The 72,089-nt window shown below is 42.9% G+C and overlaps 1 long non-coding RNA gene and 1 other non-coding gene across 3 annotated transcripts; both read right to left on the bottom strand.

Moving 5' to 3' along the window:
- Nucleotides 1-24,508: 24,508 nt before the first annotated feature.
- On the bottom strand, nt 24,509-56,001 carry LOC126237565 (uncharacterized). Of its 2 annotated transcripts, none has more exons than XR_007545101.1 (4): nt 55,874-56,001; nt 50,191-50,299; nt 24,727-24,872; nt 24,509-24,620 (listed from the first exon to the last, which is right to left on the bottom strand). It is a non-coding gene; the product is annotated as an uncharacterized LOC126237565 (long non-coding RNA). The 2 variants fall into 2 exon arrangements; XR_007545100.1 differs by having other exon boundaries at nt 50,191-50,353; nt 55,874-55,990.
- Nucleotides 46,744-46,818, bottom strand: Trnas-cga (transfer RNA serine (anticodon CGA)). Its single transcript has one exon. It is a non-coding gene; the product is annotated as a tRNA-Ser (tRNA).
- Nucleotides 56,002-72,089: the final 16,088 nt, after the last annotated feature.

A 72,089-nucleotide genomic window follows, 5' to 3' on the forward strand; every position in this document is an offset into this window, starting at 1 on the left:
AAAATTTTCCATAGAATGACCTACATAAAAGCTTTTCGATTCAGCCGTTTAGCCACAATCGATCGGCGATCAGTAATTTTTACGAACTTCGCGGAAAAATGAGTTATTCTCATGTTCCAACCCGTGTACCCAAAATCGTCTACTCTAAGGTTGGCGCCGGTGGCGACACCTACAACGTGCTGACATGAGGAAAGTTTCCAACCGATTTCTCATACACAAACAGCAGTTGACCGGCGTTGCCTGGTGAAACGTTGTTGTGATGCCTCGTCTAAGGAGGAGAAATGCGTACCATTACGTTTCCGAGTTTGATAAAGGTCGGATTGTAGCCCATCACGATTGCGGTTTATCGTATCGCGACGTTGCTGCTCGCGTTGGTCGAGATCCAATGACCGTTAGCAGAATATGCAATCGGTGGGTTCAGGAGGGTAATACGGAACGCCGAGCGTATCCCAACGGCCTCGTATCACTAGCAGTCGAGATGATAGGCATCTTGTCCACATGGCTGTAACGGATCGTGCAGCCGCGTCTCGATCCCTGATACAACAGATGCGGACGTTTGCAAGACAACAACCATCTGCACGAACAGTTCGACGACGTTTGCAGCAGCATGGACTATCAGCTCGGAGACCATGGCTGCGGTTACCCTCAACTCTGCATCACAGACTGGAGCGCCTGCGATGGTGTACTCAACGACGAACCTGGGTGCACGAATGGCAAAACGTCATTTTTTCGGATGAATCCAGGTTCTGTTTACAGCATCATGATGGTCGCATCCGTGTTTGGCGACATCGCGGTGAACGCACATTGGAAGCGTGTATTCGGCATCGTCATACTGGTGTATCACTCGGCATTATGGTATGGGGTGCCACTGGTTACACGTATCGGTCACTTCTTGTTCGTATTGACTGCACTTTGAACAGTGGACGTTACATTTCTGATGTGTTACGACCCGTGGCTCTACCCTTCATTCGATCCCTCCGAAACCCTACATTTCAGCAGGATAATGCACGATCGCATGTTGCAGGTCCTGTACGGGCCTTTCTGGATACAGAAAATGTTCGACTGCTGCCCTGGCCAGCACATTCTCCAGTTCTATCATCAACTGAAAACGTCTGGTCAATGGTGGCCGAGCAACTGGCTCGTCACAATACGCCAGTCACTACTCTTGATGAACTGTGGTATCGTGTTGAAGCTGCATGGGCAGCTGTAGCTGTACACGCCATCCAAGCTCTGTTTGACTCAATGCCCAGGCGTATCAAGGCCGTTATTACGGCCAGAGGTGGTTGTTCTGGGTACTGATTTCTCAGGATCTGTGCACCCAAACTGCGTGAAAATGTAATCACATGTCAGTTCTAGTATAATATATTTTTCCAATGAATACCCGTTTATCATCTGCATTTCTTCTTGGTGTAGCAATTTTATTGGCCAGTAGTGTACTTCCCTCACTGAGCCACGTGACCGCAACGCTATCAGGCAGCACTGAGTTTCGCGGTGGGCAGTGGTCACAGTATTTTGGCAGGTCAGCGTAAGTTCCCTGATCATCTGTACTATGCTTTGTTTGTGGTTTGTACCGGTCTAGCATCTCGTCTCTGAATATATCATATCTGTAGCCAAATTACTTGGCAAGTACTCCAAACACAGGGCAAGAACGCTAAAATTTTGTAGCGACAGCGTCTTGAACGCGGTTCCTTTACAGAGGCATTGCACCCTCCTAGACCCCTTCCAATGAAATCTAAGTTTTCTCTTCGCCTTTTCAGCCACTGACTATACGTATTGACCCCGAGTCCTATCTCTTCTTAGTATTACCTCGAAATATTTAAATGTTACGAGGCTGTCCAAACGTAGGCTACTATACTTGTAATCGCATACTGGCGGACTTTTTTTTACCACATCTCCGGCCACTCTCTTGTGTTTCTCCTAATATAAATAGAGCTGATTGTGATTAAACTAAATTTTCCTTCGTTTTTGTTACTGTTAAGCTGTTACGGCACTTTCCAGTAGACAACAGCACGCTCAGAGAACAGTCTGATAATACTGACGGTTACAAAGTCATTATCGTATTTTGAAAGGGTCTTTGACACCTGTAAAAATTATTTGTTTAGTGCTCCATCGTTCCACCGATACAAACTGAAATATAACGAGGTCACAAAAGCCATGGCATACCTCCTAATATCGTATCGTACCGCCTTTTGCCCGGCGTAGTGTAGCAACTCGACGTGGCATGGACCCAACATGTTGTTGGAAGTCCCCTGCAGAAATACTGAGCAATTCTGCCTCTACAGCGCTCCATAATTGCGAAAGTGTTGCCAATGTAGGATTTTGTGCACGAACTGACCTCTCGATTATGTCGCTTAAATGTTACATGGGATTCATCTCGGGTGATCTAGGAGGCCCAACCATTTTCTCGAGTTGTCCAGAATGTTCTTGAAACCAGTCACGAAGAACTGTGGCTCTGTGACATGGCGCATTTCCATCGAGAAAAATTCCATCGTTATTTGGGAAAATGAAGTCCATGAATGGCTGAAAATCATCTCCAAGGAGCCAAATACAAGCACTTCCAGTCTGTGATCGATTTAGTTGGAACCAATGACCTAGTGCATCACGTGTAAACACAGTTCACCGCATTGTGGAGCCACCACCAGCTTGCACAGAGCCCTGTTGACAACTTGGGTCCATGGTCTCGTGGAGTCGCAATCCTACCATCTGCTCTTACCAACTGAAATCGGGACTCGTCTGCTCAGGCTACGGCCTCCCGGTCGTGTAGGATCCGACAGATATGGTCGCGGGCCCTGGAGAGGTGCTGCAGGCGGCGTCGAGCTGTTAGCAAAGGCACTCGCATCGGCCGTCTGCTGCCGTAGCCCATTAACACCAGATTTACCCATACTGTCCTAAAGGATACGGTCGTCGTACGTACCACAATGGTTTCTGCGCTTATTTGACGACTGTATGAAATAAAGTCGTTTTTGTCTGTTAGCTGACAACTGTACGCGAACACCGCTGCTCTTGATTGGTAAGTGAAGGCCGTCGGCCACTGCGTTGTTCGTGGTGAGAGGCAATGTCTGAAATCTGGTATTTTCGGCCGGCCGTAGTGGCCGAGCAGTTCTAGGCGCTACAGTCTGGAACCGCGCGACCGCTACGGTCGCAGGTTCGAATCCTGCCTCGGGCATGGCTGTGTGTGGTATCCTTAGGTTAGTTAGGTTTAAGTACTTCTAAGTTCTAGGGGACTGATGACCACAGCAGTCAAGTCCCATAGCGCTCAGAGCCACTTCAACCATGTGTTTTGGTATTCTCGGCACACTCTTGTCACTACGGATGTCAGAATACTGAATTCCCTAACAATTTCTGAAATGGAATAATCCATACGTCTAGCTCCATCTACCGTTCCGCGTTCAAAATATGTTAATTCCCGTCGTGTGGCCATAATCACTTCGCAAGCCTTTTCGCGTGAATCACACGAATACAAACGACAGCTCCGCCAACGCACTCACCTTTCATACCTCTTGTACGCGGTAGTTCCGCCATCTATATATGTGCTTGTCGCTACCCAATGACTTTTGTCACCTCAGTGATAAGTGCGTTTGATCTGCTTTAAGGAAGTACAGTAACTAGTGGTTGCTGCTGAACACTTGGAGCCAAGTTTAAATCTTTACACTACAGTCTTCATCTTTAGAACATGACCACCGTCATCTTCTTCATTATGCGTTTCAGAAATTTGTGTACACGTAGCAATTAGTAAAAGACGATCGGGGTTCGGAAAATTATTGTGCAGACCGGTATGTCGCGCTGTGCGAGTGTGTCGTGCCATGATTGGACACCTCGTAATATGTCGATTAGCCGAGAAGCTGAGGATCTGTGCCTGTATTTGGCTCGCTGCTGACAGATAGTGCTGCACCGTATCTCTGTACTGCGCACCACCAGTGGCAACGGCCTTGTCCTCAAGATAACAATCAGAGCGCGTACCGTAATTATCTGAGCGGACTCCCGTACTCGGGCTGCAAGCTGTGGCCAGGCTGCTGCGACGACGCTTTCTCGTCCAGGGCAAATGCCTAGACAGTGCGACTCGGTGTCGCCTTCTCCTTCACCGTGTACGAGGCGTCTCGTGTGTAACATAAGTAGATACAGGGTGTCCGCAACCTCTAGCGTCAAACTGTAGCTTGTCTTTCGTCTGTCGTACGAAGTCTGAGTCGCGTGCACACACACTAGCGACGTGCGGTGCGCGAGACTAAGCAGCGTATTGTTCCACAGATTTGAACAGAAACATTTTTACTCCTATGCAGTGATTCTCTATTAGACATGTCGCCCGGGTCGCCAGCCTTGCTTTGGCCCGCAAGGCGGGGTTAAGGTTCTCACTGCTGTAAACTAATCATTGAAGCCCTGAGCTGTCCACTTACAGAAGTATTGCAAGATCCGACCATTGGACTATGGAATGGCACTGCTAACACTTAATATGATCTTCCAACTCTTCTTAACAGCTTCCGCCCACGATCTTCACTACAACAAAACACAAAATGGTGTCATATCAACAAGTAAAGCCACGCAAAGCACCTCACTTCAAACAATTTAGTTGTTTACTTGAGTTGAACTTAACCAACATCGTCACTTTTGTCAAACACTAACGTTCAGCCAGCTACGGGCTATGGTATTTAACGTAAGGTCTACGTCTACGGAGCACGTGCAAGTTGGAAAAGCCGGCCGGAGTGGCCGAGCGGTTAAAGGCGCTACAGTCTGGAACCGCACGACCGCTACGGTCGCAGGTTCGAATCCTGCCTCGGGCATGGATGTGTGTGATGTCCTTAGGTTAGTTAGGTTTAAGTAGTTCTAAGTTCTAGGGGACTTATGACCACAGCAGTTGAGTCCCATAGTGCTCAGAGCCATTTGAACCAGCCAAGTTGGAAAAACCTTACTCGTCTAGAGGGACGGGGAATTCCTAAGCAGAATTTCACGCCTGAATGCGCACATTCGAATCCTTGTAGGTTTTCGGTGCTGGAAAAGTAGCCTCGTTGGTCACCACGGATCACCAACTCCGACTTCCTAAACGATAACCACTTTAAAACATAAACTCAGCTCTAGAGTGCTCACGCTTCTTCTTCTACTCTCGAAAGAGCTACTACTCCACTTCATCGTGAGCACCAACCGCTGCACGAAATTATTCTACACCCAAGTTTTTCTCCTCATCAGATTCAGAAGCCGACTGCAAAAATTTAAGTTCGCCGTCTCCAGCTCCCACTAACAGCACTACTTTGCAGAGTATTGTTTCCCGCCAGAGCTGTAGAGGTCTGTATCGAAAAGGTGTTAGAAAGCACTCACCATTACGGAAAGCAACAAGCCCTCAAGACCGCCTGGAAGGCCGTGACCACAATCAATTTACGAAGATTATAGGAAGACTGGACCACCATGTCTAAACTAAACAAAAGTCCCAATCCCCTGTATGCTGGAGACCGGCTCTGGCGTGCACGGTAGTAACGTACGGTAGTACTGCACAAGCACGACCAGGAAATGACACGATACAAAACGTATACAGGCAGTAGAGTATCTCAAAATTTGCTACAAGAAACCAATGGTCTAAATAAATATTTCAGGCGTTATGTGGTCTTGAAAGAGAAATTCGTGTGAGGTACATATCTGAAAACTGCTTAAGTTTCATAGCAAACAACCTATCTGGTGCCTCGATGTTGTGGTGCTGGTCCATAGGTAGGCTGAGCCAGTTCTGGCACAGAGCTTGTCATTGACGACATCATTGATGATGTCATGGGATTTCTCCCCCCGCTTCACCTCCATCCTCCACCACTTCCCTCTGACAAAGGCCAATTTCCTTTGTATAAAATGGCAGGAATTCAGATATTGGCAGGAACACAAAATTTAGGCCGGAAATACAAAAATAGCCTAACTGAATTAGCGTGGGAGTAGGGCTGTTGTTCTATGTATAAATTGGCGGGAAATTCAAAAAGGTGCATTGTCACACTGGTTGGCTTACATTACTGGCAAAGTCTTGATATGACGTAGAAATATAAGATTATGATGCAAGATGGTCGATTTAGATAAAATATGGTCGACACAAGATCGCTGATCTAGAATTTTGCCACAGTCGTGCTACGAAGTTACAAATCAACACTTGAAATACTGGCACAATCTTGCTATGACATCAAAATACATTATGGCAAAGCAAGATGCCTGACCTGGAATACTGACACAGAGGAAAAATTCTGGCTTTAGTTCTATGACGTCACAACCCTCCACGGACCTGCTGTGCTATTTATAAGAGAGTGGAATTCTGGCGTACTAGCCCAGACTTGAAATAGTGGGATAGGTTTTACAATGACAGAATACAAGATCGTGAATACTGGCACAGCGATGTCTGAGACAAAACATGTTTGTGAGGTTCAGCTCTGTCTGCTAACCTAGCCGGCCGGGGTGGCCGAGCGGTTCTAGGCGCTAAGGTCTGGAACCGTGCGACCGCTACGATCGCAGGTTCGAATCCTGCCTCGGGCATGGATGTGTGTGATGTCCTTAGGTTAGTTAGGTTTAAGTAGTTCTAAGTTCTAGGGGACTGATGACCTCAGAAGTTAAGTTCCATAATGCTCAGAGCCATTTGAACCATTTTTGCTAACCTACTTGACATGTTTTCCTCAGCTGCGATTCACTCAGAGGTGGGTGGTCACCACTTCTCCTAACAAGCACCTCTTCACAAGCATCTTTATTTAAACAAACACTGAGAAGGACAGACCTTCTACAGACCCCTCTTCAACCTACTCCCCAACGTTAAAGTTCAAACCAAAGAATACCTTGTTAGGGAGAGCTCTCTTTCCACAGTCAAAAAGTCCATCACCGAGCACCACACCAATCCCCAGCAGGTGAGGCAGAGCTATCAGCTGCCATGGCCGCTGTGCTGCCTAGACATAAAGAGTCCAGCAGCCAGCAGTCAGCTCACCATCTGTCAGTGATCGGTCCACGCAGAGAGGGATACCGTACACATACTACTGATTTGATAACCGATCGCTATGGTGCACACTTGCGCGCTGGCTCTGAAGCAAAAGATAATAATTTTTTAAGTTGCTATGCTTGTAAAATTCACCACAGAAATAAATTGTGTGTGGAGCTGATGGCAGTGGTAAGGTAATCGGAGACCACAGAGCTGCCAAACACGGGAACTTATACGCAGAAGCCATATAGCATTGACAGTTGAGAATGAAACACGTCTACACCTATTTGCAACTCGAATTATAGCCGCCAAACAGCAGCAGATACATAAGACGGGAAAATACGAAATGTTCTACGAAAATACTGTGCTAGTCCACTACATTTCAGATAGCCACCGTCATCCCATACACAAGTTACCCTTACGTACTATGCATTAAGCAGATGCTGGCGTGTAGCATCAAACGCAAACACGGTTTCTGATGGAGTGATGAAGTACACTATTCAACCTGTACTCCATAGAACTGTACATGAACGTGGCTTTGGACGGCGTGGTACAGCTCATCAGCTGGATGGCACACTGTAGCCCTGTACCCAAATATGGTTGCATGATTGTATGGTCCAGGGTAGTGTGACACTCACATTGAAGGGCGGGGGGGGGCGGGGAGGGGGGGGGAGCAATCTCCCCCCGCATCTCTCTGTCCCTGCCACAAACATCTTGTGTGTAGTTCACCTGTTTGATACATGTAATTCCAGTTATGCATGATTGTAAATCATCATATCACATGGTACAGGGCATAGATTTAGATGGTTAGACATAGGATCAACCATCTATCACATGTGGTGTCGTCGATTTGTATTTTTTTTTTTTTTGGTATTTCCGTTCTTGCAGTGTTAACATTTACATCTAATACTAGCGTTAAGTCATGTTTTGTTATAAAAGTTTAATTGTTACTTGCCTAAAAGTAGACGATGAGTTCAGGAATATATATACTAATTTTCAGGCTTTTCCATAACATTTCTGGGCTTACACGTTCTAATGCACTAAGGTGACGAAATTTGAGCTCTCTACCTTTTACTGGTCCGTCTTTTACAGCTCTACCGGAAAATTACGTTGAAACGGAGAAAAATTGCTCAATGGGAAGTAGTACAAACTTAGCACTTTTAGTCATTAAATATTCGATTAATATTTTAAGCTGCCCTTGTCCTCCCGTATGGGCAACAATCGTAAGAAATGCTCTCATGTTTTGTCATGTTCCTGCCATTGACGAGGGAACAGAAAGCTTAGCAACAGATGCTGACTTTTTTCCAAATTTCCCATGGTGCTTGTAGCGTTACATGTAAGAGCAAGTAACATTTCAAAGGAGCTGACCTTCACAAAATACTCCAGACGTTACATAAAAAGATAAAGAGGACTGCAGAGGCGCTGTCGCTGTCCCAGCCTAGTCACCGCTCCTGCGCTGCGGAATGTTCCGACTCTTCCAAGATTAAACCGAACGGCATTCTAGCACAACTACAGCCATTGCTTTAATGGATGATATCAATACTTTGAAGATGTCCGTTCAGCTTCTTCCTCGTTATGCAAACGTGTGAAATGCATTTTGTTGGCTGCAGTGGAAGAGGCGGGTGGAGGACATTATACAGTTGGCGCTACCTAAAAAAGAATTAAAAAAAGAAAAAAAATTCTGTAGGTGACCCCTATACTACGTCACGCCTACCTTACCACCAGCCCACACAAAACGACAAAGGAATTGCAACAACATCGACAGTTATACATTACCATTTATGACATTATTCTAAGTGTTGCACAGCCTCCGGCTCGAAACGTATGTTGAACTTCTGTCTAGTTTGATTACGAAGCAGAAAAGAAGAGAAATTATTTTACGTCTCACATTCTTGCACAAGCAAGGCTGTCATTGTCTTGGTAAACCCTGCCTGCCTAACGAATCCAGCTGTAGCAGTGCTAGAACGTAGAGAAGTAAGTGGCAACAGCAAAGCATCTGTAACAATACCAGCAACAGCAGCAATAAAAGACCTAGAACCAATGTCTACAGAGGCAAAGGAAATGGTCACAACATGTACATCTACACAGCCAGCAACAACAGCAGCAATAGATGACTCAGGAGCAACTCCACCAAAAGAAAAGGAAACAACAGCAAGTGAAACGCACAGTGTAGCAAGCAGGTGGAGAACAGTGCCTCCACACCATTTGAAAGATTTTTTAACATCAAACACGAAGAGGAGGAGGTCACCACGATAAGTACAACTAAATGTTTAACAGTTCTTCACCAGGATATATAATCCATTAAAAACAAAGTTTAGCAGCTACAAGTAAATTTACAAACACTAGACAGCTCAGTTGTGTGTCTTACAGAACACTAGTGCAAAGGGAATGAAATCTGATATTTAGCCTTAGGCTCAAATGAACTTGCTTGTTTCTACAGTAGACTCTCCATGAGAGGTAGGGGTTTATGTATTTTCATCCCAGATACCGTATGAAGAGTGTGAGGAAGTCTATGCAGAAACGAATGTGAACAAAATGTTTAATAGTTTCATCTCCATTTTTAAACTAAAAATTGAGGAAGCATTCCTCAAAACTTTGCATTCCACTGCAACTTAAAAAAAAGCATATAGATAACCAGAGGTATCACAAATCCTCTGAAAAACTTAGGTATCTCGCTTCAATCAAAAATAGACAGACTGACACAGCCTTTTTGCAGTTTTATAAAAACTACAAGAGAATTTACAGAAAGGTACTACTAGCTGCTACGAGACTTACAAACCATAAAATAATATTGCAGGCAGAAAACAAATGCAAAGCAGCCTGAAATATTATCAAACGGTAAACAGCAAACACAGTGCAAAAACTTTTGAATTCACAAATTAAGAACAAAAATAGACAAATGAACAACCCAAAAGAAATAGCTAAGTTTTTATATGTGTACTTCAACAGCATTTCTAAGAAATTACAGCAGAACTTTCCAGACACCTATGTCTTACCCACCCAGAACCATCCACCAAACTCAATGGCACGTTGTCCGGCAATTGAGAAAGAGGTCGCAGAAGTTATAGATCAATTAAAAAATAAAAAATCAATTGCTCTATATAAAATCCCGGCTTGTGTCCTTAAAGTACACTAAGTGATCAAAAGTAGCCGGACACCCCCCCAAACATACATTTCCATATTAGGTGCATTGTGCTGCCAAGGACTGCCAGCGGCCTCAGTAGTCATTAGACATCGTGAGAGAACAGAATGGGACGCTCCGAAGAACTCACGGACATCGAACATGGTCAGATGATTGGGTGTCACTTGTGTCATACAAGTATACGCGAGATTTCCACACTCCTAAACATCCCTAGGTCCACTGTTCCCAATGTGATAATGAAGTGGAAACTTGAAGGGACACGTACAGCACAAAAGCGTACAGCCCAACCTCGTCTGTTGACTGACAGAGACTGCCGACAGTTGATGGTTCAAATGGCTCTAAGCACTATGGGACTTAACATCTGAGGTCATAATTCCCCTAGACTTAGAACTACTTAAACCTAACTAACCTAAGGACATCACACACATCCATGCCCGAGGCAGGATTCGAACCTGTGACCGTAACAGCAGCTCGGTTCCGGAGTGAAGCGCCTAGAACCGCTCGGCCACAGCGGCCGGCCGACGGTTGAAGAGAGTCATAATGTGTAATAGGCAGACATCTATCCAGACCATCACACTGGAATTGCAAACTACATCAGGATCGACTGCAAGTACGCCTCGCTTGGTGTAAGGAGCGTAGACATTGGACGATTGAACAGTGGAAAAACGTTGTGTGGAGTGACGAATCACAGTACACAATGTGGCCATCCGATGGCAGGGTGTGGGTATGGTGAATGTCCGGTGAACGTCATCTGCCAGCGCGTGTAGCGCCAACAGTAAAATTCGGAGGCTGTGGTGTTATGGTGTGGTCGTGGTTTTCATGGAGTGGGCTTGCACCCCTTGTTGTTTTGCGCGGCACTATCACAGCACAGGCCTACATTAATGTTTTAAGCAGCTTCTTGCTTCTCACTGTTGAAGAGCAATTCGGGGAGGGCGATTGTATCTTTCAACACGATCGAGCATCTGTTCATAAAGTACGGTTTGTGGCGGAGTGGTTGACGACAGTAATATCCCTGTATAATGGACTGACGTGCACAGAGTCCTGAACTGAATCCTATAAACATCTTTGGGATGTTTTGGAACGCCGACTTGTGCCAGGCCTCACGAACCGACATCGTTACCTCTCCTCAGTGCAGCACGCCGTGAAGAACGGTCTGCCATTCTCCAAGATGCCTTCCAGCACCTGATTGAACGTATGCCTGCGAGAGTGGAAGCTGTCATCAAGGCTGAAGATGGGCCAACATCATATTGAATTCCATCATTACCAATGAAGGGCGCCACGAACTTGTAAGTTATTTTCAGCCAGATGTCCGGATACTTTTGATCACATAGTGTATGTGCAAATTCCATAAAAGCTCCATTAAAAATAATCAATGAATCATTAAAATCTGGCTGTTTTCCGAGCACGTAAAACAAACGAAAGTAATGCCCATACTTCAAAATGGTGATGTGGAAAAAGTAGAAAACTACAGACCAATCCCTCTACTGTCTGCCATTTCCAAAATTATTGAAAAAGGAATGAAAAATAGTTTAATGCAGTATCTAAATAAGTTTAACCATATTTGCAAAGGAAAACATGGTTTCAGGCCCAAAAGAGATACAGAATCGGCTATTGCACAGCTTACAAAGGCCATTCTTGAGGCACTGAACGAGGTTGACCATGTGAATGCAATTTTCGTGGACTTATCAAAGGCATTTGATACAATGGACCACATAATTCTATTACATAAATTAGAGTTACTATAAATAAGAAGTATGGTTAAGAAGTGGTTTAAGTGCTATCTAGAAAACCGGATGCAGCGTGTTGAGATTTCATATACTTCAGAAGGATTTTTAGTAAAACAATTATCAAATCCAAAAAATGTTGATATAGGCATCCCGCAAGGTAGTATATTAGATCCCATCCTTTTTCTTATTTACACTAATGATTTTCGGCAGAATATCAGATGTGGGGAAAAATGTTTGTTGATGACAGTAACATAGTGATCACAGTCAGAAGTCCAACACAGTTGACAAAAAAGGCAAATGCAACCCCCGAAGATGGTCACAAGTGGTCACTGAAAAATAAAGTAAAGAAAACTAATTGTGTGTTATTCCCGTTGAATAAAAGACACAATGATGGTAAATTAACAATTAATGATGATGTAACAGTACGTGTATTGGATACCAGATTTTTGGGGTTGAAGGTAGACTGTCAGTTGAAATGGACAAAACATGTAAAAGGTTTAACAAAGAGACTAACCACAATAAGTTATGCTCCACGAATACTTGCCTCAAAATGACGTATTTTGGATACATAGTTATGGAATCATGTTTTGGGGAACAAATTATGGGAATATTCAGTCTGTGTTCAAGGTACAGAAAATAGCTGTATGGATACTAACAAATAGCAGCAATAGGACCCATTGTACGGATTTATTAGAAAAACTAAAAGTTCTGACTGTCCCATGTGAACACATTTTCCAGACTGTAATGTATGTAAGGAAAAATATTCATCTCTATGCTACAAGCAGCTCAATACATGACCATGAAACTATATCCAGCCATTACTTATACCTAAACAGGAAAAAGAAGTCCAAAGCACAGAACACTACGCTATATAATGGCCTAAATCTGTACAACAGGCTGCTACAGGAAATAAAAGGTGCAAACGAACTTCATATCTTTAGCCAAAAGCTAAAAACATTTTTACTAAGTAAAAGTTGTTACAAGGTAAATGAGTATTTAGAATAATTGTAGATAGCTGTTCAGTAGACACAAATACCACATAGGCCTATATAAAGCGACAGTATATGGCATAATTATAAATATTATAAGTACTGACCCGTAAAAATTGTAAGAATTGAATTGTAAACATTGTAAGAACCCATGTATGCTTTAGTTCGTAAGACACAACTGACGACATCCATACAATTTGTATTGTTATACAGAAGAATAAACATATCAATCAAGCAGTCAATCAATTCTGTATAACAGTAGCTCTAAAAATAGACCGCAAATATTGTTACCGTAAATGTCACATTCCTTTCCCAGTCTCATAGGAAACATGAACTGACAATAGCATAGATTCATGCTACCATCAGTCGTCATCATACTCGGATGCAATTGCTTGTTGTGTCCCCAAGGTACTTTCCCAAGGTACTATCACAGAGTTATTGCTCTTCTTTTTGTGTATGCCTGAAGGACCTTTCATCAGCAAAACGTTCGGATCCCAAGAACGGTCTGTTTTCAGGTGATACTGACATCGGGTAAACAGTAAATCAGGTATAGTTTTAGAAAGGAATGTAAAATGTAATCTTTCGCGGCCGGAATTGTCACAATTAATAAAATATTCCGTACTATTATGTCGTGGTCTAAGGGATTTCACTTTAAAACCCGACGTTTCGTCCCCATCTGCAGAGGCCATTTTCAAGCGGGATCGTAGCTTTATTGAATGTCCGATTCATACCCTGGATCGCTACTGACTACAGCAAAATTCCGCTTCCACGAGCTCCCGAGCAGTGGCGTATCGTCACATGTTTTGAATACGAGAGCGCAATTGGCCGTATTGTCTGTCGTCGTCCGCTGTTACTGTCATCTCATGGTGGAAGACTGGTACACCGTCAGCACCAGAATCAAAATTTCATTCAATTTCATGCCCTCCTCCTTCCTACTGAAATTCCTGGGGTGTTTCACAATCTCTCTGGCCCCTCTGTATAGCCTTTCGTGGTATCCGATTGTGGCTGCCAGTACTTCGAGTCCGGTCAAAATGAATGTGGTGGTCTCCTGGGTGTAAAGCATGTTCCACAACAGCTGATCTTTCAATCTCCTCTCTTCTGCAGTTGCTCTTGTGCTCTTCGAGTCGTTCTTTGACAGTTCTTTTTGTAGTACCCACGTACACTTCCCTACAACTCACGGAGTCCTATAAGTTCCAGCTTTTTCCAGCGATTGGCGAGCATTCTTGACCGGTTTTAGGTGGGTGTGTAAATTACCGCGATGTCCCGTGACTGACTGAGCACACTGGAAAAATCTTGAGAAAGACATTACATAGTTGTTGTTGTGCTGTCAGTTGTTTCGTTTATTGCTGCGAAGTCAATAACGACGCATTTCTGGCCTAGTGTGGGAACTACCTACAACTCAGACAAGGCATTTTCATGAGATATTTAAGCATATATGATAAATATTTTTCAATTTTGCTGTCATAGATGCATGGTACAAAGTAGTCCATAGTGGGCGGACTATGTGTGAAAAATATTCATTCATTGTTTTACAGATTGAACGTTTACCACATTGTCTCATGCGTTAATACTAGTATTTAAAATGAAATCTTTAATTATTAGTAACTTATGTAATTACTATTACAGTCTTATGAAATAGTGATATTTTAAAAATAATTTTGTTTCGTGACTGAAACGGAATGCAACGTTTTGTTTTTACCACCCAGAAAATTTCATTTTAGCCCCCAGGGGTTATACCACCCCGAAGTTGGGAACCACTGACATACAGGATAGTGTACCTACGAACATACATTGACTCCACGCGGGATTAGCCGAGCGGTCTCAGGCGCTGCAGTCATTTGACTGTGCGGCTGGTCCTGGTGGAGATTCGAGTCCTCCCTCGGGCATGGGTGTGTGTGTTTGTTTTTAGGATAATTTAGGTTATTAGTGTGTAAGCTTAGGGACTGATGACCTAAGCAGTTACGTCCCATAAGATTTCACACACATTTGAATTTTTTTTTTAACATACATTGACGGAAAAAAATCGCACCACAAAGGAGCTGTACGACACAAACGAATGTTGCTACAAGTATTTCTACATCTGAAAGATTATGTCTAGTCAGATTTCGCGCCAGTCCTATACGAGTGGCGCTAGTAGTGCCATTATGAGGATGGAAATCAGGCTTGCTTTAAATACACGCTGTGACGGTCGTGCGCTTTAGTTACATTAGAGACTGGACGTTGTGAGTTGATGTTAGTCAAAATGCCTTTAAGGCTACAAAGACGACGTTATCAACAGTTCACTCAATTTGAACGAGGTCCTGAGATAAGCTGGATGTTCCTTCTGCGATACTGCAGGAGGACTTGGTAAGAACGTGGCTACTGTAAACGATTGCTGGTAGCCGTGGTCAGGAGAAAGTACGGTCGGAAGAAGACTGGGCTCGCCGAGAGAGAAGACCCTCATGTTTGGCGAACGCTCTGGCGCATCGTACTGCATCTGCGGCAGTAATCTGAGCAGCAGTTGCCACCACAATGACACGGCGAACTGTTACGAATCAGTTACTTCAAGGACAGCTCCAAGCCAGACGCCCTGTAGCGTGCATTGCACTGTCTACAAATCACCGCCATTTGTGACTTCAGTGGTGTCAAGCATGAGCTCATTGGATGGCAGGGTAGAAGTCTGTTGTTTTTTTCTGATAGAAGCTGGTTCCGTCTCGGTGCCAGTGATGGCCGTGTGTTGGTTAGAAAGAGGCCAGTCGAGGTCTTGCAAAGTAACCTGTCTGCGTGCTAGACACACTGGACCTACACCTGGAGTTATGGTCTGGGGTGCGATTTCAGCAGGGGCACTCTCGATGTTGCCCCACACACGCTCACTGCAAATTTGTATGCCAGTCTGGTGATTCGACCTGTTGTGCTACCATTAATGAACAGCGTTCCAGGGTGTGTTTTCCAACAGGATAAAGCTCGCCCGCATACCGCTGTTGTAACCCATCGTGCTCTACAAAGCGTCGAAATGTTGCCTTGGCGTGCCCGATCACTACATCTGTCACCAATCGAGCACATAAGGGGCATCATCGGACAACTCCAGCGTCATCCACTACCAACTTTAATCCTCCCTGTACTGACCGACTAAGCACAACAGGCACCATCCCACAAACTGCCGTCTAGCATCTGTACAATACAGTGCATGCACATTTGCATGCTTGCATTTAACATTCTGGCTGTTACACTGGTTATTAATGTACCAGCATTTCACATTTGCAATGGCTTGTCTCACGCCTACATTAATCTGTGATCTTGGAATATTAATCACTTAAATATGTTACCTAGACACATGTATTCCCAAAATTTCATTACATTACGTTAACTATTTCTTGGTGTTGCGAATTTTTTCCGTCAGTGCTCGATGGCACTGACTGGTACTTCAGTCTAGTGTCGAATTTTAGAATCATCTGAAGGAATGATTTAGAGTCCGCCATAAGCAGTTTCCTCCATTTTCCACAATTTTTGATGTTACTAGACATGACATTGTCTTCCGTGCAACTGTTGCAAATGTTAGCAGTTCTGCATAATTGAATGCTGTATAATACATTAAAGCTATCTGGAATATACTGTTAGTCTTCAGTTACAGAATATTACTTGCATGACAAGTAAAATTCTATATGTTTTTAACACTATGGACGGTTAAGGCGTACTTTATCGGTTGTGCACCATCAAGTACCTTGGAAGACAAGAAAGTCTTTTACCATTGGAACATCTGATATTTTCAAATGAAATGAGTTCCTTTAACGTCCAAATCATTTTACCTGTCTTGAAAATGGAGGTAGTTTGTAACGTCCCTCTAGAAAAATTAATGAATTACTGAGCTGGTAAACCCCTTACGTTATTTGATTTTCAAACAGCTGAGCAAAACCGAACGTACTCAGACATTTCTCTCTTTACTTATTCGGATCATCACTAAACTGACACACAATATTTTTAGCGCAACGCAATCTGACTTTCAATAATCCCTACAAAAGAATAGCCCTGACTAACAATAACCTATACCTTTCATGGATCACTTACCTCACAAAAATCTTCGTTACTCGAACTACTGCAATACAGCGAGTGCCAATACTGCCAGCTAAATAAAAGATTCTAACTACTGAAGGCACTAACTACTGATAGGCATAGTCAGCAAATGAAAGATTGAGATAGAGAACAAACAGTGTATTTACCTTAATAATGTTCAAAAGTCATAATATATATATCAGTTTATGACATCCAGTATTACAAATTTACTCTTTCTGGCAGACACACGTCCAGATCGTCCGCTCTTAAAGTTCTACCATCTCTCTCCCCACATCCACCACTGCTGGCGGCTCACCTCCAACTGCGCAACGGTACGCGCTGTTCACATCCAGCTGCACAACACTACAATAGCGAATATTCCACCAATGTCAAACAGCCACAGACTGCACACAACACAGTCAGTGATTTTCATACAGAGCGCTACGTGGCGTTACCAACATAAAAACCTGAACAGCCTACTTACAATGTTATTTTCTTTTTTCTTTTGATCGTTACGCTAACTAGATTGTATAGAAACACGAAGTCGTTAAGCTTCGAGCGCTAGCCTTAAAATGTAAAAATTTTGTGGAATAACAAACTTCTTCCCGATCATGTTGACACGAAGATAACTACTGGGTTAACAGCTTGTCGTTGTGGTCTTCAGTCCTGAGACTGGTTTGATGCAGCTCTCCATGCTACTCTATCCTGTGCAAGCTTCTTCATCTCCCAGTACCTAATGCAGCCTACATCCTTCTGAATCTGCTTAGTGTATTCATCTCTTGGTCTCCCTCTACGATTTTTACCCTCCACGCTGCCCTCCAATACTAAATTGGTGATCCCTTGATCCCTCAGAACATGTCCTACCAACCGATCCCTTCTTCTGGTCAAGTTGTGCCACAAACTTCTCTTCTCCCCAATCCTATTCAATACTTCCTCATTAGTTATGTGATCTACCCATCTAATCTTCAGCATTCTTCTGTAGCACCACATTTCGAAAGCTTCTATTCTCTTCTTGTCTAAACTATTTATCGTCCATGCTTCACTTCAATACATGGCTACACTCCATACAAATACTTTCAGAAATGACTTCCTGACACTTAAATCTATACTCGATGTTAACAAATTTCTCTTCTTCAGAAACGCTTTCCTTGCCATTGCCAGTCTACATTTTATATCCTCTCTACTTCGACCATCATCAGTTATTTTGCTCCCCAAATAGCTAAACTCCTTTACTACTTTAAGTGTCTCATTTCCTAATCTAATTCCCTCAGCATCACCCGACTTAATTCGACTACATTCCATTATCCTCGTTTTGCTTTTGTTGATGTTCATCTTATATCCTCCTTTCAAGACGCTATCCATTCCATTCAACTGGTCTTCCAAGTCCTTTGCTGGCTCTGGCAGAATTACAATGGCATTGGCGAACCTCAAAGTTTTTATTTCTTCTCCATGGATTTTAATACCTACTCCGAATTTTTCTTTTGTTTCCTTTACTGCTTGCTGAATATACAGATTGAATAACATCGGGGAGAGGCTACAACCCTGTCTTACTTCCTTCCCGACAACTGCTTCCCATTCATGTCTCTCGACTCTTATAACTGCCATCTGGTTTCTGTACAAATTGTAAATAGCCTTTCGCTCCCAGTATTTTACCCCTGCCACCTTTAGAATTTGAAAGAGAGTATTCCAGTCAACATTGTCAAAAGCTTTCTCTAAGTCTACAAATGCTAGAAACGTAGGTTTGCCTTTCCTTAATCTTTCTTCTAAGATAAGTCGTAAGGTCAGTATTGCCTCACGTGTTCCAGTATTTCTACGGAATCCAAACTGATCTTCCCCGAGATCGGCTTCTACTAGTTTTTCCATTCGTCTGTAAAGAATTCGTGTTAGTATTTTGCAGCTGTGGCTTATTAAACTGATAGTTTGGTAATTTTCACATCTGTCAACACCCGCTTTCTTTGGGATTGGAATTATTATATTCTTCTTGAAGTCTGAGGGTATTTCGCCTGTTTCATACATCTTGCTCACCAAATGGTAGAGTTTTGCCAGGACTGGCTCTTCCAAGGCCGTCAGTAGTTCCAATGAAATGTTGTCTACTCCTGGGGCCTTGTTTCGACTCAGGTGTTTCAGTGCTCTGTCAAACTCTTCACGCAGTATCGTATCTTCCATTTCATCTTCATCTACATCCTTTTCCATTTCCATAATATTGTCCTCAAGTACATCGCCCTTGTATAGACCCTCTATATACTCCTTCCACCTTTCTGCTTTCCCTTCTTTGCTTAGAACTGGGTTTCCATCTGAGCTCTTGATGTTCATACAAGTGGTTCTCTTATCTCCAAAGGTCTCTCTAATTTTCCTGTAGGCTGTATCTATCTTACCCCTAGTGAGATAAGCCTCTACATCCTTACATTTGTCCTCTAGCCATCCCTGCTTAGCCATTTTGCACTTCCTGTCGATCTCATTTTTGAGACGTTTGTATTCCTTTTTGCCTACTTCATTTACTGCATTTTTATATTTTATCCTTTCATCAATTAATTTCAATATTTCTTCTGTTACCCAAGGATTTCTACTAGCCCTCGTCTTTTTACCTACTTGATCCTCTGCTGCCTTCAATACTTCATCCCTCAAAGCTACCCTTTCTTCTTCTACTGTATTTCTTTCCCCCATTCCTGTAAATTGTTCCCTTATGCTCTCCCTGAATCTCTGTACAACCTCTGGTTCTTTCAGTTTATCCAGGTCCCATCTCCTTAATGGGCTCCGGAAAGGCTCAAAAACATGAAAAGTTCAATTTTTACTTTTTTGCGTTTTCTGAATCTGCAGACTATTACCTTTTAATAGATATATAATTTATTCAATTCCGAAGACTACAACTATTTTTAATTTTTTTTTTTTGAAATGTGTTCTACATGGGCGTGACCCACTGTGACGCTGTTAAACTGCTGTCAAATGGTGTTATTATTAACGTCCGTGTTCATCAGGTACATTTTAGTGATGTGAGATAAAGTATGTGTTGTGGCTAACCTGTGGTGGTTCAATATATATCGCTGGTGTGATTGTCGATTGTTTCATGTTTATTTACTCTGTCGTTATCTCGAAAATATTCGTAATTAATTCTGTTTCTTGAGTCTCTGTTTTGTTGAAGTATAACAATGAGTAAAAGTAAAGTTATCAGAAATCCTCTGAAGGCTTTTAAGAAAAGAAGAAGTGTTGGAAAGCCAAAGGTATTTAGAAATATGGGAATGAAGATAGGTTCTAACATGGTACGAGCGATGCTTGCTTTAGACAAGGAACGCCTTCGGGCTGCAGACAGGGCTGTAAAGAGTCTAGAAATACAAGCAAGAGTAAACAGGAGGAGGAACAAGAGGAAGCTGGAGGAGGAGTTTGCAGAGGATGAAGATAATCCATCCTATGGACCTGGAATGCACTAAAAAGTTAATCCAATCTTTGTCGCTCGATTCCCAAAACTTTTATTTTCTCATACTAATTACATGTTTTCTAAGGATCTTCCAAACATATTTGTTTCAAACTTTCAGTAAATGTTACACAGTACCTTCTGCATAATTTAACACAGCCTTTTTCCAAAAAACTGTATATTTTTGAATATATAAATAAAAAATTGCAAAAAATGTTGTGAATTTTCATTACAATTGAAAAAAAATCATCTTTAATAACTGAACTAAAATTTTGTAAAATCCCTGTGTTAAGTTGTAGCCCATATTCCAATAAATAATCTGTAAAAAGTTCAACTTCCTACCTCAAATACTTTGTGAGGAAAGATGTAATTTATAAGCGTTATTTTAACGTTGCAAGTATAGGGCGTTCCGGAGCCCCTTAAGTTCCCACCTTTTTGCAGTTTCTTCAATTTTAATCTACAGGTCATAACCAATAGATTGTGGTCAGAGTCCACATCTGCCCCTGGAAATGTCTTACAATTTAAAACCTAGTTCCTAAATCTCTGTCTTACCATTATATAATCTATCTGATACCTTTTAGTATCTCCAGGGTTCTTCCATGTATACAGCCTTCTTTCATGATTCTTAAACAGCTATAGTTATGTAATATTTCAGACTGCACTGCATTTTCGTTTCTCAGTAATAGTGTGGTGGGAACACTGATCGTGGCTATAATGATAAGCTATTTCTTTTCAGTACTGAGATATGATTAATTTTATTAATGGTGTAATGATACAAATCTGTATCATTAATATAAGTTATCTTTTCAAAAACTTTCCATTCCTAATGTACTTGTAAAGTTCTTGTCATGAGTCTGTTCCTCCCGACTGCCATCTGTTGGTTCAACGAAGGATGCACTCCACAAGAAGGTAGGTAGGTAGGTGGTTAGTGTTTAACGTCTCGTCGACAACGAGGTCATTAGAGACGGAGCCCAAGCTCGGGTTAGGGAAGGATTGGGAAGGAAATCGGCCGTGCCCTTTCAAAGGAACCATCCCGGCATTTGCCTGAAACGATTTAGGGAAATCACGGAAAACCTAAATCAGGATGGTTGGAGACGGGATTGAACCGTCGTCCTCCCGAATGCGAGTCCAGTGTGCTAACCACTGCGCCACCTCGCTCGGTCCACAAGAAGCAGTACGTGGATGGTGGAGAGATTATTGACGCAGAAAGTAGTCGACTCCGGCGTCGACCATTAGAGTGGTACCACACGGACACTCAGGCCCTCCTAGTAAAATGATGTAAGGCCATGGCAGAGAACGGAGATAATGTTGAAAAATAGGATCTTGTAGCCAAAAGAGTGGGGAATAATCTGGTGTATTGGAATCCTGAATAAAATCGTTCTGCTTTCAGAAAAAAAATGTCTTGCACTACTTATTGAATGCCTTCTGTAGTTATTGTTTTCCGCATACAGATCTTTAAACATCGGAACACAGCTCATCTAGATTCGAATTTTTCTGAGTTCATTATTGTACATATTGATAAAAACTGAAACTGGAAAAGAAACCAGAAAAATAAACATGATAAAATGTTTTGTTTCAAGTACTTTGACTATAAGGATAATTATCTATTTCAGAGATATAGAAACAAATTAGTTAACATATTTAGCATGATTCCATTCATTCCTGTTATATTGGTTAATACTTAAGAGTAAATCCTGACTTGCGCAATAATTATTCATTGTTTCTTTTCTTTTCTTTTTTTTTAAAGAAAAAACTAAATTCATGTTCCAGTTCACACGGCAGCTGCTGCATGTCTCGCTTCAAGCAGATGATAATGTTAAGCACTTTCTCACATATATATATATATATACAGGGTGTATGAAAAAGTACGGCGCAAACTGACACGGCTGAAAGTACACGATAATAAAAGCACAAATGTCAAGTAAACATGGACTCTAAAACGCATACCTTAAGAGCTATGAGCAAAATGAGGATAATGGAATGTAGTCGAATTAAGTCGGGTGATGCTGAGGGAATTAGATTAGGAAATGAGACACTTATAGTAGTAAAGGAGTTTTGCTATTTGGGGAGCAAAATAACTGATGATGGTCGAAGTAGAGAGGATATAAAATGTAGACTGGCAATGGCAAGGAAAGCATTTCTGAAGAAGAGAAATTTGTTAACAGTGTCAGGAAGTCGTTTCTGAAAGTATTTGTATGGAGTGTAGCTGTGTATGGAAGTTAAACATGGACGATAAATAGTTTGGACAAGAAGAGAATAGAAGCTGTCGGCCGGTGTGGCCGTGCGGTTCTAGGCGCTTAGTCTGGAACCGCGTGACCGCTACGGTCGCAGGTTCGAATCCTGCCTCGGGCATGGATGTGTGTGATGTCCTTAAGTTAGTTAGGTTTAAGTAGTTCTAAGTTCTAGGGGACTGATGACCACAGATGTTAAGTCCCATAGTGCTCACAGCCATTTGAACCATTTGAATTTGAATAGAAGCTTTCGAAATGTGGCGCTACAGAAGAATGCTGAAGATTAGATAGGTAGATTACATAGCTAATGAGGAAGTATTGAATAGGATTGGGGAGAAGAGAAATTTGTGGCACAACTTGACTAGAAGAAGGGATCGGTTGGTAGGACATGTTCTGAGGCATCAAGGGATCACCAATTTAGTAGTGGAGGGCAGCGTGGAGGGTAAAAATCGTAGATGGAGACCAAGAGATGAATACACTAAACTGATTCAGAAGGATGAAGATGAAGAAGCTTGCACAGGATAGAGTAGCATGGAGAGCTGCATCAAACCAGTCTCAGGACTGAAGACCACAACAACCACAAAAGCTATGAGATATTCTTGATTTTCAATATTGTGAACAAATTCTCTTCTACTGCAAGCTCTTTGCTTTCCATATTTTGGGAAGTGGTAGTATGGACCAAAACAAGAAAAATATGTCCAGTAAACACGTGCTCTAAAATACATACCTTAACAGCTATGAGCACCTGTTCATCTTCGGTACTTTGGAACACAACTCTTCTAATGAACAAGTGCTCATAACTTGTAAGGTATGATTTTAGAGCACATGTTTTCTGGACATTTTTTTCTTGTTTTGGTCCATACTACCACTTCCCAAAATATGGAAAGCAAAGAGCTTGCAGTAGAAGATATTTGTTTCACAATATTGAAAATCAAGAATATCTCATAGCTCTTAAGGTATGCGTTTTAGAGCCCATGTTTACTTGACATTTGTGCTTCTATTATCACGTACTTTCAGCCATGTAAGTTTGCGCCATCCTTTTTGATACACCCTGTATATCCTAAGAGTCGCCAGACGCACTTTCTCTGGTGTTTCAGCAGATATTTGCAGTTTCTTTGTGTAGCTGGTGCCTGTTCGATAGAGCGTTTCCAAATTAGTGTAGTCCGATATTCGTTTTATCAACATACTTTACCAGGGACAGTAAAACACGGAGAATGAACAGCTATCCAGTAGAGACTCTGGAGCGCTGGATGCTTGGCAGTAGTAGTCAGCGCGAGCTAGGGTGATGCTGGAATACTGGCTATTCTTCTGTTTTACTGTCCCTGTTTATGAATATCGATGAAATAAATATCGCACTAGATTAATCTGGGACCGCTCTATCGAATGGGCACGAAACGCGGAACCGCCAACATAGTCTCTTCCATGCATATATGTCGGTCTCGTCCTCCAGCACCATAATAACATAAGACTCCATGATAATCAATGGGTATTTGCAGGGTTTGCTATATGGTTGGTACATTTAATTTGATTAGATGGAAAACGAAGGTTAATGGAGATCAAAATCGCATTGGATAAGGGTTGGGGAAGTAAATCGGCTCTGCCCTTTTCGAAGCATTTTACCTGTCAGTTTAAATAAGCACTCTTCATTATAATTTAACAAAAGTACGAAGTTAAAAATGGTGCTTGTTTGCAGTTTTAAGAAATATCAATGAAACTGCAATTTGTCATGCAGTAGTGACGTAACAGGATGCTGTAACTGGTCTGGTCCTTCAGTATTGTTCATTTGCGGCAACATATCATAGTTAACTTAGCACTTTTGATAAATGAAGGTACTAAATATGATTCATTAGCTAAAATTGGAAGTAGCCTTGTAAAATAGGTTTTACCCAGAAGGATTATTTACACAGAAGCGCAAATAACATTGTCGTATCAGATTTACATTTTCTGGAAAGAAGTATTCTTACTGATGGCAGTGGGTAACTGGGGCTCCTCAGAAATTCATAACAGTTTGTACCAAGACCACATTTCACTAACAGAGAAAAATTTTACTTTTCATTTGTTCATTTATAAGAATTTGATCCAGAAACTCTTTCCAAGTGCTTCATTTGGCCTGCGCGTAGAGATGTGTTAATCTTGCTCTCTGTTGCAGCTATCTTCTCTTTTATCTTCTTTATCTATGAAAAGAGACGAATATTTTATATAGACCTGACTATGACTGTAACACTTTACTCACTAGTGGATTTTATTAATGTTGCAAGTGACAGCAATGTAAAAGCTCACCTCTGTTCCAAATCTCTGGTTGCCCAACTGCAAATTTACAGTAGTATCTTCAGTAGTAGTGCATGTCTTCTGTTGTGGCAGACACGTTTCTTTCTCAAGCACTTCAGTGGCTGAAGATATAATTACGAAACTCTATTTTCTCTGAGCTGAAAACATTCAAATACAGACTAAAGTTGAAATAGTTTTTTCAGTATCAATATCATAAGAATTAGCCTATGTTGTCTCCAACAGATCTGCGTTCAACTAGTCTCAAGTGTTGTAGTTGCAATTATTTTACTTTGTCAGTGACAATTTAACCACTGGCATACGCCTAGGTATGATACCAAGTTTGTTTTTTACACGTTCCCATTCTCAGAATTCCACTAGCAGATACAGTAGGACAATTTTCATAACACAAATAGTGTGTCAGATAAGTTTCTTCTTTACGGTATTGAATGATTTCACTGACTACATTATAAAATAACAACCTATACAAATCCATATTTTCGACAGAATGTATGCTAGGACAGTACTGAAATTACAGTACAGCAGCGTTCTCAACAGGAATGCTGCACATACACCGTGGTAACAAAAGTCATAGGAGGTCTCCTAATATCGTAACTGACCTCCTTTTGCCCGTCGTGGTGCAGCAACTCGACATGCCATGGACTCAACAAGTCTTTGGAAGTCCCCTGCAGAAATATTGATATATGTTTCGTGTATACCGTCCATAATTGCGAAAGCGTTGCCGGTGCAGGATTTTGTGCACGAACTGATCCCTAGATTATGTCCCATCTGGGTAGCCAAATTATTCGCTCGAATTGTCCACAATAGTCTTCGAACCAATCGCAAACGATTGTTGCCCCGTGACATGCCGTATTATAATCCTTAAAAATTGCATTGTGGTTTAAGGACATGAAGTCCATGAACGGCTACAGATGATCTCCAAGTGGCCGAACACAACCATGTACAGTCAATGATCGGTACACTTGAAGCGTTCCGTGTGAAAACAGTCGAGCCGCCACCACTATGGAGCCACAACCAGCTTGCACAATGTCTTGTTGACAACTTGGGTCCACGGCTTCGTGGGGTCTGCGCCACTCTCGAATCCGACCCTCAGCTCTTACCATCTGAAACCGGGACTCACCTGACCGGGCCACGGTTTTCCAGCCGTCTAGGCTCCAACAGATATGGGCGCGAGCCCAGGAGGGGCGTTGTTAGCAAAGCCACTCGGGTCGATCGTCTGCCGCCACAGCCCATTAACGCCAAGTTTCGGCGCACTGTCCTAACAGACACGTTCGTCGTACGTCCCATATTAATTTCAGTGGTTATTTCACACGGTGTTGCTTGCCTGTTAGCAGTGACAACTCTACGCAACCGCTTCTGCTCTCGGTCGTTAAATGAATGCCATCGGCTATTGCGTTATCAAAAATGGCTCTGAGCACTATGGGACTTAACATCTGAGGTCATCAGTCCCCTAGAACTTAGAACTTAGAACTACTTAATCCTAACCAACCTAAGGACATCACACAGATCCATGCCCGAGGCAGGATTCGAACCTGCGACCGTAGCGGTCTCGCGGTTCCAGACTGAAGCGCCTAGAACCGCTCGGCCACTACGGCCGGCATTGCGTTATCCGTGGTGCGATGAAGTGCCTGAAATTTGGTGTTCTCGACACACTCTTCATGCTGTTGATACGGAATATTGAATCCACTAACGATTTCACAAATGGAATGTCCCATGTGTCTAGCTCCGACTACCATTCTTCGTTCAAAGTATTTAAATTCCCGACGTGCGGCCATGATCACGTCGGACACGTTTTCACATGAATCACCTGAGTACGGTTCCGTCACAAACATGAACACACGATAACTTGAAAACATCGACGAATCTTACTTTCCTTATTGTCTGCTTTTGTTACAGTCCTTGCCTTGAAAATTTCCGTTTAGAAGACACTGGTTTCGGTGGATTTGAGACGTCAGATTTCGTTGGAATTGCACTCGATTTTAACAGTCATGTCCCGTCAAGTCTATTCAGCTCAAATTCTGAATCCTCAAAGTGTAGCATAAAAGAAATCGTAGATATGTATATTTTATAGAAAGCACACGATATTTCCAAAGAACGTGATAGAGGGTGACCAACGTGATACGACGGGCAGAGGCGGGGGCGAGGTACTGTGTGTGTTTGTGTGTGTGTGTGTGTGTGTGTGTGTGCGTACGCGCGCGCAGACGTGTCCTATACCTTACGAGTAGGAAACAAATGCAGCGCCACCGTTCTCAGGCTCGCCATACTCGTGGAGTTACAGTGGGAACTAATGACAGCGTTATGGCACGGACATAACAGAGGCGTCTTGGTTTCTAATGTATGCAATCCTCAACATCTAAACTCGTACTTGGTCCGTTTCTAATCTCTTTCTTTCTTACTTTCGTCTTCAACAAAGTATTTCAGTCAACGTTGTCTATCTCATCGACAAAACATTTAGAACTGCACCTACCCGTTCTTAAGACAAGATGTAGTTTCCTTCCGAAATACTCTATAGACGAGCAGCTCTTCAAACACATTTACTTCCTTTGCCTACATATGAACAAATGACATTTCGTTATCCTTGTCTTCCTACGCCTTTAAAAAGCCTTTGGCTGAGTATGGCATTCTGGTCTCTTTTTCAGACTACAACCATACGCTCTTTCAATCAGTTACGCCCGCCTTTTAGCTTCCTTTCTGACACATCGCCCGTCATTTGTCAACATTAGTCATACTTAATCCTATATCTTCTACCGATCCACAGCAGACTGCGAAGGAATGCTCCTCATCCCATCTCCCCAACACAGCTAATATACTCCAGCCACATGTCGACGTAGTCTGGTTCTCTGCACAACCCAAAATTTTACATTCCTTACACGTCCTAAGACCGTGGATGCCTCCTCGTCTTTTGTGCCTAAAGAGCTGGCGCAGTAGTAAGGCACTGGACTCTCATCTGGAAGGACGGCAATGCATATCCCTGTCCAGCCATACAGACTGAGTATTTCCGTGTTTTCTCTAAATAACCTAAGGCAAATGATGGTACGGTTCCCTTAAAAGGCATGGCAGATTTGCATCCACATTATTCCCCATACTGAGGTTGTGCTCTGTCTATAATAACAGATGGGGTGTTAATCCCTAATCTTCCTTCCTTCCTCCACCCGTACCTGTCTTCCCTCTTCCCCTCAAATTGTTCGAACATCTTCTCAAATCCTATATATGCCGCAAACGCGGAGTACAAAGCCTCACGATTTCACCAGTATTCTCCAATTGTGAGAAGCTTCCAGTCCTATACCTGCATAACTCATCCACCGCCAACCTCAGACGATTCATGTCCTGCCCCAAGTCTCCCTCTCACCGAATCACAGATCCACCCTGCTACCTGCCGACCTTATGAGCTGTAGCCCCAGCCCCCCTTTCCTTAAATCAAGGTTCCAACATTAAACTGCCTGGCGGATTAAAACTGTGTGCCGGACCGAGACTCAAACTTGGGACCTTTGCCTTTCGCGGGCAAGTGCTCTAGGAGTTTGGAAGGTAGAAGACGAGGTACTGGCGGAATTAAAGCTGTTAGGACGGGTCACGAGTCGTTCTTGGGTAGCTCAGTAGGGGAGTGGCAGTCTGCCTTCGGCGGTGCTACGGCACGGACGTCTGTTTACGTCCCTGCTGGAGAAGTTCGCGCTCGCGCAGTTGTTTACCTCTTCGGCGTACTCGCGCTTTTAGCCGATTCGATATAGAATGGCACATGCATACCGGAAGTCGACTCTCAAGATTAGTTTTTCGAATGAATATGCGAGACCTAAAGCCTACGAAATAGAAAGATTCCTACGAGACGAAGTTAAACTTGACTACAACGAACTTATCGGAATACACCTCTCCATAGTGAGCAGTGTCGTTTACGTCAAGCTGATTAACGATGCAGTATGTGACAGAATCATCCGAGATACTAAACATGGACTCAAATTTCGTCACTCTGATGTACATTGTAATGGAACTGACAAATAGACGTCATTTTATTTTATGATACACTAATAGACGTCACTTTATTTTATTATACACTAAAGTCGTGTTATAAAAGCTTTTGCTTAAGATAATACTAAGTTAGGTGTTGCGATCAATAATCGATATTGGAATTGTATGTTCTTTGTAGCTTATGACCGTGATCTTTGGTCTACTACGGGTCTTCGGCACTTGTGTGTTGGCCGCGGTTGAGTGTAGTTGTGCATATAGTTCTTGCAATAAATGTGTTTGATACAAAGAAACCGTGGAATACTGCGTCATTTTTAGATAGTCCAGTAATAATTAAAAAACCCGCACCTTTTCTTGGACGCAAAGCAACGAAGGAATCATCGCCTAGACAACAAGAAGCCACAAGGACAACGCAGACACAGCAGCATCAACAAAGGAGACATCATGGCCAGCTCCACTAAATTCCTTTACAGCCATTAGCCACACCGTAACGGTGTCCTTATGGAGTTAACTTTTCCTGAGAAGTAGAGCCGGTTCGTGACAACTGGGGGCTCGTTGCCGGGATCTAGTCATTTATATGTACTGGATTGACGAAATCTGTTGTGCAGGAGGAATTAGGACCAGAATACCAGGTCACAAATTTTTTCAAACCAAGTGCTAGTCTGGATCAGGTGACAGAGGATTTAGGTTCACTCTGTAAAGGATTTACCAGGGAAAACACCGTGATTATTGTCGGAGGGCCAGGGAACAGCATCGACAGAGATCCTGGGTACAGTATAGAGTGTGACCTGGTAAAGATTGCGTCGGCATCGAGACACACCAATGTTGAGTTTGTATCTGTCCTGAAACGCCATGACCGGCCTCATTTGAACTCTTCTGTTGGGAGAGTTAATTTGGAGTTGGAACGGCTGCTTGGGTCGGGTGCGGGGGCTCATATTGGTGTGGTTCCTGTTGATTATCTCAGTAGGTGGGACTATACCAGGCACGGCCTACATCTCAACAGGAAAGGGAAGGGGAAACTGGCTGGGGTAATAGCAGGAAATTTAAGGAGGGGGGAGGCACTGCCATGAATGGTAAAATACCAGTGGTTACAGGTGTTGGAGCAGCACCTTTTTTAGGATAGCTAAGACAGAAAGATGTCAAGTTCTACGAGAGGTCAGGATTGAAACAAATCTTCAGTTTAGGAAAGAAATTAAACAGCACAATTCTAGCACATTGGATCACCAATCACAGCTATCAATTATAAATTTTCACCAATCACCAGAAATTTTATCTCCACCAAGTTGTATCTCAGTCCTAGGTAATTGCATTTATGAATTAAAGTCACCCAACCCAGTTGACATAGTCTGCCTCTCTGAACACCGTGTGACCACTGGTATAGGAACTAGGCCTAAGCACAATGAGAAACTCAGACAGGAGAGTACTGCAAATGTTAGAATAAGGAAAGGTTCTCATAAAAGTATAATTAAAAATAATGTAAGTATATTTCATCAAAATATTGGGAGTTTAAAGAATAAAGTAGATGAGCTTCTGGTTTGTTTAGAAGATTTAGAAGCTGAGAATGAAATAGATATACTATGCCTGTCTGAGCATCACATTGTTACTGATATGGATAAGGTAAATGTAAGTGGATATAAGCTCTCTGCACATGTAATGCGAGAAAATATGGAGAAAGGAGGAGTTGCCATATATGTCAAAAGTTATCATTGTGCAAAAAGTATAGAAACAAAAAAGTTTTGTGTAGAGAAACATATAGAAGCATGTGCCTGTGAGCTTAAATTAAATAAAGGCACATTTATAATTGTAACTGTATATAGGTCCCCATCAGGAAATTTTCATCTATTTCTGAAAAATTTGGACTCCTTGTTGTGCTATCTGTCAGACAGGGGGAAGCAAATTATTATTTGTGGGGACTTCAATGTAGATTCTCTGAAAGAGGGTAATAGGAAAAATGGCCTTGAAGTATTACTCAGTTCTTTCAATTTGACACCCGTTATTGATTTTCCTACTCGGGTGGTAAAGGATAGCAGCTCACTGATAGATAACTTCTTTATAGACCAAGATAAGTTTAACCAGATAAATGCTCAGCCTGTTGAGAATGGTCTTTCTGAACATGGTGCACAGCTAGTTACAATATATGACATAGCTCCATTCAGCAATACTAAACAGTCCTCCAAAGTAGTACGTTCAGTCAACGATTTAACAGTTGCAAATTTCAGGGAAAGCCTACAGCAGTTAGACTGGGATGAGGTGTACCGTGAACCTGATGCCAATTTAAAATATAATTTATTTCATGACATTTTTGTAAATGCATTTGAAAACTGCTTCCCCAAGAAAATAGTTAAATATACTCGTAAGAAACCTTGTAACAAACCATGGCTTACTAAGGGTATAAAAATATCTTGTAACCGGAAAAGGGAAATGTATCTGACAGCAAGAAAGAGTAGTGACCCAGAAACTATCAAAAATTATAAAAACTACTGTGTTATATTAAGAAAAGTTATTAAAAAATCCAGGAGTATGTGTATCATGTCTGAAATCAGCAACTCTGATAATAAAATTAAAACAATTTGGAATATTATTAAAAGAGAAACAGGTCAACCAAGAGCAGAGGAAGACAGTATTACCATCAAATTGAATGTAAACTTTACGAACAAAAAGTCAGAAGTTGAAAATATTTTTAATAATCATTTTCTAAATGTTGTGGATGTAGTAGGATCCAGGTGTTCATTAGAAGATGCTAGGCTGTTAATGGAAGAGGCCATATCTATGCAATTTGATACAATTGAAATCTCACCCACTCCTCCCTCTGAAATTAGGAAAATAATTAACTTGCTTAAAAGCAAAAACTCACATGGAATTGATGGCATTTCCAGCAAAATACTAAAAGCTTGTTCTCAACAGATAAGTAAGATTCTCAGCCACCTGTGTAATAGCTCTCTGGAACAGGGCATTTTCCCTGATAGACTGAAATATGCTATTGTTATACCTTTGCATAAAAAGGGGGATGGATCTGATGTCAACAATTACCGTCCAATCTCCCTTCTAACAGCTTTATCCAAAATTTTTGAGAAAGTAATGTATTCAAGAGTAGCTTCACATATCTGTAAAAATGAAGTACTAACAAAATGTCAGTTTGGTTTTCAGAAAGGTTTTTCAACAGAAAATGCCATATATGCTTTCACCAGTCAAATTTTGAATGATCTGAATAACCGAACACCACCCATTGGGATTTTTTGTGATCTCTCAAAGGCTTTTGATTGTGTAAATCATGAAATTCTGCTAGAAAAGCTCAAGTATTGTGGCATGAGTGGGACAGTGCACAAATGGTTTAATTCGTACCTAACTGGAAGAGTGCAGAAAGTTGAAATAAGTAGTTCTCGTAACATGCAAAGATCAGCACATTCCTCAAACTGGGGAACTATCAAGAATGGGGTTCCACAAGGGCCAGTCTTGGGTCCTTTGATGTTCTTATTATATATTAATGACTTGCCATTCTATATTCATGAAGAGGCAAAGTTAGTTCTCTTTGCTGATGATACAAGTATAGTAATCACACCTGACAAACAAGAATTAACTGATGAAATTGTCAATACTGTCTTTCAGAAAATTACTAAGTGGTTCCTTGTAAACGGACTCTCACTGAATTTTGATAAGACACAGTACATACAGTTCCGTACAGTGAATGGTATGACGCCATTAATAAATATAGACCTTAATCAGAAGCATATAGCTAAGGTAGAATATTGCAAATTTTTAGGTGTCTCCATTGATGAGAGATTAAATTGGAAGAAACACATTGATGTTATGCTGAAACGTTTGAGTTCAGCTACTTATGCAATAAGGGTCATTGCAAATTTTGGTGATAAACATCTTAGTAAATTAGCTTACTACGCCTATTTTCACTCATTGCTTTCATATGGCATCATATTTTGGGGTAATTCATCGCTGAGGAATAAAGTATTTATTGCACAAAAGCGTGTAATCAGAATAATAGCTGGAGTCCACCCAAGATCATCCTGCAGACATTTATTTAAGGATCTAAGGATATTCACAGTAGCTTCTCAGTATATATACTCTCTTATGAAATTTGTTATTAACAACCAAACCCAATTCAAAAGTAATAGCAGTGTGCATAACTACAATACTAGGAGAAAGGATGATCTTCACTATTCAAGATTAAATCTAACTTTGGCACAGAAAGGGGTGAATTATACTGGCACTAAAGTCTTTGGTCACTTACCAAATAGTATCAAAAGTCTGACAGATAACCAACAAGTATTTAAGAAGAAATTAAAAGAATTTCTGAATGACAACTCCTTCTACTCCATAGAGGAATTTTTAGATATAAATTAAGAAAAAAAACAAAAAATATTAAAAAATAAATAAAAAATAAAAAATAAAAATAAAAAATAAAGAAAAACAAAAAACACAATAAAATAAAGTTGTTATATTAACTTAAGTATGTTGTTAAATTAACCTAATTATGTCATGTACTGGAAAATTCGACTCGTTCCACATCATTACGAAATATCGTATTCATGATCCATGGAACTAGTATTAATCTAATCTAATCTAATCTAATCTAAGTCTAATGACCACGTGGTACGAAGCAGTAAAGTGGACTGACCACACGCGTGAGGACCAAGACTGAAAAGATAAGTACATTTGTTTAGTGCTGTTTTTTTTTCTCTCCTTTTATTATTTTGTGTGTGTGAAATTTCACGAAGATGACCATTGTGAAAGAGAAAAGTGGTGCAGAATCTGAACAGGAGTGTGAAAATTTGTTAGTCTTTGGGGACGTAGATATACCGATAAAAACGGAAGATGAGTTAGTCAAAGAAACGGATCAGAGTCTTAATTCCTCAGAACGTGAGACGTCGGACATTAAATTACTGTTACAAATGATGAATCAATAGTTAGCTTTTAATCAGACTGTTGCAGCCCGCTTACAAGCTAATGAAGAACAATTGCAAAGCATGAATCAGACTGTTGCAGCCCGTTTACAAGCTAATGAAAAACAATTGCAAAGCATAAATCAGAAAGTGTCGCGTTTAGAGGGAACCTGAACAAAAAATTTGATAATGTCTTAGTTTGTGGTAATAAACTTCGCAACGATATTTTAAAGATAGACAAGAAACTTAGCAAGGCAGAAACAAAGATTTTAGTGGTAGAATCTAAAGTGGGAGAAGTAAATTCTAGTCTGAGTAACAAAATTCAGTCTGTAAAAAATGAACTGGCCACAGACAGAGAGGAAAATGCAAAATGTTTTGTTAATGTTAATAATCAAATAGATACAGTTTGTGTAAATGTAAAAACGATGGCAGTAGATCTTGAAAGTAGAGTAGACTCTAAACTAAATGTTGTGAATGATAAAGTGGAAACAGTCAGTAACACAGTAAAACTCCACGAGATTGAAGCTAAGACAGATATTAGTGAATTAAAAAGTACAGTATCAGAGTTAAACCAAAAGTTTGAAATATTTAGCAATGATGTAGCTAGCAAAATTTTTTCTATGAACACATGTACCTTATTATTCAATATTCCAGTTAAAAACTTTTCTAATGAGTGTAGTTTGCATCCTGTTGACTTTCTGCAGAGTTGTAGAGACAACTTTTTGCCCAATATGAGTGAAAGTTTCAAAATTAAGTTTGTTAAAAAATTTTTGGAGGGAGAATCTTTGTCATGGTCCAATCAAAATTTTTCTATGGACATGTCTTATGCAGAATTTGAAATTGAGTTCTTAAAACGGTTCTGGTCTGAAACTGAACAAGCCACGATAAAGAGCGAGTTCCTAAATGGGCCAAATTATAGAGAAACACAGGGGACTATGAAACAGTTTTGTAAGAATCAACTGAAGAAACTTGTACATTTGAGTAAACCCTTCGATGAGCTCACACAGATAGATGCCTTAAAGAGAAGGTTGCCAACAGGTGTGCAAGGGGACCTAGTGTATGGACCAGATGACAACATTGGTCAATTTCTAAACTATGTGGACAAGCTTGACAGGATTATAGACAAAGTGGGGAAACCACAAAACTATTTCAATCACACACAAAGAGGTGGAGATCATAGTTGGGGAAACTCTAATTCAAACAGGAGGGAAAACAGTAGGCCCAACAACCATAGTTTCCATCATAGGGGACAAAATAGTCACAATATTAATAACAATTGCCATTCAAGGGAAAACTATAATTTCCATTCGAGAGGACAATCTGGGAACAATTGGAACAGAAGTAATTACAGGGATTCTGAAAACAGGAATTGGCGTGAACATAGTGACACCAGGGGTCAAAATGCTATGGGAAGTCCTGAAGCAAAAAACTAGTGTATGCTCCATTGTCGGTCCACAAGGTAGGGGCGAAAAGCATAGATAATAGATGGACCAATAACAGTGACTACATTACACCAAGAGATACGTCTCAAGTAATGAGTAGTTACCTTATGAATGTGTACTACCCTCTAAACACTGTACCTGTTAAGAATGAACACATTGATTGTAATAAAGAGCCAGAGAAGATATTTAACTTAGTTGAATTTTATGAATGGGCAGAAGCTTGTAGTTTGTCAGAGGACCTGCAGATTAACGATTTAAATAATCTAGGAAATGATGCACTGATGAGGGAACCAAATGAGCAAATTGTCGACACTGATTTAACGGGCAAAGAATTAAAAACACCTGGGTGTGGAAGCAACGTTTTAAGTTTTCGGGAGAGAGAGGTTGATGATTGTAGTATGTGGGGAAATGAAGATTTAATGATACATGATGATGGTGAAAAATATTTTGTTTGCTTGAAAGAGGAAATGGAGGCATTAGGTGTTTTGGGAGATACTGATATGCATGTTGTAGATGTACCCAAAGATGTTATTAACGGCTTAAGTGGTGTTAATGCCAGTGTCACAACCAATAGGCTCTGTAATCCAACATCTTATGAAGGAACCTGGGCAGTTGATAAAGATTCCCTGAACAGTGAAACTGACTGTGCAAGTAGGCTACCATTTACAATGAACAAAGGTGAATTATTTCTTTATAATATGTGGCTAAATAGTGATGCAATTAAAAATGATAGCAATTTTAGAAAAATGATTCTTAATATGTCTCAAATTTTATATCCTGATTGGTGGAAAAACACTAAACATATTATTGTTGAACAACTGAAGGATAAATACCTTAGTGGTGAACAATGTTATATGGGTGAAAATATTTGGATTGAGGAAATTATAAATGCAAGTGACAGTGCTAATGATGTGTGTGTTAATGTAATGACCATAGATAATAAAGGTGACAGTAATATAGGTACTTGTAAGTCAGAACGTCATTGTTTCAGTGAAATTCAAAATGATTTATTGTATGAATATGTTCAGCCTGAAAAAGGTGGTGACATAGGTAGTCCGTTCATTAGAGCAAAAGTTGGTACCTGGGAAGGCAAGTGCCTTATAGACACAGGGAGTCAGGTGTCAGGAATATCTGAAATTCTAAGCAAAAAACTAAAGTGCGAGAAAGATTACATTGAAATGCCAGTCATTGGGGTGAAAATAAGAGGGGCTACAGGAAAACATAGTAAAACTGTGAAAAGACAAACTTTGTTATCTTTTACAATTGAGGGAGTCACATTTACACAAGGATGCCTAATTATACCAGGCCTCGGTGAGGACTGTATTCTCGGGATGTCATGGATTCGGAGTGTAGATGCAAGATTTGACTGGGGAGGACAAAAACTTATCATAACAACACCAAATGGGGGGTGTATCTCCACCAAATTTGTCAGATCAAATACAGTTTTGTGCCCTTGAAAATGTTTATTATTTGTCTAATATGTATTCACTGTATGAAGTGTTTGCAATGAATTTTCTGTGTAATATGCTAGCCATGTTAGTTTTGATATTTCTGTATGTTTATGCAATTTGATTGAAGTTTAATAATTTGTGTACTTTTAGTTTGTGTAACTCTCACACCACACTTGTTGAGATGTCATTTAAAATGCAAGCCACTAATCTGCACTAAATCTGTCTTGCAACAATTAAGTTTTTTTAAATTTGTTACTCTTAAAGGCAGACTCCTAATTACTACACACTTAAGTGCTTGAAATGTCCAACTCTACAAGGAGATAATCATTTTCAGTAAACCACATGAATTACTGTATATTTCTCTCTCAACCACTGCAAATGCAAAGGCAGTAATATTTTTTTAAATTTTGATATATACATACCATTCCAAAACTTTCATCCATGATTCTACCTTTGCACTTCTACTGTAAATATGAACCCTCGTAACAAACAATTGAATTTTTTTATCCTTGGAGTCATGTCTCTGTGATAAGATATTTTACACCCAATATGTTAATGCATTTGTATTACATGTTTATAGAATTTATTAGTATTTAAAGAATCTTTTTTGACCAGTTCATATCTGTGTAGTATTACTCAGACAGATACTGTAAACTTCTCCCACTAGATAAACATTACCAGAAGGTTAACTATGTATCCTAACCATGTACTTACATATAAACATTATGTAATCAAAAGGTGATCTCTGTATATGATTTTTAGATAACATGGCATTATAGTCAACAAAGCAATACAAACAGCTAAGCTTTGAAAACAGACGCACTGCAGGACAAGCAGGATCAGACCTTTTAACGGACGTCACCTATGTGCAGATGGTCAATGTGGGACAGTCTGTGAGTAGTGTGAAATGTGGGCACTTAAAGAAAATAAAACAAGCCTGCAGTTAAAAGTTACAGTCTTTCAATGGTTTCATGTGAAGTGCTAAATCATTATGGACTCTTCTGAGTGAAAATTGTGAATGTTCTTTCGTATTTCATTTACTCTAAGGTTAAAAAATTGTATGTTTTCCTTTACTGAGTACAGCAATTTCAGTGTTAGCATAACCCAAAGGAAACAGTCCTATTAAAAATTTTAATGTATTTAAAAACATATTCTTGGCAGTTCCATTATTCTGTTGTCAGAATTTTGTTCGCATTTTCATACTTACAAAATTTTTGGGGGGCTATTGTAATGGAACTGACAAATAGACATCATTTTATTTTATGATACACTAATGGACGTCACTTTATTTTATTATACACTAAAGTCGTGTTATAAAAGCTTTTGCTTAAGATAATACTAAGTTAGGTGTTGCGATCAATAATCGATATTGGAATTGTATGTTCTTTGTAGCTTATGACCGTGATCTTTGGTCTACTACGGGTCTTCGGCACTTGTGTGTTGGCCGCGGTTGAGTGTAGTTGTGCATATAGTTCTTGCAATAAATGTGTTTGATACAAAGAAACCGTGGAATACTGCGTCATTTTTCGATAGTCCAGTAATAATTAAAAAACCCGCACCTTTTCTTGGACGCAAAGCAACGAAGGAATCATCGCCTAGACAACAAGAAGCCACAAGGACAACGCAGACACAGCAGCATCAACAAAGGAGACATCATGGCCAGCTCTACTAAATTCCTTTACAGCCATTAGCCACACCGTAACGGTGTCCTTATGGAGTTAACTTTTCCTGAGAAGTAGAGCCGGTTCGTGACAACATGTTGGAGAAGTAACTATTGATCACGCAGGACTGGGCTTACGAAACATACGTATTTTCGAACTTCCCTTCGAGGTTCGGTCTGACTTGGTCGTTGACGCCTTACGCCCATATGGAAGAGTGCTTAGCCACGTTGAGGAAAAATGGTCCAACTTCACGACTTACCCCGTTCTTAAAGGGGTGCGTCAAATCAGAATAGAACTGACACAACATGTACCCTCGTACTTGTTCATCGGTGGATGCAGAGCTATAGTCATTTATGATGGACAGCCCAAAACATGCTGAGGCTGCGGGAAAGAGGGCCACGTCCGTTCCGAATGTATGCAGCGGAGGATAGTGCAAGTTCCAACCCGCGAACCCGTGCCTCCGTCCACGTTGACGCCGCTGCCACTAACGTATGCGGACGCATTTCGAACAGATCCCATCCCGAAGAATGACCAGCTACAGAATCCTGACAGTTTACGGCAACCGACTGCAGCAGAGACCGCACACTTCTGCCGCTCCGGCGCCGACGACGCCCTTAACCGAGCGGAAAGGATCGGTAGGAGGTATGGAAATTGATCCTGCTGTTGTGCCGACAGCTGCTTTCGTCCCTGAGCACCGGGAGTCACTTCCGCACTCGGATACGGAGGCGCACACGCGCAAACAACGATCGCCGAAGCGCCACAAGAAACGACGTCTAGCGCCGTCGGATACCTGCTAATGCAGTCCACGTCAGACGGACTTGGGTGTAACGTCAATACAGTGCATCCGGATGCGCAACGAGAGGTTCTACCTCCCACACAGCAGTACGACGCGAATCATGCTAGACAGGGGTTGAATACACACCGGACGGAAAGCCGACGGAAGGAGTCCCTCCACCCACCGCAGCCACGCCACCGCCTTCGGTCAGCCAGGCCGGAGAGACACGACGGGAGCTGGACCACCAGTACAGGAACTGGGCCGACGAATCCGTTACTGCCCCACAGACCGACGACGCACCCGCAATGGCGAGTGCTGCGTCCACCGGATGTTAACCACGCAGAAGATGCAGACTGACCCACAGGCAGCATGTCACCGGGCAGCAGCACACAAATTAACATAAGCGTTCATGTGCGCTTTACGCAGTGAGGAACAGCGGCAGGCATATCGAACAGCCTCTATTAATATTAATACGATCAGAACGCCTGTCAAATTGCAATTCAAAAATGGCTCTGAGCACTATAGGACTCAACTGCTGAGGTCATTAGTCCCCTAGAACTTAGAACGAGTTAAACCTAACTAACCTAAGGACATCACAAACATCCATGCCCGAGGCAGGATTCGAACCTGCGACCGTAGCGGTCTTGCGGTTCCAGACTGCAGCGCCTTTAACCGCACGGCCACTTCGGCCGGCCAAATTGCAATTATTACGAGACATGTTGCATGCGTCAGACGTCGACATCGTTCAGCTGCAGGAAGTATGTGTTGAGAGCTTCCCCGACCTCTATGAGTACGATACGTACATTACACCTACTACCGACGGCGGCAGCGGAACAGCGATACTTCTACGTAGCGGCATAGTAGCCGAGGACGTGGTGTACCTGCCGTCAGCCCGAGGACTGGCGCTCACAGTGCTGGGAGTACGGGTCGTTAACATTTACGCACCGTCGGGGTCCGACAGACGGCGCGACCGATCCCGATTTTACGCAGAGGAGATTGCAACACTATTCTTAGATCGGTATGAACATGTCTTATTTGGAGGCGACTTCAACTGCGTGCTCGCACCAAAAGATCAACACCCACGTTATACTTCATGCCCGGAGCTGCGGCAACTCATACAGGACATGAATCTCATTGATTCATGGGAGACGATACATGGCGACAGACGTGGATACACCTACGTCACGAGTCACTCTGCAAGTCGTCTCGATCGCATTTCCGTAACACGTCATCTCGAACCTGCGATCCTCGATGCGGAATTGTGGCCTGTCGCCTTTTCAGATCACATGGCATATATATGCACAGTCTCCCTGAGTCGCCAACAAGTGTGGAGGAGTCGCAGTGTTTGGAAACTGAATACAGCACACCTCAGGGAACCTGAGACACTTGGCACGTGTGTGAACGACGCCTCCCGACATATCCGACGACGTTGCAGTGGTGGCTGGAATGCGTTAAGCCTGCATTGCGCCGAGCGTTAATTGCATACGGAAGAGAGCAGATGATGTGGAGGCGACACACGACGGAATTTTATTTCACGATGCTCCGCGAACTTTCTGTACAAGCACCTTCACAGGAGCGTCGTGCCGGTATAAAACGAGCACAGGCCCAAATAATTTCGATAACGCGCCGCCGTCTGGAGGGTGTCGCAATCCGTGCAAGGGCCTTTGAACGAGTCCGCGGAGAATCACCGTCGATGTATCACGTTATCAGAGAAAAACAACGTAGCCGCAGAACCTTAATACAGACGGTCGTACTGCCAGATGGTCGCCGCATGACAACGCAAAAAGATATTGCCAACGCTTTTGTGGAACACTACGGTCATCTCTATGAAGAAGCGGAACACGATCAGGCAGCCTTTCATGAGATCCGACGAACGCTCTCCGCGTGTATCGACGAGTCGGCCAACCTGGAGTTAACAGGTGAAGTCACAGTTGACGACGTAATGGAAGCGATTGATAAGGGAGGGTCGCACAAATCGCCGGGGCCCGACGGGTTTCCGTTAGAGTTCTATCGTACATTTAAAGATCTCATGACTCCACGATGGACTGCGAATTGATGTCTCCCAACGTGCCTCTTCCACCATCCTTCGTGGAAGGAATGATCACCCCCATCCACAAACCATCCGGCGGCACAGGGATACAGGCCTACCGGCCACTGACCCTTCTTAATTGCGACTACAAGATCTACGCCAGGATACTTGCAGCAAGCTTTAAACGCGTAATACGCCAAGTGATTTCACTCGACCAAACCCAGCTAGGAGGAGATAGCAATATACAAACGGCACTCAGCGACTACCGCGATGTTATCGCACTGGCATCAACATGTCGTCTCCGGGGTGTATTGGTATCGATAGACTTCGATCGCGCATTTGACAGGCTGAGTCATGCTTATCTCACGGACGTGATGACGAAAATGAAGTTTCCGGAAAGTTTTGTCACCGTCGTCATGAGACTACTCCATGGAGCCGCATCCAAAGTGCTCATCAATGGACGCTTGGTGGGGCCCATCACCATCTCACGATCGGTCAGACAAGGGTGCCCGCTGTCAACGATATTGTATGCCATCGCTGTCGAGCCACTGCTCTGCGGGCTCCGGAATCGACTCCAAGGAATGACGACAAGGCACAACAAGTTTATATGCCGAACATACGCAGATGACCTAGTGTTTTTAGCACGGTCAGGCGACGAGGCAAGAGCGGCCTTGCATTGGATTAATTTGTATTGTATGGCTACGGGAATTCGCCTGAACATGGCAAAGTCGGGAGCGATGAACATCGGGAGAGGACTCCCGACAGGAAGTGTAGCACCATTACAGCCGATCAACAAGATGAAATGCCTAGGAATTATCTTCACTACAGACGTTCGACGCACGGCGGCACTGAGCTACAGACATCTTCTGCAAACAATTCGTGAGAGTGTCCGAAGTCACAGGTTAAGGGCACTGGATATGATACAACGGGTCACCTTTGCCAACACTTATCTAGCCTCTCGCATCCCCCACCTGGCACCAGTTCTTCCTATGCCGGTGGTGTTGGCCCGCCGAATCCTGGCGGCACTAGGATATTTTGTGAGCACAGGTCTGCTTTTTAAGGTAGGATACGAAACCCTCACACTTCCTCGTAGTCGTGGAGGTCTTGGACTAGTCCACGTACGCGACCGAGCAGTGGCTATTTATGTAACCACAATGATAAAGATGTGGACACGATACCAGACAAGTCTGACGGGCACCTTGATAGACGAACTCGCTCCACCTTCTCGTTCGGCTCCGGTAGCAGTGGCTCACATCACACCATCGCTTCCCCATATGCGAACCTTTTTTGTGGAACACAGTTATGTACATATGGAACTACCGACTACCAGGACGGCAACGGCACGTGATATATATCACATCTTGACTCGACGACGGCCGAATAATGCCGTAGAGCGCTGCCAACCAACAGTTACGTGGTCAGTGGTATGGCGTACACGGCACCACCCACACCTTGATACGGGAGCGCGCGCACTGTGGTATCAGGTGGTAAATGGGAAATACGTGACTCGTTCCAGGTTGCATACAATTTATATAGCGGACGAGCCACTGTGTCCGCAGTGCAATGTTATAGACACAGAGGAGCATCGCCTGATATGCGGACCTTCGGCGGACATATGGTGTTTGGTCAAAAAAATGATCGCCTTCCTCCTTCGGGTGGGGCCGCAAACAAAAAAAAAATGGTTCAAATGGCTCTGAGCACTATGGGACTCAACTGCTGAGGTCATTAGTCCCCTAGAACTTAGAACTAGTTAAACCTAACTAACCTAAGGACATCACAAACATCCATGCCCGAGGCAGGATTCGAACCTGCGAATGTAGCGGTCTTGCGGTTCCAGACTGCAGCGCCTTTAACCGCACGGCCACTTCGGCCGGCCGGGGCCGCAAACAATAGAACCACGCACACTACTTCTCCCAGATAGGACATATTATCCCTGAACAAAGACAAACGCAGTGACCTGGATTCGAGGTTTGACTGTGCGTTATCTTTTCCGAGACGGCAGTAAGAATGTGCTCGACCTTTGGGCCTTACTACAAGATCATCACTCACAGCTTATGAGACATCAGATATCGAACATATTACGCAAATATTTTAGGGAGTGCCTTGCTTGATCCCCACCCAGTCGGGGTGTCCCGGGTAGGAGAATGTAATTATTGTCTATAAGTATCAGAACAAGAAAGGACCAGGACAGTGGAGAGGATCCACAAACACACGTGAAGACGTACCCGACACCAACGCGAGGTATAACGGGATTAGCGAGGTACGCGCCTAAAAGAGGAACGTATACCGTTATTGTTTTGTACTGACAGAATCAGGACATTTTTTGTTCACTATTATGTAAAAAAAGTCCACTTATTTACGTTTCCCAGAAAAAATTTATTTTATAAAAGTCATCGTCTTATATATTTAAAAAAAATGCTAGAAGCAGTTTATGTTTGTTATTGTTACACCATTCTGCAAAAAAAAAAAAAAAAAAAAAAAAAAAAATTGGTAGAGCACTTGCCCACGAAAGGCAAACGGTTCAAAATGGCTCTGAGCACTATGGGACTCAACTGCTGAGGTCATTAGTCCCCTAGAACTTAGAACTACTTAAACCTAACTAACCTAAGGACAACACAAACATCCATGCCCGAGGCAGGATTCGAACCTGCGCCCGTAGCGGTCTTGCGGTTCCAGACTGCAGCGCCTTTAACCGTACGGCCACTTCGGCCGGCGAAAGGCAAACGTCCCGAGTTCAAGTCTCGGTCTGGCGCACAGTTTTAATCTGCCAGGAAGTTTCGTGTCAGCGCAGACTCCGCTGCAGAGTGAAACTCTCATTCTGGAAAGATCCTCCAGGCTGTGGCTAAGCCATGTCTCCGCAGTATCCTTTCTTTCAGGAGTGCTAGTTCTGCAAGGTTCGCAGAAGAGCTTCTGTGAAGTTCGGAAGGTAGGAGACGAGGTACTGGCGGAATTAAAGCTGTGAGGATGGGTAGCTCAGTTGGTAGAGCACTTGCCCACGAAAGGCAAAGGTCTCGAGTTCGTCTCTCGGTCCGGCACACAGTTTTAATCTGCCAGGAAGTTTCATATCAGCGCACACTCCGCTGCAAAGTGAAACTCTCATTCAAGGCTCCAATATCTTTCACAGCCTCCTGATCAACCCTTGCTGCTTCCTGTTCTCATACATTCCATTCCACTGCTCAACATCATTCCCCTCCTCTCCTCTCCCCCACCCCTCTCTCTAAACAAATCTGAATTGTTCTGTTGTCCGTCACCCCTCCACCGATATAGCTGTTACTGGGAGCAGACCTCGAAGAGTCTTGAGGCAGTATTGTCTTGATCATCATTATAAAGTTATAACCAGCAACACTACCATCATCTGTGTTCTGATAGCACATCATCAAAGAAATAATGTTTATTTTACTTTTAATCCTACTATGTTTTTAACTGGAAAGGTATGTCTACGCATTTTAATATCATTGGCTGAAGAACAGCAATATGGCTGCTGCTGGATGTAGAAGGGTAGGGGAGAAAAAGATTGCAATCATCAGTTGATCAGTAAAAAAAAAGCAATGGCAAATAATTCGAAGTCATGTAAAAAAAGGTTTGGAGATGATGAGACATCTACACGATGTATCCTCATAAAACGCCCTTTATGCTCGGAAAAAGAGTGAAAGATTACTCGATCAGTTTTCCAAATGGTGCACTGTTATTACAAGGGATGTAGAAAAAGCTCTGTAATTCTCTGCTATTGTATTAGTTACAGCGGAGAAATGTGATGCGGACAGTTTGCCTGCACACAGATCGCGACGTTGCCAAGTGTCTCTTCTGTGGCGGGCGGTCTCAGATACGTTCTGCAGAACGGCATATCGCTTTACAGTCGCGAGGGCGGCGAGCTTATTTCCGCTGGCGGAGCTGACGCATCAGAGTGCGGTCAGCGCCGCGCGGCCAAGTCGCTCTGCCGTGCAGAGACCGACCGACAGCTCTCCGGCCGAAATCAAGGATCCGGCGCAAGCAACATGAGTACTTTAGGTTGACGGTGAAACGCTCTACAGCGTGCCTGGGAAGCCTTCTACTGATTACGAAGGTTATTTATTTTTGCCACATAGCACATAGCATAGATTCGAGTGGAGCCAAGTTTTCGGCTTTTTAACTGAGGTGACGACTCTGTTTCTACGCACAATGTTTCAATAACTGATCTAGTCGTCTTCTGCAGTTGTTGTGGGCGATCCGTCTTACAAGGGAATGTTACGACCCTTTCTTGTCACTGATTGTCAACTTTGCTAAGCTTCTTTGTGCAAAATGTTTGCTGACGTTATGAACTGATACTTATTAAAAAGAACTAACGAAGTTATTTTTCGCATGCTCTCTGTGCGTAATATTTTCCTTCTCCCGGCTAAACGTGTGTCTGACATACGTTCAGCTACGAAAACGTAAATAAATATTGGCGTTGCAATACCATGTTGTGTTTTACGTCAAGAGTAAAATACACGAAAACCGTGAGTGAAAAAACGCAGGTATACCCGGTAGATACTTCCATATGTACGCGGAAACAGGCGAACGTCCAACCACTGACGATGCTTTAACAGAATAAAACGAAAATCATATGGTAAATTAAATAGGCAGTTTCAGTACGTGCAAAGAAAGGTTTGAAACATATCAAGTAAGTTTAAAACTACTACGGATACTATGACAACACAAATGAAAAACTTTCACCCAAGTTCGAATGCTTCCATGTCTCTGAGCGAGCTGTTATTTCTATCATTTATTTTATCTGCGCGATTTCTATGGGATAGACACGTAGTGAACTGTGACGCATTCTTGGTTTATTCGCTAAGAGATGACTCTTGGAGTTTCCCAAGCACGTTCTTGAGAGATGTACTCTGCTTTACTTCGGGTTGTGCCAATTAGAATTTTTCAACTTTTATATTAAACTTCCTATTCAGTCAAACAATTCGCTGACCATTCGCGTCACCTCTCTCCTATTGATATTAGGTTTGTGCATAAGTTGGTAGCGTCTAACATTTGCATTTTGGTTTTCCGGTTGCTATGGGTTTATTTATCGATTGCCATTTTTTATTTGTAGTTAAATTTTGCTTTTCGAGATTACATGTTGTCATTTTTTTCACTTAGAGATAGAGAGTGTTGCTGTGAACGCTAGAAAATAGAGTATCAAGTGGAGAAATCGGAACATTTCCGACATATTATGTTTGAGTTCCGTAGAGGAGTGACAACAGTGGAGGCAGCCGTAAATATTTGCATCGCGTATGGGGATAATGCCACTGGACACAGCATGGCAAGAAAATGGTTTCCTCATTTTAAGGAGGATCATGTTGACATTAGTGACCTTCCACATTTAGGAAGAGTTTCGGGTTTTAATGAAGATCAGTCGACATGAACCGACAATGATCAACATCAGTGTATTCGATAATTGACAGATGTGATGCGCTGTGACCATTCCACCATCGTGCGACATTTGCACGCAATGGGGAAGGTTCAAAAATCGTGTGTATGGGTATAGCATGCTCTGAGCTCAAATCACCAACATAAGCGGTTTGCTCGTCATCAGTTGGCTCGTCAACACAATCGACCATTCCTATTTTGTATCTGCTGGTGGCGAGAAACGGTGTCTTTATACGGTTCAAAATGTTCAAATGTGTGTGAAATGTTATGGGACTTAACTGCTAAGGTCATAAGTCCCTAAGCTTACACACTAGTTAACCTAAATTATCCTAAGGACAAACAAACACACCCATTCAGAATGAGATTTTCACTCTGCAGCGGAGTGAGCGCTGATATGAAACTTCCTGGCAGATTAAAACTGTGTGCCGGGCCGAGACTCGAACTCGGGACCTTTGCCTTTCGCGGGCAAGTGCTCTACCAACTGAGCTACCCAAGCACGACTCGCGCCCCGTCCTCACAGCTTCACTTCTTCCAGTACCTCGTCTCCTACCTTCCAAACTTAACAGAAGCTCTCCTGCGAACCTTGCAGAACTAGCACTCCTGAAAGAAAGGACATTGCGGAGACATGGCTCAGCCACAGGTTCGCAGAAGAGCTTCTGTTAAGTTTGGAAGGTAGGAGACGAGGTACTGGAAGAAGTGAAGCTGTGAGGACGGGGCGCGAGTCGTGCTTGGGTAGCTCAGTTGGTAGAGTACTTGCCCGCGAAAGGCAAAGGTCCCGAGTTCGAGTCTCGGCCCGGCACACAGTTTTAATCTGCCAGGAAGTTTCAAACACACCCATGCCCGCCCGCATCTCGTGGTCGTGCGGTAGCGTTCTCGCTTCCCACGCCCGGGTTCCCGGGTTCGATTCCCGGCGGGGTCAGGGATTTTCTCTGCCTCGTGATGGCTGGGTGTTGTGTGATGTCCTTAGGTTAGTTAGGTTTAAGTAGTTCTAAGTTCTAGGGGACTGATGACCATAGCTGTTAAGTCCCATAGTGCTCACAGCCATTTGAACCATTTTTTTTTTGAACACCCATGCCCGAGGGAGGACTCGAACCTCCGCCGGGACCAGCCGAATAGTCCATGACTGCAGCGCCTTATACTTACCGCTCGGCTAATCCCGCGCGGCTGTCTTTATACTAAAGGAATGGTTGAGCCCAAACAAAGCAGCAGTTCCCTTTACGAAGACCTGCGCGCATCCACAAAAGATGATGTTGCGCGTCTGGTAGAACAGCGACGGTGTGATGTACTAGGAATTGCTTCCCCGGCATGTAACCTTCACTACTGACATTTATTGTCAACAACTGAAACGTCTTGCGGGCCGCGCGGGGTAGCCGCGCAGTCTTGGGCGTCCTGTCACGGTTCGTGCGGCTCTCCCCGTCGGAAGAGTCCTCCCTCGGTCATGGGTATGTGTGTGTTGTCCTTAGCGGAAGTAAGTTTAAGTTAAATTAAGTAGTGCGTAAGCTTAGGGACCGATGACCTCTGCAGTTTGGTACCATAAGATTTTACCACAAATTTCCAATTTCCAAGACGTCTTGCGGACGCAATCCAAGAACAACGACCAGGAGTGAAATGGTGTTACTCCACGATAACGCACGCCAGCATGCTGCTAGCCTGACAAAAAACACTACACGGGAGACAGATTGGGAAGTCATTCCACATCCACCTTATTCAACTGATCCTGTGTCCGTCCACGGTAGCTGAGTGGAAGCCGACATGGTAGCTCAGCGTGTTCGGTCACAGGGTTAGCTGCCCTCTGTATTAAAAAAACTGAGTTAATCGATCAACAACGAACTTAAACGGATGTCTTACGACGTCCGCCCCGAGCAGCTGCAACGAACAAAAAAGCGAACAAAATGAGATTTTAAAAAAAAGTAAAGAAAAATGGTCTGCGTAACAGAATGTCAATCCTAAGGGCCCGGGTTCGATTCCCGGCTGGGTCGGAGATTTTCTCCGCTCAGGGACTGGGTGTTGTGTTATCCCAATCATCATTTCATCCCCATCGACGCGCAAGTCGCCGAAGTGGCGTCAAATCGAAAGACTTGCACCCGGCGAACGGTCTACCCGATGGGAGGCCCTAGTCACACGACATTTTATTTAACTGATCTTGTGCCCTCGAATTTTCACCTTTTCCGGCCTCTATCGAACAACCTTCAAGGAACTCACTTTCCGGATGAAAATGCGCTCCGAACACGGCTCTACGAGTTCTTCGCATTAAAACCATGTGGTTGCTACAGTCACGAAATCGAAAAGTTACCCCAGTGTTGGCAGACTGTTGTAAATAGTGAAACACAATATATTATTGATGAGTAAAGTAGCTGTCATGTGTCTCTTATTTTTATGAAACTTACGGAAGAACGCGACGATCTTATGCACCAACCTAATAGCATTTCCACACCGTGTTACCATTCCTGACTCATTGGAGGACGTAAGTAATTAAAAAATATATGTTTAGCTTCATTAAGAACGCTACGCTTTAGCGACACCCGTGGGTTCCATTGGAGACACCGAGACGGCTTTATATAAAGTTCCTATCAACATTAGCTATGCTGTACACAGAAGATAAACATCATGAGCCACCACTGAAAAACTTAAGTGCTTCATTCTTAAAATGTTCGTCACAGGCAGTAAGGAGGTAAACCGACAACAAACATCATAGTTCCGGCAATCAGTGCCATCCAAAACACGGGCATCAAATCGATTGTTCTTTTCTGTGGATGCATAACATAAATTCTCACAGCATGTATATTTAATACTTGTTGAGGTCTTCCACACTTTGTCTATATTCAAGGTAATTCGATTTTACAAACCAGTCATCAAGACTGTTTATCAAGGATTGGAATAGCACCAGTTTTGTAAAAACTGTAATTAGGGGGAAGTGGAAGTGCTACAGGCTAAACATTCTCCCACGAATTTTCCGTACCAAGTTATCTCGGTATTCGCTAGTATAGATATTGTTCGAGAAATCGTGTGTGTTTCCACGATGTTATGAAACATACATTTCCCTTGCACATATCACAAGAAATAACACATATTCATAAGAATTTCTAACGATTAGAGACAAATTTCAAACATTAAACTGTATTGTCAGGAAAAGTAATTTTAAGTTATAGATGTCTCATAAACTGAATGAAATGCTATTTGAAATTGTTGGTTCTTTGTATGCGTAGTCACGTAAGGTGGGTGAGCTTTCGTTCTTTGTGCCAGTGCAGATCATATCGTCAGTCCCAGTACAGTGCACCCACATTCGCATTTACTTTGCTTCTGATCACGCTAGTACTGAATTAATACAGGTCGCTGGAATTCGAACTGCTAATATATTCATTCTTTTCGCTGCCAATGTGGACAGTTCATTAATAATGTGCAAAATATGCCTGACACTATAGACGGCATTTTAATGCTGTTTTTCGTTTCGGTGATAAGTAATTTGTAGAAAGAGTATTATTTATATATGACCTCTTACGCTATTATTCCCCCCTGATCTGCCAAAAGAAGTATTAATCGTTCACTGTGAGAAGACTCTTGGAACAGTAGCTGACGTGAGTAGCTGTTTCGAGAAGTCGAAATACAGTATATGACTTCGGACTGATAGTCTTGCGAAGAGTATCTTCATTGAACGTTTCAATAAATTTAAAACATTTCGAATTCAATTATATATAACGTTTCTGTGATCTCTAACTGCAAGTGTTACGTCTGCTTTCGTTCGAGGCGCACTGAATACAGTATCGGCTGGTAAATGAAGTTGGCTGAATAGTTAACATTTCCTTAAGGCACGATGATTTTCAGAAACAAACTCGATGATTTTGACGTAAGGAAAAACTTATTTGACTGACCGATTCCACTGAATTCTCCATTATAATTTTCCATGCTTCTCTTTCCTTCCTTCTGGACTCCAGAAGGGACGATGGGACAATGCCCCAGTGGTGAAGCCTAGTTACGTGCCTGCAAAAATCCAATGCAAAATTTCCCTGAGACAACATTCCAAAATCGATGAACCTGTAAAAGGAAACAGACAGAGAAATATAGTGATCTTATAGACTTTTAATTTATGTAACATTTGGTTTCGGTTTATGTTTTTTGTAATTTTAAGAATATTTTAATCACAAATATGGTGTAACACGGAGAAAAGAGACAGACACATAATTTGCTTTAGAAAGTAAAGTAGGAAAGGAAATCTGATTTGTACTTGAACTGTAAAGATGACGGTGAAGGCCGAATCAGAGAAGAAAGACAGGATTAAAATTTGGTGTTTGACTCTTTTTCCGCAGTTATTACCGTAGAGACAACAGAAAGGAACTCATCAAGATCTAGACTGATCATCTCAGGAAGAGTAACATCGGTATGCGGAAAAAGAAAACGGAGATATCAAGATTTTGAACGTGGGTGAGTTTCAGCAACTGTGCACACAAGAGCTTCAATGGATTAGAAGTAACAGCCAACCAGTTCCAAAGTACAGGTTTATTAAGCCTTGACCATGGTTTCGACGGTTTTAAAACCGTCTTCTTCAGAAGATATTGTACCTGTCAACAAGATTACGATGTTGTGGGTGGAACGAAGATAGCGACATTACATTAAGCAAATTTACAGGAAATGTTAACAAAAAAATTTTAGTGGAGCATAATCACGTAGACTCACATTATCTATAGCCAATGTGGGAGTCGTTGACTCTGTCTAGAGCATGTCATCCAATTAATCACCATGAGCAGCGTGTGTGATTTCACTAATGCATATAATTAATAGAATTAGCATATTACTAAGTAGTTGAAAAGAGGGAGAGGAGAGGAGGGGTGACTTGAAAAGAGGGAAAGGGGACGCGGTGAAAAGCGTGTCATTTAAGTCTTGTGGCTTAGAAAGAGCTTGCAGGCGTAACACTATACAGGGTGTTACAAAAAGGGACGGCCAAACTGTCAGGAAACATTCCTCACACACAAATAAAGAAAAGATGTTATGTGGACATGTGCCCGGAAACGCTTAATTTCCATGTTAGAGCTCTTTTCAGTTTCGTCAGTATGTACTGTGCTTCCTCGATTCACCGCCATGATTTCATACGGGATACTCTACCTGTGCTGCTAGAACATGTGCCTTTACAAGTACGACACAACATGTGGTTCATGCACGATGGAGCTCCTGCACATTTCAGTCGAAGTGTTCGTACGCTTCTCAACAATAGATTCGGTGATTAATGGATTGGTAGAGGCGGACAAATTCCATGGCCTCCACGCTCTCCTGACCTCAACCCTCTTGACTTTCATTTATTGGGGCATTTGAAAGCTCTTGTCTACGCAACCCCGGTACCAAATGTAGAGAATCTTCGTGCTCATATTGTGGACGGCTGTGATACAATACGCCATTCTCTAGGGCTGCCTCAGCGCATCAGGGATTCCATGCAGGCGGAGGGTGGATGCATATATCCTCGCTAACGGAGGACATTTTGAACATTTCCTGTAACAAAGTGTTTGAAGTCACACTGGTACGTTCTGTTGCTGTGTGTTTCCATTCCATGATTAATGTGATTTGAAGAGAAGTAATAAAATGAGCTCTAACATGGAAAGTAAGCGTTTCCGGACACATGTCCACATAACATATTTTCTTTCTTTGTGTGTGAGGAATGTTTCCTGAAAGTTTGGCAGTACTTTTTTGTAACACCCTGTAGATTATGCAGTCGACCCCTATCATGATGGACTACGACAAAAGGACACACTGAACTCTACGAGGTATCCATGAGAATATACGATTTACTATGGAACTAGAGAAAGATGGTTGCCTTCCATTCCTGGATGTTTTGGTTAAACGGAAGAGTGTCGGCTAGGTGGGGCATTCTGTTTATCAGATTTGTACTTGCATTCTTCGAGTTGCTATCACCCATCCCAGACCACCTGTGTACTTAAAACCCAGGTGCACAGGGCACGTACGGTGTCGGATGCAGAGAATCTGCCTAAGGAACTTGCACATTTAAGGACGGTGTTCAGAGACAATGGATACTCGACCCGGCAAATTAATATGGCCTTCTCAACTAGAGCCAGGAACCGGGAAGCGGATAAAGAGGAGAACGCGCCAGCCAAGTCCCTAGCTTTTCTTCCCTTCGTTGGAAATATCTCCTTCAAGATAGCGAGAATTCTTAATAATTTTCATGTGAAAGTGGTTTTTCGTCCGCCTTCTAAGATTTCGGATTTTCTGAGATCGGTGAAGGATGATTTGTTACTGCGGAAGGCGGAAATTTACAAAATACCGTGTCAATGTGGTATGGCCTATATAGGACAGACAACGCGTACAGTGGAAGAGCGTTGTACAGAACATCAACGTTGCACTCGGCTACTGCAAGTCAGTAAGTCTGCAGTTGCGGAACATTGTATTTCTAATGGAAATTCACAACAACTTTTTGGGACTCCATTATCAAAGAATCCGTTGAAATGCGCATTGCGGGAAATCTAATGAACCGTGACAGTGGTTACCAATTGAATAACGCATGGAATTCCGTCATCTCCGAAATTTGCTAGAGGCGAAGGCACCAGAAAACTTCGATAGCTGCGGCCAGTGACAATACCGACGGTAGTTGAGTATTGCAGTTCCACCAGCGAGGGCGCTGTCACTGGGCGGTGTGGCCCATATGTCTCCGCGAATGCAACGCATGCGCGGCAGTACTATCAGCGCACTATATAAGACAGAGCGGAGAACGTCTTCGTCAGTCCTCGTTCGGCTCACCTGAAGATGGCTGGCAGTTGTCCAGCAAAAATATCGTGCAATGAAGCATACGACTACCGGCTGCAAGCCCGAAATCTTTTTGAACTATCTAGATGTTGTTGTATCCAACGTCAAAACTGTGATATTTCAAAAAGTTTTAAGACAGAGCCCTGCAGTAGACGGCTACTGTTTTTATACAGTGACGAAACTGGTACAGTACGAGGGGGTGGAGATCTCTTCCGAACAGAGCGTTGTAAAGCATCCCAGATGAGCTCAATAATGTTCATAACTGACGAGTTTGGTGGCGAGCGGAAGTGTTTACTCATAAGAGTGTTCCTGGAGCCACTATGTAGAAATTCTGCAAGTGTGGGGTGTCGCATTGTCCTGCTGGAATTCCCCAAGTCTGTGGGAATGCACAATGGACATGAACCGATTCACGTGATCAGACAGGATGCTTACGTACGTGTCACCTGTCAGAATCGTATCTAGATGTATCAGGAGTCCAGTATCACTCTAACTGCACACGTCCCACACCGTTACAAAGCCTCCACCAGCTTGAATAGTCACCTGCCGACATGCAGTGTCCTTGGATTCCTGAGGTTGTCTTCATACCCATACACGTCCATCCGCTCGATACAGTTTGAAGCGAGACTCGTCCGGCCAGGCACATGTTTCCAGTCATCAACAGTCCAATGTCAGTGTTGACGGGCCCAGGCAAGGTGTAAAGCTTTGTGTCGTGCAGTCATCGAGTGCACACGAGTGGGCTTTCGGCTCCTAAAGCCGATCTCGATGATGTTCCGTTGAATGGTTCGCACACTGACACTTGTTGATGGCCCATCATTGAAATCAGCAACAATTTGTGGAAACGTTGTACTTCTGTTACGCTGAACGGTTCTCTTCAATCGTTGTTGGCCCTGTTCTTGCAGGATCTTTTTCCGGCCTCAACGATGTCGGAGATTCGATGTCTTACCGGATACCTGAAATTCAAGATACACTCGTGAAATGGTCGTACGGGGAAATCCCCACTTCATCGCTACCTCGGAGATGCTGTGTCCCATCGCTCGGGCGCCGACTATAACAACACTTGCACTTAAATATTGATAACTTGCCATAGTAGCAGCAGTAACCGACCTAACAGCTGCGCGAGACACTTATCTTATATAGGCGTTGCCAACTGCAGCGCCGTATTCTGCCTGTTTACATATCTCTGTATTTGAATACACATATACTAGTTTCTTTGGCTCTTCAGTATATAATGTATTTTAAATTATGTTTAAATGGATGACATGTACTAGACAGAGTCAACGCAGCCCACGACGGCTATAGATTATGTAACTCTACGAGAGTAGGCTTCACTAAAAATTTTTTTGTAAACATTTCCTGTAATTCTGCTTATTGTAATGTTACTATCCTTGTTCTACACATAATGTGGTGATCTCGTTAATAATACATCTTCTGAAGAATGCGTCTTCTGAAGAAGACGTTTTTAAAACCGTGGAAACCATGGTCAAGGTTCAATAAACCTATACTTTGCAACTGGTTGGCTGTTATTTCTAATCCATTGAAACGAAGATATAGAAATGTCACCACTTAAGAATGACAAGAGGAAACAGAAAAAACTCTTTTACATGTGTAGAAGATAGTAAGTAAGTCTTCATTATACGAAAGCTGTGTCGCCTTTTTTTGGTTACGTATAACCCATAATGTAGAAATATATACGGAGTGAGCATCCCTGTAGGTGGTTAGGGGTTTTTACCCCCAGAGAAACATTCGTGGGCGTGCCCATAATAACTCGCTGGAAGTTTTATCGTAACAGGACGAACGCATATGAGACGAAGAAACAAACAAACAAGCACATATTCATTTTACGTACTAAATTCCTTGTCAGAAAAGGAAGAAGGCACAGTGAAAACAGCGCTAAGAAAGAAACTAACGCATTAGTTGATTGGGGAATCAGGACCAGTAAAAGGCAGTAAAAGCAAAATGTGGGAAAATTTGTTTGTTAATCGAAAATTTGTTTTTATTAAAAAGGGTATCCAGTTTGGTATGAATAAAGTAAGAGGAGCAGCTAGGAGAAGATTGTATTTTGCTGATTCGAGGCATGCTGCTTCGGGATGGTAGGTCCGCAACTGTTTAATATGGAAGCAATTCGATATTTTTTTATTTTGTCCGTCTCAGTTGCAAAAATATTCCATTTTTTGCTGCAGTGGTTACCGGTTACGGGTTGACACAACTATTTTCGAACCACACACCGTAATTAACTAGTCATACAACGTAGTGCCAAAAGGCACGAATATCTTCCGTACAGAAAATCAAACTGTGAGCAACAAGTACCCTCAATGGTAAGCTAGCCTATGTGTCTACACAACAAAACTGTGTTGTACTGTATTTTAATCGTCGGATAATGAACATGTGAAACAAAGTTAATGGACGATAACTGAAAAATGTCTAACATCATTTGATCAAGGATTTTCAGTATATCTGGAAAGTCCACGCTTTTTCAAATGGGGTAGAATAAAAAGAAATGCGCTGGCTGGAAGAGGGCAAGGAAAGATAGTTCCGGATTAGTGGGCCACAGAGAGACATGAGACTTCTCATAACGGTACTGGAAGCGAAGAGCCAATAGCAAACGCCGCAAAGGAAGTTTGCACTCGCATCATGTGCAGCAGATATTGGGGAATGTTGGCGGAATAACCTTCACTGGCGGAATAAGCTTTGCTGGAGTGAGGAAAGGCAGGTGGGGAAATCTAAAAATTAAACATTCAGGAAGGAAGGAAGGTTCAGTAAAGGGTGAATCGATTGCCGTCCACAGTACTGAACTTGTAGTAGACTTACCACACGAGATATCTTCAAATGTGTTAATTTTCGTGTTTCAACTGCTGCAGTATTATACTTATTTTCCCAATTGTCATGTCTCTACTGTCTCTATGATGACCGTACCTTCAGATGGTGTGCAAACTGCGAGCCAGACACGCGCCGCCAGCACGCATGCGCTGTAAACGAAGCGGCCGCTCAAGGCCGGCGGCGCGGCACACATATCAGCCACCAGCTGACGGCACGTTGCGCCATCTCGCCGCCGTCGAGCGGTTGCCCAAGTCTGGCGATAAATCCGCGCCCGTCGCGACGATCTCAGATCTGCCTGACTAGCTTCTGACCACTCACTGCTCCGCTGCGCTCGACGAGTTACTTTCCCGTCACAGGCCGAGTTGGCACAGTGGTTACCCCGATGCATCCGTATTCTGGTCCGACCACGATTTCGCTAAGCTGCTTCTGAAGAATGATACGGGGCAGTTATTTCGACGAGTCCTCGACTGGATGTGCCAGTGGACCGTCTCTCATCACGTCATATCCTTCGATGAGATATTACGCAGAAAAGTATTTTCCGTATGTTTACTGTTTCAAAACATGGGTCTGATGTTTCAAACAACAAGAGAGTCATAAATACTCGGGAGCATACTGGACAAAAGTCATAACTCCAGGAGCCGCCACCCTAATACCGAGTAACGCAGCCTCTATAGCCCTGACAATGGCTTCATTTCGCCCAGATAACAGAGTCCACAAGGTTTTTCAGGTATGCAGATGAAGTCACTGATGATTAGATGCCGCAGAGTTACCAAACTACGGACATGTCAATTCCTATGTTCCACTCGCTCTTCCAAATTGCCCCACGACTTTTCTATGGGACGAAAATCGGATGAATTAGCGGAACAGTCGAGTTGTGATACGGCGCCTGAGTGTTCGTCAAACCAGGGACAGATGAGTGATGCCCAGGGTACACGGTTGTTGTCGTCATGAAGAAAGGCGGTGTCCACAGCGTATTTATCACGAAGATGTTGTAACTTTTAAGCCATTCCCGTTGAAATGCAAGCCGAAAATCGCACTAGAAATATCCGAGTCGGAAATCGCACTTTAATTATGACATTTCTCTTCGAATGTGTGCTGGTACGCAAATAAAATGGACGGACACACGTTTTGTAGTGCTTGCTCTGCGATAACTAGAAAGTAGTGTCTAGCGCTGAAATGATGATCAGCCACGCTACGTTCAGCTAAGACAAGGGACTCAGCTGTCTCTTTTCGACTGGCCATTGTACGATGTGTTGTCATCCCTGCTGGCACAGAGGCTGCTACATTTCTCAGAGCACCAGGTGTCCTAGTTAGTATTTTTATTTGAATGTGCGTGCAAAGTATTGTGCAAGCGTAAGTATGAGGCATTTTAGAGGACCAGCTGACATCACTCATGAAAGACAAGATATCCCCAGCAATAACTGGAAAAGAGAAAAGTCATCGCCACTTACATATTTTATTTAAATGTTGTATTTAAAATCAATGTAAAAGTTTTATAATAGCTGCTGCTTGATAAATTCAGTTTAAAAAATGTGGCAGTTTGTCAGGTCCGGTTTGACTCCCACTGCTAACGTTATATACATTTTTTTTCATTTTACTTTATTCATCACAGTGTCACATTATTAGTCGTAATTAATATATTCAATTTAGTTACGATTACCACCCTTATAAGTCAAAAGGCTGTATGTGGTGATAAAAAATTCCAGTATACGAGGCAATTTACTATGAAAGTATATGAAAAGAGTTGGATCCGTGAATATGATCTTCGCAATGCACTCTTTTGCTTTCCATTTTTGTTATTCAGGAGCTGTGATGAATGGGGTACGCGAGGACTGAAACGTCTAGGATAATAATCCATTAATAAAATATTGGCCAGCTGCTCTAAACGAACTATGTACATTATGTTGTAGCTGAATTATGTACATCAATGAGCCAAAACATCATGGCTACCTGTTTAACAGCGTGTTATTCCACTTTTCAAATACAGTACAACAGAGATTCTGCCTGGTACGGATCCTACAAGTCCTTGATAGGATTCCAGAAGTATGTGGCACCAGATGTCTAGGCACAAGTCAAACAATACTCGTAAATTACGGGATGGTGGTTTACGGGCACACAACTGGCGCCCGATATGTGTTCCAGTGGGTACAGATCAGGCACATTTGCAGGTCAAGACATCAAAGGGAGTTCACTATAATGACCCTCAAAAAATTGTAGCACGATTGTGACCTTGCAAAATGGACAGTTATCGTGCTGGAAAATGTCATCGCCATTGGGGGAGACTTCAAGCATGAAGCGATGCACGAGGTCCACAATAACGTTCACATACGAGATGTGACAATAAAGTAATGAGACTGATTTTCTTTGCAAGATGTGGCAACCCTGCAGGCTTGCGTAGACACAATATCTTTGACGTTGGTCTATAAACTGTTTCTAGTCCAAGCGTCACATCGATGCAACTGCTCAGTCGTGAGTTGTGCTGTAATAAGTTAACACATGTTTGTCTCTCTTGTCACGGAAATAGAACCGCATAATATTGCGCAACGGTATGCCATTTCTTTTTGCGTTAAATTAGGTGAAAATGCGACGACAACTTACGGTAAGCTTCAGAAGGATTTTGGAGAGGAGGTTATGTCAAGAGCTCATGTTTCTTTCGTTCGCATAAAATGTTTAATGTAGCCAGAACGGATGTTGAAGATGAAGACCGCAGTGGACGACCATCAACTTCGCGGACGGATGTCAATTTGGCCAGGGTGCGTGAACTCGTATGATCTGATCGAAGATTATTCGTGAAAATGATTGCGGAAGAACTGAACATCAATCGAGAAATGGTTAGTATAATATTAACTGAAGATCTTGGTATGAGAAAGATATGTGCAAAAATGGTCCCCAAAAATCTCACACCATAACAGTGAGAAACACGGAAAAATGTGGCAGCCGATCTGTTAGAGCAAACGGAAATCAATCCAGAATTGTTGAGCCGTATTATAACTGGCGATGAAAGTTGGTTTTTTCAGTACGATCCAGAGACAAAACGCCAAAGTTCGCAATGGTGATCAAAGGGATCACCCAGACCAAAAAAAAACTCACATGTCAAGGTCAAAAGTGAAATGCATTCTTGTGTGCTTCTTTGATTCAAATGGAATTGTTCATAAAGAGTGGGTGCCTCCTGGACAAACAATTAACTGATATTACCACAAAGAAATTTTAGAAAGACTTCGTAAAAGAGTTCTTCGTGTCCGTGCCAACATTGCTGATAATCGGATTCTGCATCACGATAATACGCCATCCCAAACTGCTCTGTCAGTACAGCCATTTTTTACCTCAAAACAAATTTCAGTACTACCACACCCACCTTTTCACCAGATATCGCTCCATGCCACTTTTTTCTATTTCCAAGAGTCAAAACCATTTTCAAACAACGCAATATGCCCAAAAAGCTGTGACGAAGTTCTTAGAGGATGTTACAGAAGATGAGTTCCAGAAATGTTACCATCAATGGCAGAAGTGCTGGAAAAAGTGTGTGCAATCAGAAGGGAACTGCTTTGAAGGAGACAACACTTAAACTTGACTAAAACAGTAAGCAACATTTATTTTCACATCAATCTCATTACAGGGCTATTACAAATGATTGAAGCGATTTCATAAATTCACTGTAGCTCCATTCATTGACATATGGTCACGACACACTACAGCTACGTAGAAAAAATCATAAAGTTTTGTTCGGCTGAAGCCGCACTTCAGGTTTCTGCCGCCAGAGCGCTCGAGAGCACAGTGAGACAAAATGGCGACAGGAGCCGAGAAAGCGTGTGTCGTGCTTGAAATGCACTCACATCAGTCAGTCATAACAGTGCAACGACACTTCAGGACGAAGTTCAACAAAGATCCACCAACTGCTAACTCCATTCGGCGATGGTATGCGCAGTTTAAAGCTTCTGGATGCCTCTGTAAGGGGAAATCAACGGGTCGCCTGCAGTGAGCGAAGAAACGGTTGAACGCGTGCGGGCAAGTTTCACGCGTAGCCCGCGGTAGTCGACGAATAAAGCAAGCAGGGAGCTAAACGTACCACAGCCGACGGTTTGGAAAATCTTACAGAAATGGCTAAAGCAGAAGCCTTACCGTTTACAATTGCTGCAAGCCCTGACACCCGATGACAAAGTCAAACGCTTTGAATATTCGGCGCGGTTGCAACAGCTCATGGAAGAGGATGCGTTCAGTGCGAAACTTGTTTTCAGTGATGAAGCAACATTTTTTCTTAATGGTGAAGTGAACAGACACAATGTACGAATCTGGGCGGTAGAGAATCCCCACGCATTTGTGCAGCAAATTCGCAATTCACCAAAAGTTAACGTGTTTTGTGCAATCTCACGGTTTAAAGTTTACGGCCCCTTTTTCTTCTGCGAAGAAAACGTTACAGGTCACGTGTATCTGGGCATGCTGGAAAATTGGCTCATGCCACAACTAGAGACCGACAGCGCCGACTTAATCTTTCAACAGGATGGTGCTCCACCGCACTTCCATCATGATGTTCGGCATTTCTTGGAGATTGGAAAACCGATGGGTCGGTCGTGGTGGACATCATGATCAGCAATTCATGTCATGGCCTCCACGCTCTCCCGACTTAACCCCATGCGATTTCTTTCTGTGGGGTTATGTGAAAGATTCAGTGTTTAAGCCTCCTCTACCAAGAAACGTGCCAGAACTGTGAGCTCGCATCAACGATGCTTTCGAACTCATTGATGGGAACATGCTGCGCCGAGTGTGGGAGGAACTTGATTATCGGCTTGATGTCTGCCGAATCACTAAAGGGGCACATATCGAACATTTGTGAACGCCTAAAAAAACTTTTTGAGTTTTTGTATGTGTGTGCAAAGCATTGTGAAAATATCTCAAATAATAAAGTTATTGTAGAGCTGTGAAATCGCTTCAACCATTTGTAATAACCCTGTTCAAATGGTTCAAATGGCTCTGAGCACTATGGGACTCAACTGCTGAGGTCATTAGTCCCCTAGAACTTAGAACTAGTTAAACCTAACTAACCTAAGGACATCACAAACATCCATGCCCGAGGCAGGATTCGAACCTGCGACCGTAGCGGTCTTGCGGTTCCAGACTGCAGCGCCTTTAACCGCACGGCCACTTCGGCCGGCTAATAACCCTGTACTTTATTGTCACACCACGTAGTTCGCTACTGTCATGATGCCTTCGATTACCACCACAAGTCCCATTGAAGCCCAACTCAATGTCCCACATAGCATAATTCTGCCCTCACCGGCCTGCATGTGTGGCGCAGTGCATGTTTTGTGCAGCCATTCGCCTGGAGACAGCTTGTAAGGACCCAACCATAGGCCTGGCGTAACAAGAAATGCGGTTCATTCAACAGGCGACACGTTTCTATTGATCCACAATAAAAAGTAAGTGATGCTGTGCCCACTGCAGCCATATTATGTGGACAGCATATCGTGGCAATCGGCCGCACCGTAAACAAATGAGAACTTAGACTACCCGAGGAGTGGTGGGGGAATAAGCACCGCCTCCCTCTCGAAAGGGCTGCCATCCGCTTTCTGTGCTTCCACGAAGCATAGGGACAGCTGATTCCTTTTGTCGTGGCGAGAGACGCTTTCGAATCCCTTTATGCACCAGGATTAGTCTGTCCACTCGTTTCAAAACAAGAAAAGAAAACGAGCAATTCACAGAACAAAATAAACTGGAGTGTACAAAGTTTTGGTAGTGGTTACAGCGCGACTGTTTGCTGTGGTTGGTACTGGTAGTTCAGACCCGAACTCTACCGGTATCTTACGCAACCATATTTCAAAACACTGCCTACCTAAGAGGGCCACGATATCGTGTCCGCATAATAACTGACGATGTCGTTGGGTCAACACAGGAACAGGCAGGAATCATGTAATATGAAGCTCCACGTTCCACAAAGATGTGCTCCGAAACTCTTGTGCCTGCAGCAGCATTGTACTCTGTTGTCAGGTCTGCCACAGATCGCTGCCTAACTGGATTACACAGCAGGGGTTTGTCCAGACTCTAAGTTTTGTGATGAGACGTGGTCGTCCAATACCAAATGGCCTATTCGTTACTTCACCATTTTTCAACCACTTTCATAGGTGCTCAAGACAGCAGTACGCCAACAGGCGACCAGCTTCGCCATTTCAGAGATTCTTGTTTCAAGTTGGAGGGCCAACCGCTTATATCAGTGGATTTCCGCAATTGGTGGCCTGTATCTTCGCTATCGTGACTGCCCACTCGGCTCTCTTCCGCTTTAATTCTTTCCTTACTGCGTCATGTAGATGCAATACTGCCAGGAGACATTCAACCTCGCTGGTGCGCAGTGTTCATAATGTTTTGGCTCATCAGTGTATATAGACCAGGCCCAGCCAAGATTTGCGCTCCTGGAGCACGCTCGCGCGACCGCAGCCGAGTCGCTCAGCATTTCGGGTCCCCACCACTGCGCTACTGCGATCTGGTGAGTGAGTGAGACGGCTACATTCAGAAGACAACATACATGGGGAAACTTAAAAAGCAACACAGTGCAACTGCTTCTATGAGGCGAATGTTGCAGGCAACTTTTATAAGCTGTATTTACACTAAAGCGCCAAAGAAACTGGTATAGGCATGTGTATTCAAATACAGAGATATCTAAACGGGCAGAATACGGCGCTGCAGTCGGCAACGCCTATACAAGACAACAAGTGTCTGATGCAGTTGTTAGATCAGTTTATTGCTGCTACAATGGCGGGTTTTCAAGATTTAAGTGAGTTTGAACGTGGTATTATAGTCGGCGCAAGAGCAATGGGACACAGCATCTCCGAGGTAGCGATAAAGTGAGAATTTCCCGTACGGCCATTTCACGAGTGCACCGTGAATATCAGAAATCTGGTAAAACATCAAATCTCCGACATCGCTGCGGCCGGAAAAAGATCCTGCAAGAACGGGCCGGCCGTGGTGGCCGAGCAGTTCTAGGCGCTTCAGTCTGGAACCGCGGGACCGCTACGGTCGCAGGTTCGAATCCTGCCTCGGGCATGGACGTGTGTGATGTCCTTAGATTAGTTAGGTTTACGTAGTTCTAAGTTCTAGGGGACTGATGACCTCAGAAATTAAGTCCCATAGTGCTCAGAGCCATTTGAACCATTTTTTTTTTTTTTTTTTTTTTTAAAGAACTGGACGAACAACGACTGAATAGAATCATTCTACCTGACATAAGTGCAGCCCTTCCGCAAGTTGCTGCAGATTTCAGTGCTGGGTCGTCAACAAGTGTCACCGTGCGAATCATTCAACGGAACATCATCGATATGGCCTTTCGGAGCCGAAGGCCCACTCGTGTACCCTTGGTGACTGCACGACACGAACCTTTACGCCTCGCCTAGGCACATCAACACTGAAATTGGACTGTTGATGACTGGAAACATGTAGCCTGGTCGGACGAGTCTCGTTTCAAATTGTATCGAGCGGATGGACGTGTACGGGTATGGTGACAACCTCAGGAATCCATGGACCCTGCATGTCAGCAGAGGACTGTTCAAGCTGGCGGAGGCTCTGTAATGGTGTGGGGCTTGTGCAGTTGGAGTGATATGGGACCCGTGATACATCTAGACACAACTCTGACGGGTGACAGGTACGTAAGCATCCATTCATGTCCATTGTGCATTCCAACGGACTTGGGCAATTCCAACAGGACAATGCGGCACCCCATACTTCCATAATTGCTACAGAGTGGCTCCAGGAACACTCTTCTGAGTTTAAACACTTCCGCTGGCCACCAAACTCCCCAGACATGAATATTATTGAGCATATCTAATATACCTTATAACGTGCTGTTGAGAAGAGATCTCCACCCCCTTGTACTCTTACGGATTTATGGACAGTCCTGCAGGATTTATGATGTCAGTTCCCCACAGTATTACTTTAGACATTAGTTGAGTCCATGCGACGCCTCGTTGTAACACTTCTGCTGGGACCCTACACGATATCAGACAGCTGTACTAGTTTCTTTCGCTCTTCAGCGTATAATTAACTTTTTATTTTTCAGCCAAAGCGACGATTCTCATTATTTGAGTACGTAAGTACATTAGACAGTGCTAATACGGTGAGCAGAACTACAGAAAGCTTTAATTACAGTCTTTTAAAATGAAGCTGAGATGTTTTTAAATTTCTACCCATTTCGATTTTGGAATATGTAATACATCTGGAACTATGGTTTGTGATAAAATTAAAATCTGTTTATCTCGAACATTGGTGGGACTTGGTCAGTTTCATAACAGAGGGAAAAAAAGTTCACACACTTGTGTTGACAGTTAAAACTAGATTAATAAGGGTGCATTAGAAGCCAAAAGCTAAAATGTGTCAATTACTGGAACGCAGTCAGTCAATGCTGGTCCACAAATGACTGTCTTGAGTTATGACAAATATTCCATGTTACACTCCTGGAAATGGAAAAAAGAACACATTGACACCGATGTGTCAGACCCACCATACTTACTCCGGACACTGCGAGAGGGCTGTACAAGCAATGATCACACGCACGGCACAGCGGACACACCAGGAACCGCGGTGTTGGCCGTCGAATGGCGCTAGCTGCGCAGCATTTGTGCACCGCCGCCGTCAGTGTCAGCCAGTTTGCCGTGGCATACGGAGCTCCATCGCAGTCTTTAACACTGGTAGCATGCCGCGACAGCGTGGACGTGAACCGTATGTGCAGTTGACGGACTTTGAGCGAGGGCGTATAGTGGGCATGCGGGAGGCCGGGTGGACGTACCGCCGAATTGCTCAACACGTGGGGCGTGAAGTCTCCACAGTACATCGATGTTGTCGCCAGTGGTCGGCGGAAGGTGCACGTGCCCGTCGACCTGGGACCGGACCGCAGCGACGCACGGATGCACGCCAAGACCGTAGGATCCTACGCAGTGCCGTAGGGGACCGCACCGCCACTTCCCAGCAAATTAGGGACACTGTTGCTCCTGGGGTATCGGCGAGGACCATTCGCAACCGTCTCCATGAAGCTGGGCTACGGTCCCGCACACCGTTAGGCCGTCTTCCGCTCACGCCCCAACATCGTGCAGCCCGCCTCCAGTGGTGTCGCGACAGGCGTGAATGGAGGGACGAATGGAGACGTGTCGTCTTCAGCGATGAGAGTCGCTTCTGCCTTGGTGCCAATGATGGTCGTATGCGTGTTTGGCGCCGTGCAGGTGAGCGCCACAATCAGGACTGCATACGACCGAGGCACACAGGGCCAACACCCGGCATCATGGTGTGGGGAGCGATCTCCTACACTGGCCGTACACCACTGGTGATCGTCGAGGGGACACTGAATAGTGCACGGTACATCCAAAACGTCATCGAACCCATCGTTCTACCATTCCTAGACCGGCAAGGGAACTTGCTGTTCCAACAGGACAATGCACGTCCGCATGTATCCCGTGCTACCCAACGTGCTCTAGAAGGTGTAAGTCAACTACCCTGGCCAGCAAGATCTCCGGATCTGTCCCCCATTGAGCATGTTTGGGACTGGATGAAGCGTCGTCTCACGCGGTCTGCACGTCCAGCACGAACGCTGGTCCAACTGAGGCGCCAGGTGGAAATGGCATGGCAAGCCGTTCCACAGGACTACATCCAGCATCTCTACGATCGTCTCCATGGGAGAATAGCAGCCTGCATTGCTGCGAAAGGTGGATATACACTGTACTAGTGCCGACATTGTGCATGCTCTGTTGCCTGTGTCTATGTGCCTGTGGTTCTGTCAGTGTGATCATGTGATGTATCTGACCCCAGGAATGTGTCAATAAAGTTTCCCCTTCCTGGGACAATGAATTCACGGTGTTCTTATTTCAATTTCCAGGAGTGTATAAACTTCAAGCTGATTTTTCTATAGGGTTACTTTTTGTTTAACAGCATGCCTCTTGTCCACTGTAACTGTTACCAAATGGTTTTTCCCTTGCGTTAAGAGACTTGACGAAATCAGATGCGACTGACGTATTGACGTTGCAGTAAGAGCTTTCCCAGTTCATAAGAGTGCAAGGGCATAGTAAAAACTTTACATGACCTTCAAACGATATAAAGAGTAAGGCAGTTCCCATATGGCATTGAACGATATGACTTCTCTACTTTTTGTTTTTGGAAAAGTGTGTAGACGCCATATTATTCCTAGTGCACAACGTAAATCTAATTTACCAGAAGTAGTTTGTTGATGCTATAGCACATTACAAGAAATATTGCAAAATATTAAAGACTGTAATACAGACATCAAAGCAAATATATTACAAGGAAAAGATAGTCATATCAGATAACAAAATAAGACTATATGGGATATAGTGAAGGAGGAGACCAGTAGAAGAGGGACAAATAGCATTAAGAGTAAATGATACATTGGTGACAGACGTGCATAGTGTTGCAGAACTTTTTAACAAACATTTTATGACTGTTACTGACAAGATGGGGTTGTCAGGTTCTGTAGCTGCTGCTATGGAATACCTCATGCCAGACATTTCAAGTAACTCTCATAATATGAATTTGACCCTCACTACCCCAGCAGAAACAATATCTGTCATAAAATCTTTAAAATCAAAAACATTTAGAGGGTGTGATGAAATATCAACAAAGTTAAGTAAAGAATGTGATTCTGAGTTAAGTAACATATTAAGCTATCTGTATAAACGGTCATTTATCAGTGGAATATTTACTGAATGGTTGAAATATGCTGAAGTTAAGCCACTGTTTGAGAAGGGAGATAAAGAAATAGCATCAAATTTCTGTCCAATTTTACTTTTGCCAGCATTCTCAAAAAATTTAGAAAAAGTAATGTACAATCAGCTTTATAACCATCTTATCAAAAATAACATACTGTCAAAGTCACAGTTCGGATTTCTAAAGGGTTCTGATATTGAGAAGGCTATCTACACTTAAAGTGAAAACGTGCTTAATTCATTAGATGAAAAACTGCAGGGAACTGGTACATTTTGTGATTTGTCAAAGGCATTTGACTGTGTAAATCACAATATCCTTGCAAATAAATTAGAATATTATAGTGTAACAGGAAATGCTGCAAAATGGTTCAAATCTTATATCTCTGGCAGGAAACAAAGAGTGTGATTAGAAAAGAGACATGTATCAAGCTATCAGGCATCATCTAAATGGGAATTAATTACATGTGGGGTCCCACAAGGTTCCATTTTAGGACCCTTACTTTTTCTTGTGTATATCAATGACCTTTCATCAGTAACATTACCAGAAGCCAAATTCGTTTTCTTTGCTGATGATACAAACATTGCAATAAATAGCAAATCAAGTGTAGTCTTAGAAAGGTCAGCTAAACAAATATTTATGGACATTAATCACGGGTTCCTAGTCAATTCTTTGTCACTAAACTTTGAAAAAACACACTACATGCAGTTCAGAGCTTGTAAGGGGTGTCATGCGAATATATGCCTAACATATGATGACATGCAGATAGAATAAGTGGACAGTGTTAAATTCTTGGGATTACAGCTTGATAATAAATTCAACTGGGAGGAGCACACCACAGAACTGCTGATTAACAAATCTCTATTTGCAATGCTAATTGTGTCAGACATAGGGGATATAAAAATGAAAAAGCTGGCATACTGTGCTTACTTTCATTCCATAATGTCATATGGGATTATTTTTTGGGGCAATTCATCAAGTCAAGCTAAAGTTTTCTGGGCACAAAAACGTGTAGTAAGAGTTATATGTGGTGAGAACACAAGAACATCCTGCAGAAGCCTGTTTAGGGAACTAGGGATACTAACTACTGCTTCCCAGTATATTTATTCCTTAATGAAATTTGTCATTAAAATATATCACTTTTTCAAACCAACAGCTTAATTCATGGAATCAATACTAGAAATAAGAATAATCATCACAAGGATTTAAAGTCACTTAGTCTTGTACAAAAAGGTGTGCATTATTCAGGAACACACATTTTCAATAACTTTCCAGCAGCCATAAAAAGCTTAACAACCAATGAAATTCAGTTTAAGAGAAGCCTAAAGGATTTATTGGTGGCCAACTCCTTCTACTCCATTGATGAATTTCTCAGTAGAACCAACTGATTTGTATATAAGTTCTGCACAATTTCAGTGCAGTAATGTGTTCATTGTAAATAAGTGTGTGTGTGTGTGTGTGTGTGTGTGTGTGTAAGTACAATCTAACTTCTGTATCAGTTCAGTGCAGTAATGTGTTCATTGTACGAGGTGCATTCAAGTTCTAAGGCCTCCGATTTTTTTTCTCCGGACTGGAAAGAGATAGAAACATGCGCATTGTTTTAAAATGAGGCCGCGTTCATTGTCAATACGTCCCAGAGATGGCAGCACCGTACGGCAGATGGAATTTTACCGCCAGCGGCGACAATGAGAACTGTTTGAAATACTTAAAATGGCGACGTTTTCCTTACTTGAACAGCGTGCAATCATTCGTTTTCTGAATTTGCGTGGTGTGAAACCAATTGAAATTCATCGACAGTTGAAGGAGATATCTGGTGATGGAGTTATGGATGTGTCGAAAGTGCGTTCGTGGGTGCGACAGTTTAATGAAGGCAGAACATCGTGTGACAAGAAACCGAAACGACCTCGGGCTCGCACAAGCCGGTCTGACGACATGATCGAGAAAGTGGAGAAAATTGTTTTGGGGGATCGCCGAATGACTGTTGAACAGATCGCCTCCAGAGTTGGGATTTCTGTGGGTTCAGTGCACACAATCCTGCATGACGATCTGAAAATGCGAAAGTATCATCCAGGTGGGTGCCACGAATGCTGATGGACGACCACATGGCTGCCCGTGTGGCATGTTGCCAAGCAATGTTGACGCGCAACGACAGCATGATTGGGACTTTATTTTCGTCGGTTGTGACAATGGATGAGACGTGGATGCCATTTTTCAATCCAGAAACAAAGCGCCAGTCAGCTCAATGGAAGCACAAAGATTCACCGGCACCAAAAAAATTTCGGCTAACCGCCAGTGCTGAAAAAATGATGGTGTCCATGTTCTGGGAAAGCGAGTGCGTAATCCTTACCCATTGCGTTCCAAAGGGCACTACGGTAACAGGTGCATCCTACGAAAATGTTTTGAAGAACAAATTCCTTCCTGCACTGCAACAAAAACGTCCGGGAAGGGTTGCGCGTGTGCTGTTTCACCAAGACAACGCACCCGCACATCAAGCTAACGTTACGCAACAGTTTCTTCGTCATAACAACTTTGAAGTGATTCCTCATGCTCCCTACTCACCTGAACTGGCTCCTAGTGACTTTTGGCTTTTTCCAACAATGAAAGACACTCTCCGTGGCCGCACATTCACCAGCCGTGCTGCTGTTGCCTCAGCGATTTTCCAGTGGTCAAAACAGACTCCTAAAGAAGCCTTCGCCGCTGCCATGGAATCATGGCGTCAGCGTTGTGAAAAATGTGTACGTCTGCAGGGCGATTACGTCGAGAAGTAACGCCAGTTTCATCGATTTCGGGTGAGTAGTTAATTAGAAAAAAAATCGAAGGCCTTAGAACTTGAATGCACCTCGTAAATAAGTATTTAGTAGTTACGTTACACGTTTATTACCTTATAAATAAATAAAAAGCTTTTTTATTTTAAATTCAGTGCCTTAGTATTTGTAAAATGATTCTTTCATATAGCGTTCATTAAAAAATGACGACCATGCCACTTGGGATCTGTGGAATGGTACATCAGCTTATTTGTGTGAGTAGTAAATATTAGTCATGTATTGTTGTTTTTCTGACATGTTCTACATCCTGGAAGACCTCCTCACTATGGATCAATCGGAATGACAGTAAATCTAATCTAATCTCATCAGAAAACTGTTTGCTGCCTGACAAGGCAACTGTTTCGCTCTAGCGGCGTCCGGCTACAGCCATCATTATCCTATTCCTCATCACAACTCAGCACAATTCGCGCTGTGCTCGGAGCGCTCGCGCTGACGGCGTACTGTTTGGCCAGGCCTCATACAGGCACATCGTCCATTCTGGGTGTGCAGGATCTTGACCATTTGTGCCCGTTATCGACATTGATACTGAAAAGACATCATACATATTAACAATTATCTGATTTTTTCCCTCAACCTGTACAGTGAAATCTTTTTTCTTGCCAAATTTCATGATTCTACTTCAAAGGGAAGTACCCTACAGGTTTTTATGAGTGAGTTTGCTACTGTCAAAATATGTGACATAAATGGCCGTATCTTTTGAAAGCATTGACTTAGGAGCTAACGTTGATTACATTGCCAAGGGACTATAGACATAAATTTCAACTTGATACATCTACCATTCCTGAGAAAAAGTGTTTTGAAGAGTCTAACAGCCTGCCGCCGTGACCGAGCGGTTCTAGGCGCTTCAGTCCGGAACCGCGCTGCTGATACAGTCGCAGGTTCGAATCCTGCCTCGGGCATGGATGTATGTGATGTCCTTAGGTTAGTTAGGTTTAAGTACTTCTACGTCTAGGGGACTGATGACCTCAGATGTTAAGTCCCAAAGTGCTTAGAGCCATTTGAACCATTTTGGAAGAGACGGACAAACAGATAGATAAACAGACAGACGGACAACAAAGTCATCCTATAGGTGTTCCGTTTTTACCTACTGAGGTACAGAACCCTAAAAACATAGCGGAAATCGTAAACGTGTAAACATCGTACTTGATCTTAGTGCATTAGGCAAAGCTAACATCGCAACTACAGTATATAAGTCTCACCTATCATGACGCCATAATGGAACACAGACTGTTATTTATGTCAGCACAGTGGTAGAATTTTGCAGGAGTCACTATTGCGACGAAGTAGAAGGACTTTGAAATTAACATCGTAGCCCTTGTTCACGGTAAACTGAATGAGTGGACCAAGTCATAGTCCAAAAAACACTCCCACAACATTACAGAACTACCTCTGGCTTGAACTACATCCTCCCCACAGTGCCAATTAAATGTCTGATTGGGCAGTCGGTGTAGTCAACACCCATCATTTGAAAAGAGACAACATCGCAACTCGTCGGACCACACTACACATCTCGAGTTTCTGTGCTTTTTGGCCTTCTGAAGACGTGCTGCTTTACATGCCTGTGCTGTGAGCAGTGGCTGTTCAGTTACTAGAGTCCAGATATCCGTTGCACGCAGTTCTCTTTGCAATAGTCTCTCGGACACTAGTTCAGATGGAACTGAATTCACTGACAGCAGCAATTTTAAACGGGTTTGAAATCAGCTGTCATTGACAAGATGAGACACCTGTCTTCACTCCCTGTCATTTACGTTTCTACGACCACTGTTATATGCCGCGTTATGTGGCTGCATATGGTACACCGTTCCTTGTAGTTGGACAGTCTGTGTTGCTACACCAACACATTGGTTAGGTTCATTCTTGGACTGGTCATGGGCAACTTCAAACTCTGATTCTGAATGTTACAGAGTAAAGTCAAGCGCCGGCACGGCAGTCGGGAACGATAGAGAAGAGAAGGCTGTGAGATGACGTCAGCCAATCGCATGCTGACCGACCCTTCTCCAGGACGACAACGTGACAGCATCGACCCCTGTGTGAAGAGGAAATAAGCGCCGTGACGTACAGCCAGCGCCCCAGTTGAATAGCAGCTTGAAGACCAGCAACTTGGATAGAAGCATCAACGCTCGTTACTTCGCTTGTACTTCCAAAGTAGCAGTGACTTGTGATTGTTTATACTAAAGGAGATTCATTATTTAGTATGTCGCCCTTTGCTTGCGACACATCTGTGTAATTGTCAAAGTTAAGTATTGTCATTTACTTTTTGTAATAAAACTCATTATTATGATTTGTTTGAATGTTGTCTAGCGACCCGAGTAAGCAGGCTTCCTAGACACCACATATTGAACGACGAGGGTGGAGACGTAATACTAAAGAATCGATTGGCAATCACACACCACATGACTGCCATGAATTACCAGGGGAGGTTGATGAAGTTTGCAATTCACTCCACCATAGTAACAGAGAAAATGTCACCACTTCAAAGTAATCGTATGCGTGGTGGAAAATACGTGCAACATTTATACCTCAAGTCACAAATATAGCTCGTTGCTTCCAGGGAACCTAGAGAGTGATTTAATTCGTATTGTACACTACTGGCCATTAAAATTGCTACACCACGAAGATGACGTGCTACAGACGCGAAATTTAACCGAAAGGAAGAAGATACTGTGATATGCAAATGATTGGCTTTTCAGATCATT

The sequence above is a fragment of the Schistocerca nitens genome, chromosome 1, assembly GCF_023898315.1.
Source record: "Schistocerca nitens isolate TAMUIC-IGC-003100 chromosome 1, iqSchNite1.1, whole genome shotgun sequence".
Classification (NCBI taxonomy): domain Eukaryota; kingdom Metazoa; phylum Arthropoda; class Insecta; order Orthoptera; family Acrididae; genus Schistocerca; species Schistocerca nitens.